General features: G+C 38.5%; 2 protein-coding genes and 1 long non-coding RNA gene across 6 annotated transcripts in view; 1 reads left to right on the top strand and 2 right to left on the bottom strand.

The window, feature by feature from the left end:
- C1HXorf21 (chromosome 1 CXorf21 homolog) overlaps nucleotides 1-5029 on the bottom strand; it is a 9916-nt gene extending 4887 nt beyond the window's left edge. The window contains exon 1 of the mRNA XM_015885176.2: nucleotides 4013-5029. The gene's annotated coding sequence lies outside the window, so the exon portion shown is untranslated. The remainder of the gene's footprint in view (nucleotides 1-4012) is intronic.
- Nucleotides 5030-15785: 10756 nt separating this feature from the next.
- LOC107324801 lies at nucleotides 15786-18787 on the bottom strand. Its single transcript, XR_001559567.2, has 2 exons — nucleotides 16334-18787; nucleotides 15786-16182 (listed from the first exon to the last, which is right to left on the bottom strand). It is a non-coding gene; the product is annotated as an uncharacterized LOC107324801 (long non-coding RNA).
- A 3543-nt stretch (nucleotides 18788-22330) lies between these two features.
- On the top strand, nucleotides 22331-59385 carry GK (glycerol kinase). Of its 4 annotated transcripts, none has more exons than XM_015885146.1 (21): nucleotides 22331-22546; nucleotides 31054-31127; nucleotides 31759-31865; nucleotides 32408-32485; nucleotides 33430-33509; nucleotides 34511-34648; nucleotides 35182-35291; nucleotides 35850-35916; nucleotides 36763-36780; nucleotides 38396-38431; nucleotides 39022-39089; nucleotides 40671-40713; nucleotides 41386-41466; nucleotides 43488-43566; nucleotides 45440-45536; nucleotides 47187-47271; nucleotides 50042-50162; nucleotides 51231-51374; nucleotides 52373-52453; nucleotides 55985-56055; nucleotides 56941-59385. In XM_015885146.1, exons 1-20 carry the CDS (start codon nucleotides 22469-22471, stop codon nucleotides 56026-56028), a joined length of 1629 nt encoding a protein of 542 aa, XP_015740632.1. In that variant the 5' UTR covers nucleotides 22331-22468; the 3' UTR covers nucleotides 56029-56055; nucleotides 56941-59385. The 4 variants fall into 4 exon arrangements, with proteins under 4 accessions (XP_015740632.1, XP_015740619.1, XP_015740624.1 ...); XM_015885133.1 differs by lacking the exon at nucleotides 55985-56055 and adding an exon at nucleotides 53957-54043; XM_015885138.1 differs by lacking the exons at nucleotides 36763-36780; nucleotides 55985-56055 and adding an exon at nucleotides 53957-54043.
- The last annotated feature ends 12704 nt before the right edge of the window (nucleotides 59386-72089 follow it).

Genomic DNA, 72089 nt, shown 5'->3' with positions numbered 1-72089 from the left:
CCAAGAGCTTGAGCTGCTCAGGTTGTAGGCCCACCTCCTTACCCTCCTTCTCCTTCCTTGCCCTCCTTGTGCAGTGCAAAGGTTGTTCCTCTCTCTTGCTCACCCTGTGCCAGAGTGATTTAGTGTCAAATTATCACCAACTTAGGCTATCTGGAATTGCTATACACTTATTCCTGCACATATTTTTAATGTTGATTCTGATAAATAAGTGAAAATACAACACGTGGCCTATTCACTTTTTAACGAAAATGCACAAAGTGTTCTCAGGTAGCATGTGACACATCTGTCTTTCCTACTGCACAGATGTATCTTGTTTCTGTCATAAGGTGATGCATTAAGGAAATGAAACTGCTGGTTTCATTTCTTCATGTTGTCTTCTGCAGTACTTATTATCAGAGGTTTAGAGCACACAGTCTGCAGCTGGAGTAATAGCAAACTCAAAAACATTAGGCTTCCATCATGCTTAGGAATTGCATGTTTGGCTCTCGGAGTTACAGGGCTACTCTTGGAAGGTTGCAAGAGCTGTGTCGCTCATCTGACAACACTCACAGAACTGCAAGGAAATTGAATTGAAATTTTGATAGGCGATGTTCAGAGCTGGAATGCTAAGTGAGCTACGTGTGTCTCTCTGGTCCTAATAATATAACCATGTCACATTATTCCATCACTGCTGATGGCTGGGCACTCAGCTGAGTCATCCTTAATCTTTATCAGATAAGGATGACAGTTCTCATTAATTCTGCTTTCTTGTGTCCCTTCTGTTAATCCCCTTTTGCACCATGGATGTGTGTATATGCTAAGATTCCAAGTGCATGGGAATTGTATCTACTGCCTTTCAATATTTCATGCTCTTTAAATTTGACATTCATTTCTCTTGTCCTGAAAATAACTGCGTGACTGTCATTGCACAAGGAAAAGCAGTCCTGTTTACAATATTGATCTGATGCACTTTGTGTATGAGTTGAACAAACAGGTATTTCCTTGTGCAGATACTGCATCAGCAATGGGAGCTATCTGCACCTTACCTAAGCACAGATTGCAGTGGAAGCACAGGGAGAACGCTGTCTGACTTACAGTGTTTGCTGTGTTACTATAGTCTTTATTACCCTCAGAAGCTTTTGAAAAGTCATATCTTCCTCCCTGGGGTTTTTGTTCAGTTCTTCAGAGGAATAAAAGCCTGAAGGCAGGATGAATGTTTAAAGCCATGTGGAGAATATAGTGGTATTGCTACTATTTCCTAAGTGGCAGCAAATTTGCCAGAATATAATGCTTGGAGATGGTGCCACTGTTTGCTTGAAGACCTCCTATTAGAGTCTGAGAGCAAGCAAATAGAATGGGAGTTCTTGGCTCAGGACAAGCAAAAAGCTTAAGGAAAGCCTGAGAGGCGTACACAAAGTTATATGATGAATGGTGACCTATATACAAACCCTGAGCATGATCAAAAGTTGCTAGGGAGAATGGAAAGAGCACGGTGCCAGCTGGGATCACAGATCAGCAGGGAAAGGTGCATTCTTTTGCAATGCAAAAGGAGGGAATTGTAAGCTCACAGAAGAGACAAGCCTGTTTTGAAATGGAGTATGTCTGGCTTTTATCTCTCTGAATGAGAATCTGAACAGTACTCAAGTTGTGCTGTTTAGTTCAAGTTATAGCACAAGTTATAGCTTTAAGTTTAGCTTACTTAAACTGTCGGTATTGCTGAAGTGAGTTCTAGCTGACTTACTAGATTGGACTGTAATTAAAGTCTCTGTCTCAAGGGAACCCAAATGCTGTGGATCCACCTTTAGTGTTTTTTTCCCCCCAGTCACAATAGACACTCGTACAGTCTATGGAGAAACTGATTCCTTCATCAGGGTTTGCGATCCACCTCAAACATCATCACATGGATGCAAGAGTTCCACCAGCAAGAAAGATAGGCTGGAGCAGAGAGCCTGCATATCCTGCAGGACTCAAAGGTCACCTTCCACCAGCTCCTGGGAAGCCAGCATAAGGAAATCAGGACAGTGAAGAAGGTAGTGAAATTAGTTGTTCATATGGATAAGTATAGCCTTTCTTTAATGCACAAAACCCAAGGATTTTTAATCTCTGAACTCTGTTTGATAAAAATTATGTCCAGTGCCCAGAGATGGCTTGGGTAAACGTAATGGGGGCTGCTCTTTGAGGCTGAAATTGGCCTACTTTGCTCACAGTAGAAGAGGGCTAGCAAAGAAGGCTTTTTACACAGGCATTGGAATGCTACCCGCTATGCATGTGTCTTCCTCTCCCCTCTGATACAGAAGATGTGGAACCTGCAGGCGTGCACCACAGGGTTCTGTCAGCAACAGCAGTAGTTATGAGACAAGCCTATCATTCCCTCTCCCTGCAGCTCTCTTAGCTCGTCCTTCTGTCTTCTCCCAAAAGAAAATTTGAGCCCAGCCCATCTTTGCTCACATTTCCACAGTTCAAGAGATACAGGAAAGCTAGGAGTGCCTCTCCTGCAAGGGATGTATGGGCCACTTTGTGGGGAACAAATAAAGTTTGAGAGGATTATAGTCCTGTACTTCGCCTTCCCCAGTGACACAGTACATTTTATATGTTTACCGTAATGTTGAATGCTCTTGTTTGCCCAATGTCTACCTACTGAACTCCAAGAGCAGCTGGCATCTCTCATTTAAAAAAAAATCCTTTCATATTTGTTTGACTGATGTTATGCCCTTAAGACGAGTTTTGTGGGGCAGGCTTCCATAAAAATACAGCAAAAACTGTATGCGGTAAACAGAGCTTCTTGAGCTCGTAGATCTCTCCCCATCTATTCTATTTATTAGTTGAAGTTCCTTGAAGCCTTGTTCAATGTAAGCCTGATTCATCACTTTTCACTCTTCCCTTTCTTAATCATCTATACCTGCATGAAGATATTTAGGACACCAACTATTTTATATGATGGTGTTTTACATCTAATAGACAAAACTGTAAGCATCAATTCAAACTGGGGCAGGAACAGATCAAGCTCCATATTCATAAGGGCAACTTGACTACACAGTAGTTCTACACTGTGCTATTCCTCAGGGTGGAAGTCATTTCATGTTTCTAGATTTCTGTTTTTATTTTAATGAGTTGCTGGCTGTTGCTGTGACTGAACTATTTGGACTGAAGTATTAAGTATCTGAGCAGTTGAAGTACAAGGGACTGACATAGAAGAGAACAAACTTTCTAGAAGAGAAGAGAATGAACAGTAAAGCAAGACAGAAAATGCTGAAGCATCTTTCCTGGGAGAAGAGGGAGGAAACAGTGCATTAACGAGCCTTGAAACATTAATCACATCTACTATAGAGTGTAAAAAAAGGAGGAGAGTGTGCATATTGTGTGTGCACACACATGTCACGGTGTGGATTTGTATTGAACCAGAACGCTGACTGTTAATCAGGAAAATACGAGGACAAAATGTTTTTATTTTTAGGGTGTTGTCTGTTTGTTTGTTTGTTTTCCCAAAAAGGACTCAACAGTTTACTAAGAACATATTTTAATATAAATACCGTTTTGTCAGTTATGGTGCCTATTTTTATTTCTCATCTACAAAAAGACTACTCCACTTCTAAGATGATTTGGACAGCTTGCTACCATGTAAAGAAAGACCAAGATAAATACCGTAATTGTAATAAAAGCAATACACCTGGTAAGGCTCCCTTTAAAAGTATTCTGAAGTATATTATTTTGGTATGACTTTATGACAGTCTTTCGAAAGATCAGAGGATCAATCAATACTTATTTTAAATGCACAGACACAGTCAGTCAAGGCTCTGAAGACAGACAGCACGTCTGAAATGCTCTGAACTCATCCTAAGGCAGCAGAAATTGCATGTAGCTGGTGGCTGAGACTCTGCAAACATACAGATGCACTCAGAACAGTCAGAAAAAGCGTATCTTCATTTTACCAGCTACCAGATGTGATACTACACAAACAGAACCAAGCCGCCTTGGTAAGCAAGAGCAACATGTTCAGAACTTTCTATAACACGTAGTATATTTTAGTACTTACCACTGAAGATCAGCAGCAGATCAGTACAGAATACTGGTTGTCTTGCCGTCAGTTTAAAGCTTTCCGTCCTACCCTAAAACACAACCTTCTGTTTTTATTTCCTATTCAAATGCACTTCTAAGATGGCGTGTTTTACATCTAATCCTCTGTAATGCAGAAGTATAAAAAGAAAGGGGTTTTTATAACTGACTGAAATTCAATATGCTTGACTCGCTTCCTCTTTTATGTCTAAATGAAACTTTATTGTGAAACTGTGCATTGTTAAAATAGCTGATTGCAACACACTTGGTCCATGCAGCCGCACTTCTCTTTATTAACTATTATATAAAACAAAAAACCCTAGTGAACTCAACTGTGCTAGAGAAAGTACTCCTATTTGTGGCACACCCCATTTTAACCATTATTTATCATTTTATTTTTAACAGACACATCGAGACATCTAGTTCAAGGAGGACATGCCAAATACACCTGTCAAAGCAAAAATGCACTTCACAGCAGCTCTATTTTGTTGTCTTCAGATCCTCTGACATCTCAGCTTCCACTAAACAGCATAGCTTAGCTGGTTAGTGTGGCTTTGCTTTTGGAGTGTCTGCAAACACTGTCCTGAGGAAGGTTAGACCCAGCATGTGCTCAGTACCTCAGTGCCTGTCACTTCCAGGCAGATAGCATCTCTTAGCAGGGGCAGCGTGTTAAAATTCATTGGACAAGTGGAATTCACTCTCTGAGCTTGAGATGAACGAACAACAACCATGGTTTTGTGAATGGTGCTGGAGTATTCCTGAAGGGTCAAAGGACATTTCCTGTTTGAAGGATGTAATGGCAAGTCCAACACATCAGGAATGTATTCCCATCCTCAAAAGAAAGAAATGCTTCAAGTGAGCTGCTCCACCAAAGAGGTTTAGCATAATTCTCTACTTAGCCTGGGCCTGCTTTGTCAAACAGTTCAGAGGCAGCCAGCTGCCTACCAGCTGTCGGTGAGATGCCTGTTCAAGGAATTATAAATGAAGAGACTTTGAGAGGATCCATATTCCACTGCATTTTTTCTTCTTTTCTGACAGATAATTCAGGTATAGACGATTGTGAACAAACACTAACAATAACAAAAATCTGATTGTCACTTGCTTTATTTACACCTCTCTAGACTCAAATAAGGAGGATAAAAGGTGATCCACAGTGTACAGACAGATTGATAGACAGATACTTACTGAGAGCGAAGTACACAGTAAATACTGTCAAACATCAGAGCATTTCAGTCAGCAGCAGAGAACAGCTTGAAATTGCATTGTGCTATTCAGAAAGCAAACTGTACCTATTCTTTGAGCAATGGAGCTTATCATTTTCCATCTCAGCAGCCAACTTGACTAAAATGGGCTATCAGCAGCTATACCTGTTGTGTTTGCACCTTGCAGAGTCCCCTGTGGTCATTTTTTAAGCTTTCTAGGATGCAAAGACATCAGTCAGTTGTTCTTTTTCCATAGAGTTTGTGTTGTGGTTGGAACCAGTCCATTTTTTAGAAAGTCAGTTTGCACAGAGGATATTTAGCCGTGCCTTTTATTTTCCTGCTTTTTTTTCCCCCAAGTTATATTCTTCCTTTGTAAGTCCTTAAACTTTCAGATTACCCGAGTAAAATGAAGATTTATGAGCAGGTTCTCTCAGTTTTGCTTAATGCTTTGCATACACTGAAAACTTCTTTGAACACTCTAAACCATATAAATATTTTCTGAAAACAAGGTGAAAAATATACCCTCATTATCATTCTTTGTTTGTAAGTCTCAGTGCATGTAGCAAATGTACTTCTGGGTGTAAATAAATTAAGCAGCCGTTCCAGATCACTACACTTAAATGCTACTGCAGAATAAAAAAAGCTTGAGTCTGTATCTCAATTCCATAATGCCAGATAATATCCTACTGCAGGAATGCTGGCTTCTTGGCACACACTGTATTGCAATGCATCCTTTGCTTCACACATCCAAAATGGTTACTCCTATCTGCTCAGTTAATTAAGTAATTATATCCTATATATCAGAGAGAAAGGCATCAGAACTAGATCCCTGATAAGACTTATCAGTAGGTCTAGGAGGAACCCCTTTGTCTGCTTGGAATGTATTTCCACTTTTTATTCAATATATGATATTTATTTTGTATAGTGCAGTGTCTGGATTGGGGACTCCCACAGCCAACAACATAGTCCTAAAAGAGAATGCCAACATCGTTTTGCCAGTGTTACCAGAGCAGGGTGTAGCCTGCCATTCTCTCCTCCCCTTGTCTTTCTTCTCCCAAGAACCTTTCTCTGACTATTTGCCTTTGGGTGAGCTCTTCATTCCCTTCTCAGCAGGCCTCCAGATTTAATAAGCTTAACCTTCAGCAATTCCCAGCTGTAGAGAGGAGCAGCTTGTTTTGTCCGCTGTGCCTTGAGGACAAGAAATACCATTCATCTCCACAGGACCAGCTCTCTGCAGTATCAGCAGGTTTTGTTTCCTGGCTTCCCACTGATTAGATTTCTTCTGTGGCTGGATGGACTCTCTCAGAAACAAAGATTAGCTGGGTAATACCAAAATAAGAACCAGTAAATTATAAAACTTCTGATCTATATCCAATGGCAATAGAAACTGGCTACAACACTGCCTGCCTGTACAAGAACATGATACATGCTTTAATTTTGCATTGATTCTTTTAGTTTTATTGACTCTTTAGTTTTAAGAAACTAAATCATGCCTCATGCTGCTAAACTACTTCTTGTTTTACTGACAGTCAATCACTGGTGGTGAGGCTTCAAGATATCAGGGAAAGAGATTTTATCTGGAAAGTGGGGTTGTGCAATAGATAGTCTCTTCCCCCCCCCCCCCCCCTCTTTTTTTTTTTTTTTTTTGTAGTTTTTTGGAATATGCCAACATAACATAACCAAGTTGAAACCATTCAGGCTACTAAGAAGGGATTTTCTGATTCTGTAACAAAATGCCACGAAAAATTGCAGAAATCCAAGGTATTGCAGAAGTCTGGTTATTTTAGTTGTATTGGCACATGTCTGTACTTTCCAGGGAGAGCCACCCAGTGGCAGTTGGCTGTATTTCTTGTGTATTTTTCTCAGGCGCTGGCTTTTATTGGATATGGTTACACAAAAAGTGATTTCAGTTGTCACTGAAGAGATCAGGAAGAAGCATCTGATAAGCTGTTGGAAAGCCAAAGGGAGCTGAGTTAATTTTTTGAATGAGATGGTTGCCACTACAGAGCAGGAAAAAAATAAAAAAAGAAATTATATATGCATAGTAAACTAAGGAAATTTTTTCAGGTGAAAAATAAAAGAGAGATTGCAAGGAAAGGTGATAGCAGAAGAGTTTTAAATTGCATAAATATGAGGAAAGCAAAGAAAGAAAAAAAAAATGGATTCGGGGTGATTTCTGAAAGCAACAAACATACTTGCTTTTAAGTAAGATTCAGTACATTACTAAAAAGTCTACGTTCTATTTTGTGTTCCTTGGAGGACTTGCAGAAGATACATTCAGGAAGAGTAGGATAGGAACAATACAAGAATTCAGGAATAATCTAGAACATGGGGGGGAAAAAAGCAAGCCATTAATACATCCTTAACAAAGAAGGATAGTGACTTTCTATTCTGAGCTAGACAGAGTAAGACTGCTGATCTTTGCCCTTTGCTCAGGCCTGGTGAGATACATCAGGTGTGCTGGCCCAGGGTTGGGATCCCTGGTAAAAGATCCCCAGTGCACACTGGAGCAAGTTCGGCACAGGGCCACAAAGGCAATGAAAGGAGTGGAGCATCTGATACAAGAGGAAAGGCAGAGACTGCTCAGCTTCAAGAAGAGGAGGCTCAGGTCAATTTCTTTATGTGCATAAATACTTGTCAGGGGAGTTCCCACCCCTGGAGGTGTTCAAATAATCACAAACAGTTTTGCTGACCCTGCCCTGTGCAGAACCTGTAGTAAACAATTTTCAGAGGCACTTCCAGCCTCAGCTACTCTGGGATTCTACATAGGAAGGAGGTAGAAAATACAGCATTCAGTACAAAAGACAACAAATACTTCCCTGTAAATATTTGTTGTTACGGTAATACAAAAGAACAGTGACGTTGAAATTGCACCAACACAGTACACAAATACATGGGACTGTAAGCACAACAGTGCAGTAGATAAAAGCTGGGTACATAATTATATAAAGAAGTAACAGAACAATTACAGAGGAGAAATATAGAGACTAAAGTCAAAGGTTGATTTTTATAATCAAAGCAACTTTGGATGTTTCACAAGTCAGGCTATTCTGCCTATTACGTGTTTCTATGCATCTAGAGTGAGAATATCATAGTATCATCATAGTATCATAGTATCATAGTATCATAGTATCATAGTATCATAGTATCATAGTCTCCTGAAGGTTGGAAGGGACCTTAGAGATCATCGAGTCCAACCCCCAGGATTCGAGCCTCCTGTGTAGCAGAGCAGCACTTCTACCTCTTGTGCCACAGGGGAATTCGAACCCAGGGCCTCCGGTGTTGCAAAGCGGCATTCCTACCACTGCGCCACCAGGTATCATATGTTTATTAAAATCATTTAATAGCAACTATTAGCTCATATGAAAAAATCAAGAAAAAAAAGACAGTCTCATGGATTTGGTTACACAAAAAGTGATTTCAGTTGTCACTAAGCAAAACTAGAAACTAACAGAAAGCAAACCAAAATGAGAAGCCATAGGCCAAATTTCCATAGCAAAAGATATTACTGGAGCAAGTTTGACTGCTGGCATCAAGGAACCAAAAAGTAGAAGTAGGAATAGTACTGAGAAGTTTAAATTAAAGTCAGTATTAAGTAATGCTCGTACTGCTCTGGGTATTCTAGAAATGCTGAAAAACGTAGGGGCTATATGTATCATTTCCTTTTTTTCTTTTTTTTTCCCTTTAATTTGCTGTTCAAGTTTTGTGTGACTGGTAGTTGGCATCTGAATGACTTGGTAGATGTTTTCATAAGGAAAGAAGTAGATAAATCATCACAAACTGGATGTGCTTCAGCGTCATCTTAAAAACTGAGCAGCCTTTCATGCAAAGTCAGTCAAGAAAAAGACAATAACATAATCATATACACTCAGATACCAGACTGAGAAGCATTTTGTAGCAGAGTGTAATTGACATTCTGCCATGAATTCACTACTACTACAGGAAAGTAAGTAGGAAATATTTCACAACAATCTAGACTCACCCACGCGTGATATGTGATGCAGTTATCACAGTAATTTACATGTATCTGTGGACTAGAATTCTGCACTTTGGACTCAGTACTGTTATGTCAAAGCAAAACTCATTCCTCCTCTGGATTATAGCTGCTTTCTGCCCATAAAGCATGTTGTTTGCTTATCATTTATGCTGATCATTTACAGATTCTGTAGGGTGAGAAAGGTAGCCATGTTGTAGGTACTATTGTCCTGCAGGCTCTATACTGACACTGCTGAGGTCAACTGAGATGACAGATCCCTAAAGACTTCTCTGTAGGACTTGCTGTTTTCTTGTGTTTAAACTGAAGTGTTTAAATTGGGTACATCACCCTGAAGAAAAGACTGGCAAGTGGAGGGGCTTATATCCATATCTCTACTATTATGCCTCACAGCCTCTCCATGATCCCAGGTGAAACATCAAGTACCAAACACGAGCTCTCCTAAAAAGCAGAATATGCTTGGTCACTCTCTTGCTGCCTTTCAGCTCTAAGAAGAGGGCTGTAAAGAAATAGTTTCAGCTGTTCTGTTGCTTCCCTGCCAAGTACAATGACCTCTAGGATGAGCTGAGCAGGTTTTACCAGCTCTTCCTGACAATAGAAGGGCACTACCCATCCGATATGCAGCTCTTAAAGCAGCCCAGGAAAGAGAAAAAAAATAACAGCACCCCAGTTTGAAACACTGGAGGGGACAGATTGGTCTAATCTGTATTGGTAGGCTGTGGTTAGCAGGAAAGGAGGAAGCAGATAATCAAACATCTAATTTATCTCCTTTGCTATGTAACTTGGTCAGCTAAAGTCATGAGTATTAAGAGTTTGGACATATCTTGCAAGCAGTGAGATGTTTGTTAATGTGATCATCTGAAATGAGGAACAACAGGTGTATCAGTAGTGAGGGGAGGGGAAACTTTGTTTTGTCTCCTAAAAAAATGACTGCTATGAAGTCATACCTGAGAATCTCTTTTACCTCAGACTGGTATAAATCATTCTTTTACATTTTTGCTTCCCCAGCTCACAACCCCAAAAGGTGCTCAGGATTACCTGCTGCAAATGGAATGCATGTAAAAGCACAAAGGAAGAAGGGCAGTTCAGGCCTCATAAGATTTGCAGTGAAGAGGTAAGACACATTTTGTAAGACTACCTGAGAAACAGACACTCCACCCTTGAACTGCTTCTTCGGCAGCGCACATTCCAGTTACTCATTCTTTGCCTTCTGCAGTAAGTAAATCGAGTACTGCTCGTAAAATTATAAAATGAACTTTCCCATGCACAGGGAGTTTGGTTTTATAGCCTCTGAACCTTAGCCAACCAAACAGATGCAAACTAACAAGCACAGTATACGTACAATAGCCTCCCTGCCTGCAGAAGAACACAACACACTCAGGAAAAGCACCGTCTCAGCTTCCCTCCACAGCAGCCTGCTCTTTAGTGAGTGAATGCATATCAGATTTATTCATAAGGCTGGCTGTTAGAGTGTACCTGGTGAGGAGTATTTGCATAGTACAGCAGTAGCACAGAGGTTGTTTCTTTCAGGAGATATTTTCTGTATAGTGCCATAAATCTTGTCTTCAAATTTTATGGGACTACCTTGGGGGAAAAGAAAAAAGGAAAAAAAGAGGTTGCAAGCTAAACATATCTTCTTTGAGATAATCCATTCAAAGAAAACACATCCCTCCTTTACTTGCCAAAGTACATAACTCTAAAATGACTTCAAAGCATCTGAAATGTTCAGTGCTTCATTCTGTTATATAACTCTAAAATACTTCACAGCAGTGAAGGGTGGGGATATAAGAGACCTCTGACATCAAGGATAGGACTGTCCAGGGTTCTCCTCTTTCTAGGACCAAAACTCCACTACTGCACAGGCTTGTCAGCCCTGAGGAAAATGGCCTCACAGGCAGCAGGTGGCGATACAACTATCTGCTTACTGCTGCCCACCAGTGACACAAGGACTCATCCCTGCCCACCAGTGACACAAGGACTCATCCCTGCCCATCAGTGGCCTACAACCCACCAAGCAGCATCTGTCCCCCAACCAACTTCCACACATACATTCCTTCACAGTAGCAATGATGTCACTGCAGTATCACTACTGTCACATAGTGGGTAGTATTACTCTAAGAGAGGAGATCTCAGTGCAGCTGCCTCTCAAAGAGTCACGTGCTCTAGATGAGCCTCCCCAGTGTTTTGGTTTCCATAAACGCTGAACAGAAATGATGGCAAAAGCAAAGAAAGTGAAGGGTCTTTCTTGGCCTGAAGTGCAGCCTTGGTTACTTGTCTAGTGTTCTCAAACACATACTGATACAGCCCTTTCAGGGAAGCAAAATCTGGTGGAGAGCAGTGGTTCCACCTATGTAAGGGGGAAAAATAGAGGAAAATATTTGGGACTTCCTTGAAAATCATTCAACCCATGGCCAACTGCAATAGCTTTATATCTATGCGATGTCATGTGGCCATGCCCTGCCCCCTGCTGCTGCATATCATGGTGGCAGCTCTGCCCTTCTACATCACAGCTGGGCTCAGCAGAGCTCTCCAGGTGTGGGCTGAAGGCAGGATTGGGATAGCAATATTAGAAACACACTTGAAAAACAGTCTGAGGTTCCATGCTAAAAACAACTTACTTGAGTTAATCCATTTGGAAGAAGAAAGTCTCTCCTTTATTCTACAAACTATATAGCTCTGAACTGATTTTAAAGTATCTGAAATGTTCAGCGCATATTTCTGTTATGCAGTTCTTAAATCCTTCCTCTCCTGCCCTGTAAGCTGTCATGAGAAATGTGCTTTGTTAGCTGGGATCACCTGTTCCACTGACGTTGTCTCAGCTGTCAAAATGACAAAAAGGCAAATCCTCCTGCTGAGGTGTATAAGGAAAACATAGCAGTTCAGGCAGGGAGGTGCTCTTTGATTTACATCAGCCTTCTAATTACTGCAACATTTTCAAAAGAAACGAGCAAAAAGCAAAGCAGAATCAGTCTTTCCAGAAGGCTTCAAAAAAAAATCCAACCCTTATAAATAAACAATAGCATAACTGAAACTCTGGGGGGGGGAGGAATGGTTGGTTGGTTTGTTGTTTTTTGTATGTTTTTGATTTTTCTAATCTTACAAAAAGTACTGAGGCTGGTATCTTGTTTCCATCAGTTGCGTCTGGATACCAAGGGATAACCACAAAGAAATTAGATGACGGAAAAAGATGTATCCAAAGTATTAAAGCCTGAAGTTGTTTCGGAAGTTTAACTAACACTGCTACTTTGCTTTGAACAAGTGTTGTAGTGCTTCAATTGTACTGTTTTAAAAGCTGTTATGATGTATCTTCTGGCTTTCCGATACCTGACCAATTTCATCCACTGCCTGAGTAATTATTCCCAAGGTCTCCAAAGTGTTCTCCACTCCTTTTTTTTTCATTGATTCAAGCACTTCTATTAGCCATGAGTGAGAGCTGCAGACATGCCCCATTTGCTCACGTAATTGTCATTTGGTATCCTCAAGTACTGTTTTGTTCAAACAATCAGCAATCTTTGCATTCTTTCAATTTATTGTATTTCTACCACTGAAACGGAAAGCTATTTTTTTTTTATACAGCTATGTGAGTTTGATTTTTCTTGTAGATCACAGTCAATAGTGCTTTTACACAAGAAAGGTTAAATTCTTATCTCCTCAAGTCTAATCAGTACTTTCCTTCACCAAACCATTTGACTTAAGATATATGGACTATGATGCTAAAACGAGAAAAAGCATTTTCTAATCCATACATTGAATTTTTTGGAGTTGAAAGCACTCGGTGTTTTCAGAGAAGCACAATACAGATTCAGGGCTTGGTCCGTGCATGTAAAACTCCAGCCTGGAGGGTAATGAGCTGATGTACTGAGCTCCCTCCTAGCCTCAATTAATACTGTTCCCTGAAAATCAGTGGTGTTACACTCTTAAAAAGAAAACACCACCACTTACTACTGCACGTTAGCTGATGTATATTGTATTATTTAAATACAATGTCTGGATAAAGTATATTATTATACTTAATCTAATACATGTCCGTATGTATTTCATATACATGTAATGTTATTTGCTAAAACATGAACATTACACATACTAAATAATTATAACTGCTTAGTATATCTACATATGTTTATCATTAGCACTCACAGAATCACAGAATTGTAGGGGTTGGAAGGGACCTTGCAATTATAATCATTCAGAATTGGTGCCATTTATATTCAAAGTTCATGTCTTTTTTTCAGATAGTTGTGAATGAACCAGAACTGTACTTTCCTACATTTCAGATGCCCCTGAGATTTCTGATACTCCGTCCTTTCCTGTTCTAGCAGGCTTACATGCTGCACCATTAATCATCGGAGCACTTGCTACAAAATGCATCATGGAAGTAGAATTGCCTATTTACTCATTTCTTATCTTGTTTACAAAAATACAACAAACAAAGATAGTAGGAAAAGACATCCAAGAAAAAATGTGGTCTGATGTTAGAACTTTAATCTAGTTTGTTCAGTAAGCAGTGATAAAGCAACACGTATAAAAAAAAATATGTGCATACACAAACACCAAGCACATTTTAGGGCATCCATGGGAGAAACATCCATCTTCTTTCCCTCTTAAATTCACTGCGAAAGCTCCCTCTGACTTCACGGAGAGCAAGAATTTTCCTAGAAATATTTTTGAAACATTGAGCAATGATGCACACACACATGCTTTGTGTTATCCTGGTCATTAACCAGATAGCAATTTTTTTTGCATAGAAGGGATAGAAAAAACTCTCTATACACAGCGTATGAAATTCCACTGAGCAGTGCATTGCCTCAGGCTGACTTCCTATCTCAAATAATATGGTAGAAATGAATGTATAAAAGAGCAATTAAATTTCTTTGTATTATCATACAAAAAATATAATCTCATATAGGATGAAGTCAGCTATGAATTTAACTTATAACAATAGGAACATTCTAGTGCCATTAGAGAGGTGATTTTTCTATTTCTGCAGAATTTTACCACTGCTACGACGTTCATCATCTGAATGCCTAGTCTTACAATTTTATCTATGAACTTAATATATGTTTTGTCCTAAAACTCTCCATAAAAAGTACATATAGACAAATTACTCTTTTATACTTATGAGAATTTTATTAAATTTTGCAGAACAATCAACTTAGCTTCTAAAAGTTAATGTACCTACAGTAATTACAACCATGGGCCAATCAAGCTAAGCAGATGGAGCAGCTTCCATCCCAGCTCTCAACTCTGCCACTAAGGAGCTTCTGCTCATGTAGAAGAGCGAGTGTCATGACCTGAAAAGAACCAAATGCACATAAATAAACTCTTCTGAAAATGTACCAAGAGCATTACTGGAATTAGACAGAAGTCAATACCAAATAGCTGCAACAGGAATATATATTGTTAGTGCACCACTGCTGGGTAGACTGAAATTGCAAAAGCCCCAAAACATGAGGGAATACCACACGTGACAACAGCAGGCTGCAGTTTGCAGAAAGTTACTCTTGGAAATTTGAGCAGAAAACTGTCTTCGGGAAGAGAAGAAAAACAGGGACCTGCTGTTGGAAAACCACCTTTTCAACCCAGGGCATTCAATGATTCTGTGATTCTAGGTAGCTTACATGAGTCATGTAATCTGACCTTGTATCTAACCACATAATAACCTTCTGAAATAGCTCGTATCTGATGGCACAGGTGGAGCCATCTTTATGTTGTGTATATGCATCTGTAACAAAAAAAAATATTGATGCACAAGTTTTTAGTGCTTCAGAGTCCAGTACCTAAATCTGATCACTCTAGTCCCCTATGATGCTTCATAAGTATTTTGTAATCATCATGAAGCTCTTCGGTTTGCTTCTTGCCTTCAGGCTTAGTTGCAGTCCAGATGGATCCTGCAGAATGGGATGTTTCGACCAGCTTTCCTTGACTGCAGTCAGTCATTTCCTCTGCTCAGTCTGGTCTGATGCAGGTCATGCTTGGCTTGCAGGAGAGGAACAAGGACAGCTGAACTGTTTGGTCTCAGAAACAAATGATTTTATTAATTTTGTGTGTCATCCTTCTCCACCATTACACTAGGGAAGTGCAATCTTTAATTAGCTATCCTAAGTAATGTTTAAAGCAAGTAGTCTCTGAAGATGATCAAGTTATCAATCTGCCAAACTCAGACCTTGAAGAACAGTTTGCACATCCAGTTTCTCTTTGGGTGACTGGGCTTTTTGCTGTATTGGTATGTTATAGATATGTTTCAACTCTCTCACACTCTCCTCAGGATATTCTAATCCTGTTTTTTACTTCACAACTTCCTCTGCTGAAGAGCACCTTTCTGTTAGGCAGCTTCACTGAGAGGTCGGTCAGCTCCCTTCCTACCTTCTCTTGTAGTTTAGTTTATTCCAATTTTGAGAGTTTCTTCTCCTTCTAGTTTGTTCTGCTGTTGACCTTTTTCAATAAACATAGCTTTTTGGTTCTGCATTAGCAACATAAGAAAGAAATCTATGCAATATCTTCCCAATTCTACTCACATCCAATTCAATTCCCAGTTAAACACAACAAGACACTTTTTGTGAAGTTCTAAAAGATTGATGTTCATTTCAGTGTCCTCAGTGAGGTGTTTTTGACAGCTTAGAAGGCAAGTGAGTTTTTCTATCTCAGGGAGAAACCTGTGTGTTTTAATTGTCTGTCAGCGTTGCTTTGCACATCGGGCACTCCAAAATAGAGAGCACAAGCTTCATGAATAGCTACTGGTGTGTGCCATCACGTCAGTGTCAGACCTCAGAACTAGAAAAGATCCGTACTCTGAATCAGTCTATTTCTGCTCCTGGCTCCAGGAATCATCAGTCAAGCTAAGATCTTATCCAACCTCTCATCCCAGAACTTCTCCTGGATGTTGCTTGAAATTCTTTGGTCATCCATTGAGGAGGCTCTAGGGTAGGCTTCTACTCTGCCATTAACACTGAAGGCCTGAAGGAGAAGCAAAGAAGAAGGTCCAAGTGTATGACTTGGTTCAGCCCCTAGAACTATTTACAGATCTGTCAGCATCACTAATAGCAAATTCCTGCCCTTGTCAGCTTGTACTGCTGCACAGAGGTCGTGGAACCTTCCCTGGACTTACAGTATGTATTCTCGGGTTTTCTGCACGATTCAGTCGTCAGCAATCCTTTCGAATCATATCTGACACTTCACATCTCTCCATCCATGCTTTTAGGAAAATACTTGTCAGTGTTCCCTTCTGAGCAGTGGAAGGCAGAGATGTCAGGAACTCTGGCATCGAGGATAGGACTGTCAGGGGTTCTCCTCTTCCTAGGACTCAGACTCTATCACTGCACAGATTCTTCTCACACAAGCTGTTAAACTTCTTCAGTCCTGACTGTGGTAGAACTTTCATTTGGGGAAACTGCTAGAAAACTCAAAAATGCATAGAGATTAGAGCTGTAAATGCAGGAAAAAAAAACATCTCCTCTTAAGTCTGTACTATCCAACTGCCATAGCAGGTTTTGCTCCAAGTTTTTTTTACTTTATTTTGATCTGCTTAGGTTGAGGAATAGAGCTACTACTAATCTACTAGCAATTTCTACATATCCCTCAGTTGTCAGAAACAGAAACAAAGGCATGTTTCTACACTCTGCTTCTGGTGAGACATTTCTTCATATCATGAAATCTGAGACTGATATTTCCATCACTTCTGAGTCCTTGGTGACTTATGTATGGAAGAAACCAGCTCGATTATCAGCAGCTGTGCTTGCAAAGTAGCCAACACTCAGGCACATGTAGAAGGTCAGCCCAACAAGTCTGTTTTTCAGATGGGGTATCCCTTCTGACACGTAGCATTTGTCCCCATTACTAACACTCACTCTCATACAGAGATATTGTTGAGTTGGGTATTTAAGACAACATATGCAGGGTTGCCAACAACCAGACCAGGCTGCCCAGAGCCACATCCAGTCTTTCCTTATATCAGCTCAGAATTTCATGTGTTCTGATTGGTGTCTGTTCTTCTTTGTCCCACTACCACAACAGAGAAAAGACCGGACCCATCCCCTCCATCTCTCCCACCACTCAATACAGACAGCAGTAAGATGTCTCCAAGCCTTCTTGTTTCACAGCTGAGCAAACAGAAGAGTCTCAGCCTCTCCTCATTCACTATCTATCAGCCCCAAGGAATTCTAGCTACTGATAGCAATCCTTGCTTTGCCTTAAGATATAACTAGGTCATAAAGAATTTCCAGAAGACAAAACTTTTAGACAAAACTAAGCTCTTCCACTGGTTTTATGATAGAGAAACACAAGTACTGTGATATATGATGTAAACATACATAAAATTGAAAATAGCAGTGTAGTAAAAAACAGACAGTGTAGTTCAGTTTTTCTTGACAATAATGTATCTGTTCATAACTCCAGAATTTCCTGGCAGGCAGCTAACATTTGATTTGATGACATGGAGGTTGAAGGTCCTTAAGCAGCAGCAATAATAAAGCTTGCGGTTGCTGATATTTCATCCAGTCCTTCGTCTCCTCCACACCATCTGCTACTTGCTCTTAGCCTTTCCCATTCTCGTAGCTGTGGCAATTTCTGCTCTTGCACCAGCTCTGGCACTCGTCACTGTAAGTAAGCCAATTCAGCTTCTTGGCAGAAAACTATGCCCTTTTATTTTCTCTACTTTTCTTTTCTGCCATATTAATGAGCTCAGACAAATCAAAAAGGGATCCAAGAAAAACCAGACCCATTTCACAAGAGGCAGAAATTGTGCAAAGGCAGGAATGGGACGGCAGTATTAAAACCACCTTCTGTTAGTACCTATCTGCTGTGAGTTCAACTTAACCCAGAGAATTGTGCCTCTGCTGGTTATTATTTGATAATTCAGCCCTGTTCTCTGTGAGGCCAACAGGAATGCAAGTAGTGGTTCCTGAGCAATGCAGTGGATAAGAAGAGCAGTGCTTCTTGACCAGAGGCAGCACTGCCCTTTACCTCTGTTCTGCTGAGCATTTGCTGGTTGCCACTGGTCAGCAATGGCTGCGCTGGGCCTTCCTCCCTATCTGTAAAATAAATGCCATAAGCATTACACTGCTGCCAGAGGTTTTGCAGATATGTCAAAAGCTTCTAAGGTTCATAGACAAAGAAGTCTGTGGATTCTATGGGACCTGTGGGTCTTTTGATTACCATCAGTAACTCAACTGGACCACCATGGAATAATCAGTTCTGAATTCTTAATCATCTTCCTGTGGATGTTGGGAACTCACCGTGTAATAACTAAACCAAAATAGAAAACCAGAAGTGGAGGATACATTTTCTCAAATACACTAAAATGGATTTCCCTTCATATAATTAGGTTTCTACAAAAATAGTATGTTTTATTCAACCCTCTCATTCTGGACTCTGTAGACACAGGATGCATCATCACTTGAGACTTAGAATTTTGTTCTAATTAGTTTTAGATCTACTCTATGATGTAAGAGCTCAGGTTACTGCAGAATTAAGAGAAATTGCTGAAATCCAGTGCAGTGATAGCCTCCAGATTCTCATGCAACAGCACCAATGTTTCTTAGTGTTTTCACTATAGCTGCACTGCAATTCTTCATACCCACAGCTGGAGATACAGGCCTGGAGTGTGTGCCAATAGAATTTCAATTCTGACTCAGCATTTAGATAGAAAAGTAATAAATACTGGTACATAGAGAAATTCACCTGATCCTGCCATTATACATAAGTATTTCTATTTCTCTGAATTATCCATTTTATTTCTCAAGAATGCTTACTATTATCTACATAAAAGTCTTGAGGATTTTTTCCCAATTTTTCCATTTTGATTTATACGATGTGCATAAAGATTTATTGGTTTGCAAACCGCTTTTCACAGCTGTCAGTATTTATTGTCTTAATAGGTGAGTTTACTTAATCCAAGTTTTACTTCTGTCCACGTGACAAACAGTAACTACAACAAGGACTGCTTTGGCTTTGAACAATGTGAGAGTGATTCTAAATATAAAATGTAATTCAGAGAAAACTATTGTTTAATATCAGGTCAGAAGCAAAACACATCCTACAAGACATCTATTGCATCACTGCAGCCCATGGCTTCACAATAAAACTGCTCTTGCCAAATGGTGACAAAGCGCTGTGGACACCTTCCAAAATAAGCCTAGTATAGAGAACACAGAGCCACTCCTTCAGATCTGCTTCCTTTATATCTGTGGAAGGGCTCCCTGCATAGGGGTACTACAAACCCTTGATTCAGATGGTAGGGCACTGGCACCCAAGGTCACAGTCTATTTGCGTTTACTCCCTGGGCTGGTATGAGAGAGAAGATTTATACAAACACGCAACCATCTGCACACTCACACATACCATACACGTTCCCAGTAGGCAAAAGGGTGTATGTGACAGCCTGACTTAAGGTCCTGGCACACTGTACGCATGTACACCTGCTCTGGGCTAACTCCAAATATTCCACTCCAGCTCTTCCTACAGGAACACAAAGACATCAGTAAGGTACAGCAGCATTCAGCCTGCTGAGTTATCTGTCACTGACTGGAGGAATGGAAAGAAGTGGACATCTGGCACGCACTCTTTATTTCACACATTATCACATGCTTGAAGTAGCCCGACAGAGTTGCATTTTGTCCTCAGTTTGAGGTCAATACAAAAGAACCAGCCAGAAAGAGCAGAATTTAGTTACCAATATCCCTCCATACTGCTGATACTAAATATAAAATAAATAAATAAATGCATGAAATTGAGAAGAGTTATTTGCTATTTCCAAGCTAATCCCTCTAGCAGCATCTCAGCAGTTCAGCCTCACACCACCTTACCATAAAGGTAAGGTCACCAACCTTTCCTTCCCTGCAAACAGCCTTCTTAGCACAGGGCCCACTAACAGGTCTGCAAATAGTAACTATGAAAAAAATAAAAGTGTTCAGACTCTAAATTAACAGTTAAATAAAGGGTGAACAATAGAGTGCACTGTTGAATGACATGGGAAGAATAAGTTGTTCCCACTGACCCTGTTTTCTGGCGTCTGCCAAAGCTCTTTGTTTCTGCCTGTCTTGCTCAAGGGTCTGAGCAGGTTACAAAAATGGCCTTGGTTATCATTGCCAGCACTACTTTTCCAGGTGTATGAAAATAAAGAGAACACTCTGCTGGAGCATCTGTACAAAAACAAGTTCTTTACTATGAGAGTGGTGAGGTGCTGGCACAGCTGCCCAGAGAGGCTGTGGGTTCCCCATCCCTGGAGGTGTTCAAGGCCAGGTTGGATGGGGCCCTGGGCAACCTGATCTAGCATTAAATGTGGAGGTTGATGGCCCTGCCTGTGGTGGAGGGGTTGGACCTTCATGATCCTTGAGGTCCCTTCCTACCTGGCCCATTCTGTGATTGTGAAAACTGACCACTTGTTCCCCCAATGAATTTTCTGCAAGCCAGTGATCTTCATAGATTTTACACAGGCAAATGTGAAAACTTGCAAACATAGGTATTTACTGTTTTGCATAAGTATTAGTCATGATGTTGCTTCCTCATATTTTTGGATCTTGACATACCTCAGTCTTTGCTGAAAACAGCTGTACCTTACCTAAAGCTCAGAACACATATGGCAAGCTTTAAAAGAAAAAAAAAAAAGCAACACAAAACCCATACTTTTTCTAATAATTATACTGATGAATTGAGGCTTGGATAAGATCCCTTGAGATTAATTCCTTGAGTTTCAGTGCATACAGAGATGCTGTAGCTCCAAGGAGGCAAGCGTCATCTATCTGTTGGAGTCTGCAGAAGCCCATTTACTGCAAGGCTTCATGAGGTGACTTCTTGTACAATTTAGTCAGCATCTGCAGCTTTTGCAATTCCACCACGGGCCTTGCAACACGGGCAGCTTTTCCTGAAGCACTGGTTAGCAACAAGCACTGAGAAAAGACAACCGACATCACACACCTTCGGTATTTCTGTGAGACACTGGATCAGGCTGCACACAGCCATGCAGACCCCACGTCCCCCGGCTGAAGCCCTCAGCCGCCTCTTCGGCCGCGAGCCCACAGAGCAGCTGAGCTTCAGCGGACATCTTCCCCCGGTGGAGAAGCCTCCCCCCACTGTATCCTGAGCGTTAGCCGCTAGACTCCACCTCAGAGAGGCTCATCCCGAGTTGCCAGCATATGCTCGACACACGACCGAACCCAACACTGTCCCACAGAATCACAGAATGACCCAGGTTGGAAGGGACCTCAAGGATCATGTAGTTCCAACCCCCCTGCCTGGCAGGGCCACCAAACATACACATTTACTACATCAGGTTGCCCAGGGCCCCGTCCAACCTGGCCTTGAACACCTCCAAGGACGGGGCATCTACAACCTCACTGGGCAGCCTGTTCCAGGGCCTAACCACTCTCCTAGTGAAGAACTTCCCCCTAACATCCAACCTAAATCTTCCCTCTTTTCACTTAAAACCATTTCCCCTAGTCCTGCTATTATCAGCCCTTTCGAAGAGTTTACTCCCCTCCTGGGAGTAAGCTCCCTTCAGGTATTGAAAGGCTGCAATGAGGTCACCCCGCAACCTTCTCTTCTCCAGGCTGAACAAACCCAACTCCCTCAGCCTGTCCTCATAGGGGAGGTGCTCCAGCCCCCTGATCATCTTTGTGGCCCTCCTCTGGACCCTTTCCAAAATCTCCATGTCTTTCTTGTACTGAGGGCTCCACACCTGGACACAGTACAACAGATGGAGCCTCACAAGAGCAGAGTAGAGAGGGACAATCATCTCCCTATCCCTGCTGACCACCCCTCTCCTGATGGAGCCCAGGATCCCATTTGCTTTCCGGGCTGCCAGAGCGCACTGCTGGCTCATGTTGAGCCTTTCGTCCATCAGAACCCCCAGGTCCTTCTCAGCCGAGCTGCTCTCAAGTCCCCCTCACGAACCGCCTCAGCACCCCCATCCCAACGGCCATCACCACACCGCACCCAACTGACCGCGGCCCTGAGGAGAGGCCGCGCGCCGCCCATCACGTGACACCCGCCCCCGCCCCTCCGCTCCGTGTCCCATTTCCCGGCCCCTTGACCCCGCCCCCTCCTCTCCGCCCCCGCCGCGCCCCGGCCGCTGATTGGCTGCGTTCTGGCATTGCGCGCGGCAGCGCCCCCCGCCCCGCCCCGCCGGCTTCAGTCCGGCAGCCACGCGCCGGTGGCAGCGAGGCGGTGCTGGAGCGTGAGCGGCCGTTACCCGCCCTGACGTGCCGACGGGTGGCGGCGGCGGCGACGGCGGCGGCGGAAGGGGTCCATGGCCGCGTCGGACCGCATGGTGCTGGGGCCGCTGGTGGGTTCCATCGATCAGGGCACCAGTTCCAGCCGCTTCCTGGTGAGAGCATCGCGGAGCTCGGGCGGCGGGCGGCGGAGGCGGTGCCGGGGTGCTCCGTTCTGCCCGTGGGGAGAGAGCGAGGGGATGCGGAGGGGGCGGCTGGGTGTGAGTGGGACGGCCCCGTCCTTGGAGGTGTTCAAGACCAGGTTGGACGGGGCCCTGGGCAACCTGATGTAGTAAATGTGTACGTTTGGTGGCCCTGCCAGGCAGGGGGGTTGGAACTACATGATCCTTGAGGTCCCTTCCAACCCGGGTCATTCTGTGATTCCGTGTGATTCTGTGACGGCTGGGTGTGAGTGGGACGGCTGTCTCAGCCCGGCACTCGGAACTGCGGGAAGATCCCCGCGAGCTGTCCTTTGGGTGACCGCGATGTGCTGTAGCGTTAAAGCACGCGGTGACTGTGCTGAGTTCCCAGCTGAAACCTCGGGCCTGCAGTGCCCGCGGCTCCGTGTCAGCGCATCCCGTACTCGCTCTTGGCCCTAATGCCGTCCCCTTCCCTCCCCCCGTGTGAGCCGAGGGGTCCGAGCGCTGCGGGAAGGCACGGTTTGTGCAAGGAGGGTATGGCTGATAACAGCCCTTGAGCTTAAGGATCTATCTCCGTATTATGCAATAGACGGCAATGTTATTCCCGTGTATGTAATTTACTGTATAAGCTTCCTGCTTGCAAATCTCTGCAAACGCTGTCCTGCCTCCCAGTCAGTAAGTCGTAGCAATTTGATATTGACGCCGGTGATAACTTCCGCTGTGCAAGTGAAATAGCGACTAGATATAAAATGCCACATTGATCTGAGAAGAACGTGAATCCCTTGCATGGAAATTTTCTTCCCTGAAGCAGGGGACCGAGTGTCTTCCTGACCTGTGTTACAATTATTTCTCAATATCACGACCTTCACGGGACTGTCAAATGACAAAGCACAGATCCGGGGGTGGAGAGAAACTCCAAACTGACAAATGACACCAGTGGGCTATCTGGAATGGCAGTCAGGAGCCCTTTGCCCACAACAAACAAACAAACAAAACAAAAAAACCCACACTGGAAAAGTTCCCTGTAATGCCTGAAAATCATTTTTGTCTGCTTTATATCTGCAGCTGAGTTAACTCTTAGTGTAAAAATAAAACGCCAGTGCAATTAAAAGGGACAATTCCAGCCTTAGATTTATACTCAGTCTCTTTTGACAAGTACTGTTTATAGGTTGTAACAAGAACTTTCTCATACTAGATACATTCATCAGTAGTTTGTACACTGTCACTTTGGTTTCTGAACAGAAATGTTTCTGTTCAGGGATCAAGATGCTTTCACAATTAAATAAGAAAACACGCTTTTTCACTTTTCTTGTCTTTTCAGTTCTTCATGTATTCATCTCAGCTTCCCTAAATTCTTTTCAAAATATGGTGTTCTCTTAGACTTGGCGGTGTGAGCAAACTGTTACGATAATAAAGTTGCATGAATTTGAGGATGTTTTTTTTTTCCAATGAATTAAAATCAGAATGTGGGATAGAGAGGAAGAAGAGGTCCAAGCAAGCAGGGATCTGCTACAAGCTACGTCACTCAATCAGATAATAAAGCATGCGTCTGGAGAATCTTGCATTAGAAGAGATTACCACAGTCAAAAGAGACACCTTTCTTTCAAACACGTTATGCCAAAATGTAATGTGTTCTTTCTATCTGAGATATTTCCTTGGCTCTCTTGTTGTGTTTTGATCTTTTCACTGTGATAGTGGTTTAAAGATATCTGGGTGAAAAACTGGCTAAGGTACTATCGATAGGTCAGAGTCTAAACGGAGGCTGATTTACAAATGGTGTTCCACAGAGGATGGTAGCAAGTTTTCATCAACAGCCTGGATGATGTTTTGGGATGTACTCTCAAGTTTGCAGGTGGCCATGGATTGTGAGGAGCAGTTGACTGGAGAAGTGGCCCGGCAGAAGTATCATGAAGTTCAACAAAGTCTAATACTTGGGACAGAAGGCTAAGAAGGCTTAATGGAAGCAGATCTGGGGTCCTGCTGGACAGCAAGTTGAACATGAGAGAACAGATTGTCCTCATGCTGGCAAAGATTAACCACGTTAGGAAGAATGCAGCCAGCAAATCAAAGGAACTAATTATTCCTGTCTTTGTGCCTCTGATGAGACAGCACTGAAAGTGCAGTGTCTGGTTTCTGTCCCCACAGAGGAACAGAGTGTCTGAAAACCTGCATTTAGTCCAGCAGAGGGTCACTGACATGGTCTGTAGGCTGCAGCATGCAACATGAAAGACCAAGGGTTATTTGTCCATGGGAAATCTATGGGAGCATTGTAATTGGTTCAGTTATCTAAACACAGTTTGTAGAGAATACAGAATCAGACTTTTCTTGGAGGTGCACAGGAAAAGACAACAGGCAGTGATAACAAGTTGCAGCAAGAGAAATTTCCTATAGATATAAAGTACAAATGTTCCCCCCTAAAGGGCTCAAACACTGGATCAGGCACCTGGGAAGACTGGAATTTCCATCTTGCAGGTGCCTTAACACCTGGCTGGAGAAGGCCCAGTGTAGCCTGGTCTAACTTTGAATATATCCTTAATTGTCCAGTGGGTCAGGATAGACGACTCCAGAGATTTCTTCCAGCTGAGATTCTATATATGAACAGAAGCAAAGATTTGTGAAATTCTGCCCACGTGAATGAGGCTGTGTGAAACAGCAGAACCGAGGAAAGTGCATTCCTGTTGCCATAGCTCCTTGTTTATCCTTGTATTTCTTACACACATAATACACATGAACAGTTATAGCTCGTGCTGTGGTCTTGCCATCAGAGCACCTTGACTTGGATTTTTTTTCTAAGCTACTTTCATCTGCAAGAGTAACTGTAGTTACTCGCGTGAGATCTCATTATTATTATTGTTGTTGTTGTTATTATTATTATTTCTGTTCAATTGGGCTGAACATGGATAATAAGTTCAGCGTTAGTTACTAGACTTCAGAGCACAGTGCTCTGAATGGCATTGCAATTGCTTTGGCTCATTTTCTTAAGATAACCGAGCTGGAAAACAAAGTGGATAGGCTAAACATGTATACTTGAATGATTAAATTCTGATTTAGATGTTTTACCAAATGCATTCATAAAATATTTGCGTCTCTTGATTTACTTTATTTTATTCAATAATTATATCATAAAACTCTTTGTGACTTCTGCTACTTTTGCTAAAAGCTTTTAGTTTTGAGTTAATGACCATATGAACCCATGCCTTATTTCTTGAAATGCTTGTTCCAGATATAGTCTTTCTGGCATTTTATCCAAAAGCAGCAAGAACTGAAATATTCACTGGAGGGCCTGCACAGTTCAAGTACACGTACAGTATGTCAGACAACCACAGATATTTTTTTCTCACCTCCTTGGGTGCCTGTACTTCATTTCCAGAAGAAAGACTGCAAATAAAAATATATCACACTTACAACTCTTTTCAGTAAGCAAAAACTGCCTCTTAGGGAAACACTTAGCATCCATTGAGCTTGCCCTGTGGAGAGGAATCCATACTGCTTGTCTGCAGAAATAGCCCAGCACTTTGGGAAAGAGCAAAATTTGATTGTATAGCTAGCAAGGGTTAAAAATCACAGAATTGTAGGGGTTGGAAGGGACCTCTAGAGATCATCGAGTCCAACCCCCCTGCCAAAGCAGGCTCCCTACACCACGTCACACAGGTAGGCGTCCAGGCGGGTCTTGAATATCTCCAGAGAAGGAGACTCCACCACCTCCCTGGGCAGCCTGTTCCAGTGCTCCGTCACCCTCACTGTAAAGTTCTTCCGCACATTCATGTGGAACTTCCTATGCAATAGGGGTAATGAGATGAAACTATTGCAAATGCTTTAACTTTTCCCTCACTCTTAGCTTTTGAAAGTACATTATAGTTTAGGTTTTATTCCCATAATCATAAGTGCTTCCAGGGGTGGAGGGGGAGAGCAGCTATTCAGCAGGAGCTTTCCAAACAAGGAGCTTTTCCAACAATTTCTAGGAGACAAGTTAAACTGTGCTCATTCATGAAATTGACCTACTAATTCTAGTTAAATGCTGGATGTGGAATTACTGTTTGTCTGTCATCTTTTCCCCACTTGGGTTGATTTCATTGCAATTTCAAAACTCTGGCTCTGAGCTTATTTGCCATCAAAGTTATAATAGCTGCTTCAGCTTGATGGAAACTGATGAAAATACAGCTTAGGCTAACATAGCTTTCTGCAGGCAGTTGCGCAGCTGTCTTAAGTAGCAAAGCTTATGAGGAGTTGTAAGTTACTTGTGTATGAGCCTTATATTTGTTTGCCTCACATTTCTGTTCATTCTTTCAAATTCATTACAACTGATGGATTCTTTTCTATTAAGAAGAGTGAATGTAATGCCATGCAACTATTTACACTCCTAAATGTGCCATTATTTTGAGACTTTAGACAGAGCTTTTGTTAAATGATCAGCTCTTCTGCTTGTTTACATACAGTGTGGCTGTTTAGGTGTTCTTTTTCTGCCTCATTGTTGTAAGATTCAGAGCTCTAGCTCATATTCTTTGGGTGATTTGTTTATAGTGGACCGAAAGTATGTATTCCTTTTTTTTTTTTATCTCCCATCAGAGAATTCAGTATATTTCTGGATGTTTTCACTGTCTTCCATCAAATTATCTCTGTTGCAGGATGTGTAACTTGCTCTGAAAATAATGCCTCCTGTTACTTTCCACTGAAAATACAACAGCTACAAAGAGCATAATAACACTACTTGATAAGTTCTCAGCTACAAAATACTGTTTTCCAGCAGTCACCACCATTAGCTGTGCGTTTTCACCAGTGATGAATAAGAGCCTTTTGAGCATGCTGTGCTCAAAAAAAATCTGTACCATTGCTGTCACTGCTGCAGAAATGCACCATCCACCACCTCAGTGTGCTAACATCCATTAACGTTGAGCAAATGTTGATGAATGTCAACGGATGCCATTGTTTCCACATGGAGGAGTTCAATGATGCGCCTCTGCTTCATGCCCGCTTCTACTTCAGGCACCATTGTGTCAGACTGCCCCTCTGCTGCCATCATTCACACAGCAACAACATGTAATGGGATACTGGTGGGGAGGTCCAACCCCTACTGCCACACCACCAACATCCACCTCTGACATCATGGGCTGACATAATGGAATGGGAGGCATTACTTTTAGAGCAGTCCTCATATCCATGTATCCAAATGGCCTAGGCAGTTCCTCTGTAACTACCAATGATACAATGAGGGCAAAATTGTCTGAAAGACCTGTATCGTATATTGAAGTCAGTTATTAATGAATATGAAAGGAAGGAAAGCAGTGATGGAAATACACCTCAAACCTGTTTCAACAGGAGTGTGTTTGGCCTTATCTGAATTAGTCATTGTCACCAATTTCTTTCTCTTACCACTGTCAGTGAAAACAAGGATGTATTTTTTCCTTTTTGGCTACAGTTTGTGGGGGGCAGGAGGCCCATTTTCCTCAGCTTACTCCCTGCATTGCTTACCATTTTCCTCTTGGTTTAAATGTAACATTTCATTCATGTTTGGCTTCCTTCTGTGTATCAGAATTGTATTATCACAGTATAACATGATATTGTTCTTGGTGAAACTTCTTAATCCCTTGCGATAAGGTACAAGGAGAGTCCACTGCTTTTGTTGAATATGTCAGAAGTTTGTGGTTTTGTTTGTGATAGATTAGGAGAGCGTGTTTACCTAGTTCTCTATGGGCATTGAAAAGATCTATGCACTTGTAGTGACGCTCTCTTTGTTGAGAAATTACTCCCGTTAGAACAGAAGGAGACAAAAAGCCTTTCTCTGCCAGGGCTTCCCCCTTTGTTATCTGCAGGGCATACACTAGATTTAATGAATGACCTTGTCTAATTGAGTCCGTATTTATTTCTTGCTAGCGGTAGGAATCCTTATGTACTGCCTCCTGTTTCAAGGAATACTAAAGTGATTAACGGTGAATGATTACTAAGTAATATTTAATGTTGGTAGTAGGTCAGATAAATATGTACTGAACCTGTGTTTAATACAATGTCTTCAGTCTTTATAAAAGCTTCATAGATGTTACTACGCTTTTGGTATAAAGGGAATGTCAAGTAAAATTATCTTTTTACATACATGCAAGACAATCTCTCCTATTAACTCTATTGCTCAGCATTTTAAGACCCTTATCCAATTATACTGCTTCCTTCCAAGCATGTAGTACTGATAGAGCTTACCCTCTTAGGATAGCTTCATGCCAAGGCAGAGCTTACAGGTGAAATACAGCTAAGTAAATACAGTGAAAAAAATAGAGTGGTGCTTTTCTCTGTGATGTCTCCAGCTGGTAACAGAAAATAAAGAACATGTATCTCTTTAAGAATTCCTTTCTGGGGAGCTGTGTGGGAATATTAGCTTTTAGCATTTTCCAGAGACATGGTGTTGTTTCCATCCTTGGAGGTTTTGAAGATATGCTTGGAAAAAATCCATGAGCATCCTGGTCTAGTGTGGTAGGTTACCCTGCTTTGAGCAGGTGGTTGTACCCGAGGTGGCTACAGATCTCTAAGGCCTGCAGTATTCTGAGATTTTAACTTGTAACTAAAATGTTTCTAAACTTCAGTTTCTCTCTAAAGATACACTTTAAAGTCTTAGAGAAACAGGAGAATCAGAACTTCATCTGTTCTTTGCAGTAGTTGGGCCAATAGTTTCAAAGCAGAGAGGTGATTGTTCCCCTGTACTCAGCACTGGTGCGGCCACACCTTGAGTACTGTGTCCAGTTTTGGGCCCCTCACTGCAAGAAAGACAATGAGGCCCTGGAACGTGTTCAGAGGAGGGCAACCAAGCTGGTGAGGGGTCTGGAGCACAGGACATACGAGGAGAGGCTGAAGGAGCTGGGACTGTTCAGCCTGGAGAAGAGGAGGCTCAGGGGAGACCTTATTGCTCTCTATAACTTCCTGAAGGGAGGTTGTAGTGAGCTGAGGGTTGGCCTCTTCTCTCATGTCATTAGTGATAGGACCAGAGGGAATGGTTTCAAGCTACGGCAGGGGAAATTCAAGCTGGACATTAGGAAGTATTACTTCTCAGAAAGGGTGGTCAGGCACTGGAATGGACTGCCTAGGGAGGTGGTGGAGTCACCGACCTTGGGGGTGTTCAAGGAATGACTGGATGTTGTGTTGAGGGACATGGTTTAGTGGGAGCTATTGGTAATAGGTGAATGGTTGGACTGGATGATCTTTTAGGTCTTTTCCAACCTTGGTGATTCTATGATTCTATGAAAGTAGACAGTACTATCTTAATGAAATCAAGTGTTTATTGATTGAAAGCTCTAAGAGAAGTTACTAAAATTTGTGAAATGAGAAGATTTCCAAGCAAGTTTAGAAAGGATTCAGTCATATCCTAGGGAATAGGAGGGTATAACTGAATTTTATACCTTCAGTATGAGAGGAATTGTCTAAATCTAATCCCACTCTGCTTACTGGGAAAAGATAGGGTGTTGTCCTGCTGGCATGTTCTGCAATTGACCTGATTCTCTGGTTAGATTTTACTTCCAAGGTTTCTGAATGTTCTTTAGGTAAAAGGTTCTGAATGGTGATAGTGAGAAAGAGCTATTTTCCTAGGAACATGGTTATTGCCATGTCAGTTATTCATTATACAATCAAGTTGAATGTTTTACTTAGTGTCATTTTGGCTTGGCACAGTGGGTTACTTTCAGAATCAGACCACTGTTAATGGAAGTTAATGAAAAGTTTTGTGTCTTCTGCTTCAGTTTCTACTGCAAGGCAGAAACTCCACTTCATGTTTCCTAAAGAATGGCCATTAGTATAGCACTCAGGATTCTCTTCTCTCTTTCTTCTATTGCAGTGTATCCAAATCTAAGTCACCTTTCTGCATATTCTTCTCCTTTTTAACACACTGTGTTGCCACAGTAATTTTCTTCTTCTTCTCAGATTGTTTATGAGCTCTGTATATGCAGTTTGCACTAGGAAATAGTTTCCTTTTAGGTGCTTCTTCATTATTCACAATTAGATCCCTTCTGCTGGCTCTAAACTGGTTGTGATTATCTGTCTCTTAAAAGTTGTTGCTTTTCCTAAAACTGACACAGTGATAGTGATCTCTCCTTTTGCCATATCTGTGGCAGCAGAGTAACAGAGCAGAAGCCAAAGAAAAGTTGTTATCACTAGCGTTTGTTGCTTTACTGACTGAGAAATGTATTCTAATGTATATCATTAATTTAAGTTCTAAAACCTCCTCAAGAAAAGAAGAATATGGCTATTTCCCATAATTGGCAGCAAAGCTTACCAAAATATTCTTTGCTCCTTAATTGGATGAATTCATACATCTGAACTCAGTTTATGGGTATTTGGTTGTTTGTTGGGAGTTTTTTTTTGGTTGGTTGGTTGGTTTTGTTAATGATAGATTAGTAAATAACTATCAATTATCATTTAACTATATTTATTCCAAATCATAAATGTTCATTTATTGTTGTTTAAACCTCTGTGTTCATAGAAAATCCAATTGTGTAATTTATTTTCAGGTATTTAATGCAAAAACAGCAGAGCTCCTGAGTCACCATCAAGTTGAGATACAGCAGAAATTTCCAAAGGAAGGGTATGAATTTTTTGTGGCTTTTTATTCATTTGCATACATTTTGATAGACTGTATATACTGTCATCTACGCATGACCAAAACTTAAGTTGGTGAATAACTACTGAGAAAACAGTATCTGCTATAAGTGACTGTGGTGGGAAACATGGTGTAAAATAACTAGACTGGGTACCCAGTATATATTGTGAATTATGAAATTCATAAAGACTTAGCTTTTTCCTTTCTGGCCAATCACACACTTGCAGTCTTGTTTAAAGAGGCTAAGTTGCCTATTTTTACAATTTAGTTATATTCTTCAGCTTTGTCCAGAGAGGTTGCTTAGTGTGTTCTCTGAGATGTTTTGTGTTTGTTTTCTTTTGATGTGTCTACCATTTGTCCCTAAGCCCTCTGCCTGCGATAGAAGAAAATTATTTTTTTCTGCAGTCAGTTTTGCTATGAAATAACATTTACTCTTTAAAGAAGGCTTTGAAATTTACTAAATATTTTATGGATATGTAATACGTATCCATAGCTGTGGTTGTGACAAAATGCTCAGCTGATTTTAGTTCAGAATTGATTTTTTTTTTTTTTTCTAAATGTAACTTTCTGACTTGCATTTTTCATTTTATTAACTGATATTTCCTATTTGTTCTAGGTGGGTAGAACAAGATCCAAATGAAATCTTAAAGTCAGTCCTTGAATGTGTGGAAAAAACCTGTGAGAAACTACAGCAGCTGAATATAGACATCACTAACATAAAAGGTATTCTAAGTGGAAACCGTTGGCTTTAACATGCTCATAGTTGAGCAAGTCAGATTCTCTAGTTTTTAAGTCAATAAAAAATAAGGTGGCAGCTCACCCTGGCCTCAAAGAAAATGTTAAATTTCACTGAGAGTAGTTTGTTTGGGAGGAATGATGAGAAAAGATGTTGTTCAGATATGTTAGCAAGGCAAAAATCTGCAGAATAGACTTACGTAATCTTGCAAAATCATTCTGAAATGTAAACTGTTCAAGTGCTATTGGTGAAAATTAGTTTATCTGTCAGTGTTAATGTTGCCTTAATTTGTGGAAAAATAAAAAGGAATTAGAGCACTGGTTAAGCAGTATAAGTTGAGTGCTCAATTTTTAGAAGTAATTATTCTAGATTGTAATGTGAAAAAGTTGGAAGCATTTTATTTCCCATTTACTTGCCTCTTCTCCTTACATGTTCCTCCCTCATCTCCACCTCTCCTTTCCCTCCCACACCCCAAAAAGGGGAAAATAAACCTTCTGAAAAGGATACTTCTTTCTATTTTGTCCTGAAGCCATTGGAGTTAGCAACCAGAGGGAAACAACAGTGGTTTGGGACAAGACGACTGGAGAACCTCTTTATAATGCTATTGGTAACTACTATAACTTTATAACGTGTAATATTGCAAAGTGAGTGTGTTGTAGAAAAAATGCTGTCCTAGTTCTGTGTGCATCTTGCTGTGGCCTGGCCTACTGACTTCTTTTGAGTGTTTGAGATCTATCATTAGCTGTGTGTTTATATACACGAGTGCCACATTCTGTTACAACTATTTCCTAATAACTTAATAAAATACCTAATAAGCTTTTAACAAAAAACAAAGTTCCTGAAGTGTTTTGGACATCTTAGCAAGCCTTGAAGGCCTGGCTTGTGCAAAACCACTTCATTTTAAATGAAGGAGCTTACTAAATGGTTAGGATTCTTGGGATTTAACCATAAAGTAAACATTTTGTTTATGAGTTTAAAAAAATACTTAATGATTTGGAATTGAATTTTTTACTTTCCTTGGCTTTTCTGCTTATGCCTCCTTAGAAATTGTGATTATCTAGAATTGTTCTCTCAGCTTATGTCAAGTGCCAGGAAATTTAGCATTGTACTATTGAAGGACTAGGACGTTTCTGTGTTTAAATACATGTCGTTTACAGCTTTATTGTAAGCTCTACCACGATAACTCTGGCATAGCACTTTAGTTCAAAGTTTTGTAATTATAGTAAATAATCAACCTACTGTTTGTTTTAACCTTCTAAATTAATAGCACTCATCCGCTATAAACGAAGTGGTATAAGTCATTCACTTGTGCTCTAGCAGAGAAAAATATATATTATTTTATGTGGAAAATCATGTCCGATATCACAAATCGTTAGTTCTTCTGAATGAGTTTATGTGGCCTCTGTAAAATAAGTTCAGTATTAAAAAGGAAAAAAAAAAAAAAAAAAAGAAGAAGAAGAAAAAAGAAGACAGGAATTTACTGACAAATGCATCTTACTCATGTCACTGTTGTTGTAATAGATCATTTGATTATTTTATTCATGTTTCTAGTGTGGCTTGACCTAAGAACTCAGTCAACAGTTGACAGGCTTCTTAAGAGAATTCCAGGAAATAACAAATCTTTTTTTAAGGTAAGAGGGATTACAGAATATTAAGTAGTAGCTGAACTCTTACTGCTATAATATATAGTATATTGTGTCATGAGGTATTTCTTGAAAAATTGCCTAAAACAAAGTCAGTCAGTTGTAGCTTCCAGCTTGTCAAATAATAAAAAATGGGCATAATGTTATACGCACCAGTCTGAGACTGGAAAATAGTTACTTTCCTCAAATAAACTGGTAATATACCTTAAATACTTTGCTAGAGAAGTTCGATGGGCAATTGTGAGACTTCATTATGTGCTTCCTGTCTAATAACTAAACATTCTTCCAAAAAGAGCAAGTAGAAAAAAAAGTTCATAAATCATTAGTTGATATGAAATGTTTCATTATCATTTCTCCTCATATGTTGTAGTATTAAATTCAGTTGCAACCAGTCTGAAAAGTGCAAAGATATTTTATTAAAAATATATATATATATTTTTAATGAGTATATATCAAAGGTTGGAAATAAATGCTTGCAGAATAGTGTCATAATTCTTGGATATACATTTTCCTTGATTGCTTATACAAATATTTTATATATCTTCCTATAGCCAGCAAACATGAGGAAAGTATATAAACTTACTTGCTTTTAAGTTCAAGTAGAATACAAATTCTGACTTTTGTGTGGCATGCTGCTTATCCTTGTCAAATTCGTTTTCTGTAAAGCCATATGGAGATATCCTAGATAACTCTGGATTTCTGCTAACAACTGTTCCTACATAAAGGATTTTTGATCCGGGTTTAGCTCAGCTTTCATCTGTGTCCATTATGCAGTAGTTCTTCAGGTTTAATATTTTCAGACTTGCTTACTGAATGCTTACAATTTATTTTCATAAAAAGCTTATGAATTTTCTCTTGAGTTTTGAGTCTTGACTCTTTTACTTACTATGGTCCATTTTTATTTAACAACAGTAGTTGTGGAAAATATCTCGGCATTATGTTAAATGTTTGATTATTTTTTTTCCTAATTTATGTTTTTCATTTTACAGTTTAGGACTGGTCTTCCACTTTGCACCTACTTCAGTGCAGTGAAACTTCGGTGGCTTTTGGATAATGTCGAAGAGATTAGGAAAGCAGTTGATGATGGAAGAGCGATGTTTGGAACTGTTGATTCGTGGCTCATATGGGTATGTATTTATGAGTTCATTTTCACTCTTCTAAAAATGAATTTCAATTTCCTGTTTGCAAGTTCCTAAATAAAACTTTTTCTCCCAAAGTTGCAGACAAAACCAAAATTTTAGTTATTTACTGTCTGCTTGTAACAATATACAGTCCTCTTCTGAACAACTGCATAGTTTTTTATTTATTTATATTTATTTTTATTTATTTTTATGTATTTTTTGCATATGTGCATGACGCATATGACAACACTTCCCATTTATAGGTTGCTGGATAACTTTTTTCATACTTTTGGGCAAACTTGAACTTTAGAAAGATATATTAGCCGCCTTTGTAAAATAAGAATCCAGGAGGTATTTCTGTGCCCTTACTATCTTTCCCGTGCCTTTATTCTACTGTATCTGGTTTTAGTTGTTGCAGAAGCATCGGTGTTCCCACTCCCAATCTGAATGCTTTGTGAATTTAGATTTTGTTTGTAATTTGTTGAAATAAATTTGTATCTTCTCATGCCAAATACTGTTGATTTTTTTTCTTTATTCAGTGTTTGACAGGTGGTAAGAATGGAGGTGTTCACTGTACAGATGTAACTAATGCCAGTAGAACGATGTTGTTCAACATTCATTCCTTGGATTGGGATCCTGAGCTCTGCCAGTAAGCTCAGCTTTATAGTAATAATGCTATTTAAGTGGATTCTGTAAATGTTGTCCTAAAAAAACACTCAATAGTAAGAATTTCTTATCTAGCTTATAATCACAATTACTGTTGTATTTACTGTTAATATGTAAGATTTGTTGTTAACCAAATGTCTAAATTACAAGTAATTTTTAACAGCAGAGCCTTGAATTTTTCTGTGGGTAGAAGACTGTTTCATGAAAACAATTACATTTAATAGTTTGTCTATTCATTAATTTCATTTGTAGTTACAATGATAGAGTTTCTATTTTGAGTTTAAATTTATTGATCACTATATTATAAAGGTAGTGTTGGAAGAGTTAGATATGTCTTCAAAGTACCCAAATATATTCTAATTCAGTGTCACATTTTATGAGAAATTGAGAAACATACAGTGATGCATGAAATCCTAGGTATTTAAATTCCCCTTTATATATTTTTTTTCCTTATACCTTAAACTTGTTTAAGAAAATAAATGCAAAATCCTTCCTGATTTAGCACAGACCACATATATAACTTATTTTGTATTGTGTTCAGATTCTTCGATATTCCGATGGAAATACTTCCAAAAGTACGAAGCTCATCTGAGATTTATGGCCTGATGGTATGTATCCTTGTGCGTGTGTGTAGGTTGATCTTGTAAAAATATGTCAGAATCAATTGAGAGAATTTTCATTCAAACTAATGGCTTTTTCTGGACTAGTATTGTTTGACTTAGGACTAGACTAGGATGTCAATATCTCCTGCTGTAAGATATTATATGAAGGTAAATGTCTGCCAGATGTTAAGTATCAAGTAGATAAAACAGGATGGGAGAGGTTTTTGATAAGCACAAAAATTTGATTTTTGTTGACAAGTACTGTGGAAGCTACCTGTCAAAATGCAAGGTATATTTAGTAGATCAGAAGTAATGAGGTTGCACTGAAGATTATTTAGGAGTAAAATATGGATTTCTGTCATGGGCCTGAGATTGCAGATTTAATATGATGTGGCACTAACTCTTCTGATAAAGTGACAGTTAATTTATTCTTAAAACCTTCAGAATAAGATAAGCTGGATATTGTGATTTCTCTAATTTTTTCCCTGACATTTTACCCCATTGTTTACTAAGAACATAAAAACATGTTGTACTTAAGATAAATTAAAATATTTTTATTTAAAATGCAAACCCAACTTGCCTGAAATGTAAGTAATTTTACTAGTGTGTCATTAAAGATGTCACTAGAAATCATTACTGACTTTCACTAATTAGAAGTGTCAGATAAGTGTGAGTTGTAATTAAGTTGAAGGAGTGGAGCAAACTAAATACTACTAGGCAATAATGTAATAAGAAATGAGATACTACAACGTGGCACCTGAAGCAGAATAGCTGGTTACTTTAAATTTGTACTTGTGTTTCTTTTCCCATTTCTTCCTACTATTTTTTTCTTTTCCTCCTTTTGCTGACTAGAAAATCTGTCCTAGCCTGGTGAGTAAAGGCTTCTATTAGGCTGACCACCTGTATGTCATCCACTCTGTTTATATGCTGTGCATTTCCACTGATGTTAGAATTAGTAAAAGCACACTTCCTAGTCCTATAAACTTGCAAGTATTTCCAAATTTGAGATATTACAGTGACTGTTCACAACAAATTTTTTTTTTAAAATATAAAATATTAAATATATAAATATTATATATAAAATACATACAATTCTAAAATATAATGTTTCTGTATGTGTGTGCTTTAGTTTGCAGGCTACTGAATATTTACTTTCATATTGAAGTAAAGAATAGAGCTATTGTCTAGTAAGTGTTGTTATACTGAAACATCAGATTACACTGGGGTTTTCAGTCCATTTTTAAACTGAATTACCTTCAATCCAGTTAAATTAAGTGTGAATTTAGAAAAAAAACAAAACAAAAAAACAGATTGGAAATGCACTTGCATGGCTTCACTGAAAATTCACTTTCACAGTTCCACAGAGAAAAAAATTACCACAGAGGTAACTGTTGTCAAGATATATATTTATTATGATACTTATTGTAAGAATGCAACTGAACAACTATGTGGTAGTGTTTGGAAGAGGTTCTTATGCGCTTGAAATGCTCTATCTTAAAATGAGGCATCCGTCTTTGCCTAACAATTACTTTTTTTTCGAGTCACTTTACTGTTAGTCTTGACACAGACTGCATGTTACACTGCATCTTGCTTTCAGTACACTGTGATTTAAAAAAACATCATATGTATTAAGAACTATTGAGATGACATTGAGCATACCGGTAAAATTCCTGCTACATTTTAGGAATGAGCTGCATGAAGCTGAAGTCCAGTGCACAACTCAACCATATAGTTTATGTGACTCTTTCCTGCCTGATTTTATTCATGGGCTGTATACGTCCAATGTGCAGCTCAGCTCAATCATATTTATTTGACCCTTTAGGCATTAAAGCCTCCTTACATTTTTTTTTTCATTCACCAACCTTAAACCAGCTTCAATGGATTTCTATTTAAAGTGATATAAAAAGAAGAAAGCTCTGGGTTTTATTTACCTCTATATTCTTCGTATTAACTAAGATGTAGTTAATTTAAAACAGTGAATAGTAGTGACTCTATGCAATGAATCTCTGCTTTTCATATATAAAACATAACAGGATTTACTTATTTTCTTACTTTCTTACTTCTCTCATGTGGGTTGTTTTTTGTTGTTTTTTGTTTGTTTGTTTGTTTTCTCCCAGGAATCTGTCTTTATGTATTTTAGTTGTAGCTCTTCACTTCATGCTCTATGCAACAAATACCTAAAATAAATTTTCTCCTACCAGAAGTATTTTTCTCCAGAATGCTGTTTTCCTTATCAATATTTTATATCCATTTCCCATTTCTTAGTAGAGAATTTTAATAGAATTGAAATAGTGAAAAATACATTCTTTAAAGCCAACTTATACAGCATTTAGTGACTATCCATTCTTGTATGACTTCATCTGTTCTCTTATGCATGCAAATTTTTATCTCCCAGTCAAATATAAGTTGAGCTTCTTTTTGATTGCCTTAAATTGTATTCATGGAAAGCTAATCTGGAGCTTTCCTTTCTCTTTTTGTGATTCAGAAAATGGGAGCTTTGACAGGTGTACCAATTTCTGGGGTAAGTCAACTTCTTTAACTCAAATTTTAGATCGAGATGTAACTCCACTGCAAAAATCTTTAAGAAGAGTGAATCTTGATACAAAGAAAGTTGTTGGTTTCCAAGTTATTTAGCTTCATGTTTAACATGAAATGAATTTTGAAGTTGAATTAATACTGAAGGAGTTAAGATCTGGCCGTGGAAATACAGCTGTCAACTGTAATGCATATAGGTAGTTATGTTGAAAACTGAGAATCGTTAAGGAAATGAATAGCATTACAGAATGGAACCAAGCTCTGCTTTGTATGTAAAAGGGATTCAGTATATACATAATCCAGAAATTTGAGGAAGATTCTCATCTTTTTTCCCACAACACACATTTAATAAATTTTAATTTTGATATTTTTTATTTACCACAAGGATCATGACACATTTTGTTTACAGTTCTTACAAAGGGAAGAGAGTTATCTCTACAGGTTTTTCCTCACTTTCAATTCGCTGTGTGTTCCTAATAGGCTAGAGCTATAGTTAAATATACCTGTTCATACTACTTGTCTGTGAATGTGATTTATATGCAGACATTTGCTAAAAAATATAATTCTTTTTTTCAGTGCTTAGGTGACCAGTCTGCTGCTCTTGTTGGGCAAATGTGCTTCCAAGATGGGCAAGCAAAAAACACGTAGGTTATGATGAATGTTGTGAGATAAACAGTAGGTCACTGCTCTGTTTTAAATTTAGCATTATGTTCTCTTCTGAGCTAACTGACAAATATTTTTGTAGTTACCACATAACTACAGCTGTACCTTTCAACTTTGATCTAGAAATTGAACAGTGTCCTGACTTCCAAATAAAATACTGGAGTTATTAAAGCATAATGGTTTGTGATGTATAGTATGGAACAGAGTCACTGTGAGAAAATATCTGTGTTTTTTAATTTTAATTTAAAGTTTTTAATTTTAAGATACACCAAAACACAGAGCAAAGTATTTGCTATTGTAACTTAAATTGTGTGGTCTAAAGTAAAACAAATACAGGCAATGTGAATTAAGATTGCATAGATTTCAATGACAAAAACCACACAGTACAGCTAGATGGGGAAAGATCACTTAAGCTGAAGTGCTTAGCTTTGGTTCTGTGTCTCTGTCATTGGGGAATTTTAAATCTGATTTTTTCCCCAGTTCTCAGCATCTTAGTTTCCCTTGTTTAAAAAAGCTGATCAGTTAAATCAGGCATGCAATGTAATCAAATATTTACTTGAGGAAAAGCTCAATGCTTAAGTTATTGTTTCATCTGCTATTTCTTGCTTTAATGAATCTAGATATATACACAGCATTGGACTTTCATAGATGTAATTACACATTAATCTATACTTGTTGCTAATTAACCTCTAAGTTATCTTTTATACTTATGCACAAGTCAATTTACAAGTTTGCACAAGTCAAAGTTAGTTTTGTTAAAACAAACATGCTTCTGAGCAATTTTGTCACAAAGCACTTTTATAAGAAATATTTATATAAAATAAGAGATGCTTGGAAAAATATCCACCTAGAGCCAAAAAATCAGATGAGATTTCTAGCCATTTTGTTACACTACTTTGTCCTTTTTATTCTACAAATATAATTTAAGACTTTCTTGTTACTATTTGTAAGCTTTGGATTTTCAGAGTATTACATAAAAACCAATTCTTAATTAGTTAGAATAAATGAGCACAGAGTATGATGTTGTTAAACTATGTTTTTGTATGCATGTGCGTGCATATACATGTAGTGTTTCAAATGAGAAACATGCAATTTTTAGAAGTTGAATTTGTTTACAAAAAAAAAAACCCAACAATCTGTGACAGGAACAAAGTTTGTTGCATTTTCACCTTTAAAAGTTTGAACTAAAAAGTTTAAAAAGTTTAAAAGTTGTGAAATATTTATTTTATAAAGTGGCTTTCATAGTCAGCATAAACTGAAGTAAGTAAACACTGCCAGCAAAGAGGAATTTGTACTCAGTTTTCAGCTCTGTCTGCTCCTTGATAGGTACTGTACAATAAATGATCAGAGAGAAAGTGTGGAACCAGATTTTTCAGCCTCAGGCTGCATTTAAATAAACTGTGTGAGAATGGTTTCATCATCCATTAATGGTAACATAAATTCTGAGGGGAAAAAAAAAGTGATATCTTGATTCTCCGTAGGGGAGTCATGGATTCAGGAACAGCAGTAACTGCTTATCTTTTAAATGACCTACTTTTAACTTTTCTTTGATCTCTGGATAGGTATGGAACAGGATGTTTCTTGCTGTGCAATACAGGTCAGAAGGTCAGTTGTGTTTTTTTCATTTTTCACATGTTTTTCGCAATTTTCAGTTAAGTAGTTAAGTATAACTGTAAATAAACCTGAAACTTATTAGCAGTAATTGTATTGCTTGAGGTAAGGCAAAAATGCTTATTGAAATAAAAAAGAACAGAAAGTAATAGTTTGTTTAAGGTGTTTCAGTAAGACTCTTCTTTCCTAGCTGCAAGTGAGCTTCTCATAGCAAGTTTCTTGCTCTTCCCTTGTATATAATTCTTAAACTCACTCAAAAAATGGTGAGTGTTGTGTTACTTACATGCTCTATTCTTGTCTTGACTATTTTATTCCTTGTTTTTTCACATTTGTTTCTCTGTAGTTCCAGCTGAATAAATAAAGTATATCTTTGGCTTACTTCACATTTACATCTTCTGAAATCCCCCAGTTATTTGATATAGAAAGTCTGGAAAGATCCAGGGCAGCAAATGAAGATTAAAATTAAAACACCAGCAATTCAAGGGTTTTATCTCACCTGTTTATGTAGATAATTTACTTTGTTTAAACTTACTATATATATATATATATATATATATATTTTCCCTCTCAGTTTTGTCTTTTTTTTTTTTTTTTTTTAAATCATTTGCATGTACTTAAGTAAATATTTTCTGCCTGTGTTTTTTATTTTCTTCTTACCCTCCTTAGTCCGTGTTTTCTGACCATGGTCTTCTAACCACGATAGCTTACAAACTGGGCAGAGACAAACCTGTTTGTTATGCATTAGAAGTAAGTAAAATATTTTCTTCCTTTTTATACTGATACGTGATTATGATTACATTTGATTTTTGGGATCTTTCTGTTATCTCCAGTGAAACCATTCAGTTGCACAGAAGTTAAAAAGGCTTTTTGATATAGCTTTGTGCCTCAAGGCTTATGTGTGGTTTTGGCCATCTTATCTCCAATCTAGATCACTTAATCTAAAAAAAAATTTCTACTCTGAATTCTGAGCATGATGTCTGAAAGATTGTTTCATTTCCACAGTCTCAAATCTTTCATAAATGTTCTAAGTAAACAAATAGACCAAGATTGAGTTTAAAAAGGAGGATATACTGAGTAAGTCTTTTAGCTATTCTGGCAAAACAAAATGCGTCACTAGATATCTTCTGTTTTTAATTTCATTCTAACGGTTTTTACTTCAAACTTAAAAGTCTGAGCCAAATTTCTGAGACAAGCTACATCGAACAGTTAAGCTCTTTTTACCTGCTAAAACATAGGTGCCTGTTTCCAATTCCTTTAGTTCCTCAGTTCTCCACACAACTGTGAGTATATCCAAATTCTGTAAGAAATCACACTTTACCTATAACTTTACCTATAACTAAGTTTCATCATTCTAAAACTCTGCCTCTGAAGCACAGGACAACTCAACAACTGTTTGTCACCACTGCTTCATTGGGATCAGTAGAATTATTCTTCCATTTCTATTATTTGTGGGCTTGATCTCACAGTTATTTTTTAAAAATGCATATTGAATTGTCTGCTACCATTGAGCTTTTGAAGAGAGCCTATGTTTTCCATGTTGAACAGACCAAGACAACACACAGGATTTTATTCTCTGGAAAAATAATTTGTGGCTTACAGTGTCACAGAGTTATCTAGATCAATCTCTGTCCATAACAGATGGGCAGTAGGCCCATGGGCTCCCCGGCCCCCAAAAATGGGAAGGGAAAGGGGGTAGGGAGATGGGAGCTGGGCTCAAGGAAACAAACAGAGCAGTGGCAATGATCTCAGGAGGAAAATTTATTTTTTCTAACTATGATATTGAAATGCAAGATAACACAATATTATACAATCTAATTGAAATTGAGGCTAATAAATCAAGTAAGATAAGAGAGAATTTTCCAAAAACCAAGAAGCCTACTTTGAAATTGAAGACGCCACAGCTTGGAAACACACTCACAACCACTGCTAGTCAGTGAGAGATTAAGAGTGAGCATCACTTCCATGACGTGTTTCCCTCTCTGACCATGAGGTCCTCTGGGACATATAGTTCTTCTCTGTGCTCTTCATGATGTCATGATGTGGAATACCAATAGCAAAAATTTCAAAACCATGACATACAGTTACCAGGATGTGGGAGGTTGTGTTTGCCATGTTCGGGCAACTTTGGGATTTTCATTTTGTATGTATGTGTGAGAGGTCTGGTTTGTTTTTAGACCTTGAAGGAAGAACTGGAACTTTTATTTCTACATGCTCACATAACATTTATGCACACTTTTCTTCTTTGTCATCTTTAATGATAATGTCTGAAAAAAATGTCTTCACCAGAAGACACTGTGTTCTTTCTACTCCTACATCTGTACTAGAATAATGCCATGGTTAAGACACTTTCTAGAGTGAAAAATAGGGATTCAAGTTTTTGTTTTATTTAAACCCGTATATTTTAACTGTATGTGCTAGCTGTTTAGAAAACACCTCTGTTTCCTTCTAGCAATGGTTTATAATGAGAATATAATGCTGTTTCCATTTCACTCGAAGCTTGGTATAGAAACCCAAATGGGTTTTTGCTGTGGGATGGGAGGCATGCAAATTATCTGATGGAACCATTCAGGGATGTTTATTGAGGCAACAGAGGACTTTTGGTGTCAAATGAAAGTGACTAAATTTTCTGTCTCTCTGGCTGTTTGTATTTAGACCCTAGACATAATTAGTTTTGTCCCTAAATTAGAGGAACCCAGAATATTGCTTAGGAAGCAGCTCCTCTCCATGGAGAAAACTGCATGTAATTGTAGTGATTTTGTTTTCTTCAGGGGTCAGTTGCAATAGCTGGTGCCGTAGTTCGTTGGCTGAGGGACAACCTAGGTATTCTTCAGACTTCACAGGAAATTGGTGAGTATTTGCAATTTGCAGCTGTTAATTTCAAGAGTTCTTTTTTACTTGCTTGATGAGTTGTTGAATTCTGACAGCTGTGTTATTGTTGAATGAAACTCAAAATATTCAAGTTAAGAAGAGCTGAAAGATGCATACATTTTGCTGTGCAGCCCCTGTTTATTTATATTTTTCACTGATATTTTATACAACATATCACTAAGATAAGCCTTTGTCAACTTTCCCTAGCAAGCAGATTCTCAGTAAGATGCTGAACTTGCAATATTTGTACAGTATTCAGTTTTCCAGAGCCAAGAGTATATAAGACTGTTATGAAACCCAAAACATATTGGATCTTAAACCAACAAATGTATTTTTTGCTGTCATAAACGTGACAATCTGAAGCGCTAAATCTGCAATGATTGTTGCAAAAGAATTCATATCCATTGAAGTAGAAACTTCAGTTTGCAAAGCTGTCTCTTAAAGGAATGATGGGTAATCACAGAATCAAGGAACCTTAAAGATCATTTAGTTCCAACCCTCCTGCCATTGGCAGGGACACTTCCCATTAGACCAGTTTGCTGAAAGCCCCATTCCATCCTTGGGAAGGTACCTGTTTGGGCTGCCTTTTTTGGCTGCAATTCCTTTAGAACTTGTGTTGCTGATTTTTTTTGCTTGAACTAAAACAAGCTGGTGTGTAACACAGTAACTACAAATACACCAGACATCAAACATATGCATTATAGCAGTTTCAAAGTGGTTGATATAATGAGATTTAGGAATGAAAAGCAATTCATTAAAATTTTAAATACTTTGATATATTTTTTAAAAGTAGGGAAAAAATAGAATTCAGATTGGACTTAAAGCTAAGCAGAAATTCAAAACAATCTGTTTTTCTATGAGAAAGCTTTTCTCTCACTTCTACTTGTATACAGAAGAATACCAGAATTAGCATGTTGTTGAAACAGAGTGGTACCTGTTGGCTTCATAAGTTTCATTAGACCTCTGAAAGGTCAGGGATTCAAGAACTTTGATTTTGTCATTGATGTTAAAATCTTGTGGGACTTCTATCATCGTTTCCTGTTTCTTTGAAAATGGTCTCCCCCTTCCTTCACTCCTTTAAGTGGATTCTGTATGAAAGTGCCATTTGAAAAATAATTTTTGACTATACTACTTTCATCTCTGTTGCTATTGTTTGATCAATGCAAACAGAAGAAATTTTCAAAAGCTGAAAAAATAGACTTTCTTTACTTGTTATAGGAAGGAGCTGAGCACTAACATTACTTTATTTGTCATGCTGGATGCTTTAATACAACTTTTAAAATTACATGTTTTAATATTGGGGAGTTCAGATATCTGGAATTACTACTCAGATATTAAGAAACTTCATATTTCCTTGTAGTTGGCCGTGTGATTATATTCTTAAGATAAGAATTTAGGACTCTAAATCCATTTGAAATTAATGGGAATTTAGTTCTTAAATCCCTTTGGTCTTGATCCAGTTTTACATGCTTGCCTTGACTTAAATACAAGTGTGACCTTTTGGAAAGCTTTGAAGGTAGAATTCTTTACCTACAGGATACCCTTTGAAAACCTCAAAGAATCTAGGTCAAAATGTAAAGTAAATCATTTTGGTTTTTGATTTTACATTTACCACAGCCTCCTATGCCCCATCTTCTGTCCATATTATTGCAAGTGGACATCGTGTTACAGATGAGGAGATGGCCAGTTAGTTGTGTTTTCTAATCGTAATGACTTGATTGCTTTTGTAACTACCTAACATACTATAAATATTCTCTCTTCAAATAATAATATCTTTGAGTGTTATATATCTTTTAGTTATCGCTGGTGTAGCTGTGAAAAGCTAAGTAAAGACTGTTTGTGTGTGCATTAGAAACACTGGCTGCAGAAGCGGGAACTTCTTATGGCTGCTACTTTGTGCCAGCATTTTCAGGACTTTATGCACCTTACTGGGAACCCAGTGCAAGGGGGTAAGGATCTGAATAAGCACCACCTTTGAAGGAAAATGTAATTATTTTACAAATACTAACAGTAGTCCTTTCAGGTATGAGAAATTGTTCATTGTTTTTGTTTTTCTTGATTCTCTAGAGCATCATCAATCAACCATTGTTTTTCCTTTGTATTTAATCTGTTCAAAACAGCAACTGCTAATGATCAAAGTACAAGAACTAGCTGACTCAGCCAATGATCCTTCCACCCACCTCTAAAAATTTAAAAAAGGAAGGGTGTGGGGGGAAACACTTTGACAAAGTTGTGCTTTACAGAGGACAGTTCACAGAATCACAGAGTAATAGAATATCCTGAGTTGGAAGGGACCCACAAGGATAGTTTTATCATTCATAAACTAAGACTGGGGAGGTTTAGGTTAGATATTAGGAGGGAGTTTTTCACTCAGAGGGTGGTGCTGCACTGGAACAGGTTGCCCGGATTGGTTGTAGATGCCCCATCCCTGGAGGCATTCAAGGCCAGGCTGGATGTGGCTCAGGGCAGCCTGATCTGGTGGCTGGCAACCCTGCCCATAGCAGGGGGGTTGAAACTATATGATCATTGTGGTCTTTTTCAACCCAGGCCATTCTGTGATTCATGACACAGAAAGAGCCAGCCTTTTTTACTTCACGCATTTCTGGTACTGTGTACCTGTGAACTGTGGGGCAACAAAAGCAGAAAAATTAAGTAATTAGTTGTGATTTTCTGAGCTCACTTTCCCACAGCTGTTGCATTCATTATGTCAAGTGACTCAACCTTCTAAATTTTTCCCTATTTCACCTCCCTTTCCTCTTTGATTTCTGTCTGTTAAACACTCGTCAGTGTAATGTCTTCCAATCCCTTCCTTTTGTGAAGACTTAACAGTCTAGTACTAGTTAGATTTACTAGTTGAAGTAGTAGCCTTCTGTTTGTTCCTTACTGCTATTGTGAGCTTGTCTGCTGTTGCTGGAATCAGAGCATTGCATGAGAGTCACAGAAGCATAAAACATATAAAAAAACTTTACTAAATTGAAAAAAGAAATCTTTAAGAATATCAGGTTCCCAAGGCCTGGAAGTTGTGTACTTAGAAATTGAATGCTTTTAGTACTTAAGGAACAAGAAAGCTCTGACACAGGTATTCTAACAATTTTTTAGATCACAGTGCTTAGCTTCTTAACTACCATAAGCTGATCTTTGAAATGGTGGTAACTAAATGTCCTTTAATATCTCAGTTCTTGCATGTATCCAGCACCAAATACACAGCTGGGCTTTTCCTTTAGAACTGAAAGCATGAGAGAATTATTAAGATTTCAGTGACCACTGATACTATTTTTATATACAAGTTATCCTAGATCACACATTCCTTAAGGGAAGAACACTCAAATTTATGTGTGTGTGAGTGAATATGCACCCCTTATGCATGCACATTGACAATAACTTTGTAAATTATGGCAATGAATTGTGTTGATTGAACACTGAAAACAGCTGCTTACAGAGGTAAGAGAACTCAGGTTAAAAAGAAACAAGCTTTTTAGCATTAAAAAGCAGTCCTTATATGACAGAACTGAATGAGCTGTGAATTAAATGGCCTAAGTCTGAAGTATTTTATGGAAAAGATGTTCTAACTGCTGGTTTTCTTTTTCTCTGTTGAACAGTATTATCTGTGGCCTTACCCAGTTTACAAACAAAAACCACATTGCCTTTGCTGCACTAGAAGCAGTCTGCTTCCAAACACGAGAGGTAAAAGCAAATTAGTTGTTAAATTCTTTGTAAACTAGTATGATAATAGTAACTGTGAGTCTTCAGAAAGAGAGGATTAAAAAGGTAGACTGAAAATCAGGTGCTTCATACCACACTTGTATGCTAATTTACATGATGCTTGTGTTGAAGAACTGCTCCTGTAAACTTAGCTACAATGATCTGGTTGGACAGTATATTATTTTTATGGTTTTCTCAACACTTAAAATAAGGTGAACATATTTTGTGAATATCATGAGATGTAGGACAGGCAAACTTTAAAAAGAGAAGGCAGTGCCAAAACAAATGGAGGATTAGAAGACTACGTTCTATATTCTGTGCTCTGACAGATATGACTGATGTTACTTTCCGAACACAAGAGCAGGAGACATATCAAGGGAAATCCATATTCACTTCTTGTCCACAACACATCTAATTGTCTTTGCCACCATTCTGCAAAAACAAAACTAAATTCTCAAACTCAAAATTAATCCTTCAACCAAATCAAAGAGCACGGTATCAGTATGTTGTAAGCATTAAAATATTTTTATCACCATCTACTATCAATTTATGCTCCTTGAATTCTGTAAAAGTATAAGACAAAATGAAAGTCATGGGGTAGGAGTCAAACTTTAATAAGATTTCATGCTTTTAAGATGACGTTATGTAAACATAATTTGTTTTAAAACAGTATGCACCTAACACTGTGTAAGAGGGAGAAAACAGCTTCTTATTTCTCTTGTAACAATGAGTAAAGTAAGAAATACTCCTGTGGAAAAAGAAAGCCAAAAACTTTAGCAAGGCAGATGTCTTTGAAGGTATGCTAACACCCTTTGAGTCTTCAGAAAGTCATGAAAGGAACTTAGTATTGTATCTCTTAATTCTGATACTAAAAGTCAAATTAAAATTACAGCCAACTGAAGTGATAACCTAGTCTGTTGTCTGCTCCGCTCTTTCCTTATCCCTCCTCCTATCCATTCCATCTCACGTGACAGCTCAGTGAACTTTCCAGCAAAAAATTATCCCTCTTTTGCTGAGCTGTTTTTTTGCTGGATTAATGACCTCAGCTGCCTCCCAGAGGACTGTAGCAAATGTCACAAAAAGAGACAGCATGTGGCTCATAGTAGAAGGGAGGGGAAAAATCTTTTCAAGCTGAAGGTGAAGTTAATGGTTTGGACATACCTAGCACTTCATTCCTTAGTCAGTGTGCTTGTGTCACAGGTGGAGGAGTGCCTTATTATGTCTCTGGAAGTACTCAGTACATTAGTAAATTAATTAATAATTTAGTAATTAGGAAATTAAGTCATAGTGATATAAATAAAGCATACATTTTTCAGAAACATAGTCTTAGCTTTGTCTTATCAGAAACAAAGTTATTCTGTTTTAAGTCTGCTTGAACTAGAAGTCTTCCCTGTCCTTCAGGAATACTCTCAAAATTTGGCTGGGGTATTTTTGTTTTGTTTTGCTGTACCGTCCACTTTCTTTTCCTTTTTTATCCAAAAAGTTCCTCCTTTGTGCAATCAGATGTCCCTTGTTGTGGTTTTTTTTTTTCTCTCAGAAAGCATTGTAGAAAAATAATTTTTCCTTTCTGCGAGCTGCACACAGCTGTTATTAGACACAATTTACCTGTGTGCTCTTAATCTAACCTCGCTAAAATAGAAATAGCAGCAGCGTGATCATGATTTGTTTTGTTCCTTCATCACCTCGTTTCTAGCATTCTTTTCACTTTTTAAATCTCTGCTGAGGGCACCACATTATTCAGCATGGTCTCACAAATCGATGTGTTATCACAAGTTGGAGCCTTCAACAGTATATGTAAATCTGAGATTATGAGGCACTGCGGAAGTTCTGAATGGCAGAGAAAATCAGGAGAAATTCAGCAGAGCTGAATGTAAAATGGTACACATAAAGGAAACAAATGGTGAGGAGCAGTATTACTTAGTACTGTCATCAGACTTTCATGATCTGTTGTTTATCGTATTTTCCAGGTTATTTGTAATGTAAATGTAATGTGAGGGCCTATATGTAGTTTCTGCCACAATAAAAACTGACCTTTTACCTTCTTTTTAACTATTTATCTTATGCCAATACTTCTGGTTCCTTCCTGGCTTACTTTCTGGATAAAAATCTACAAGCCCGCTTGTTTTTCTGTATAGATTAACTTTTCCTAGTAAGAGCTGTATAACTGAGTGCCATGTGAAGTACAGAATGGCAGTAACATGCATTTAGTTTCCTTTTTTGTGTTTTATGTATTTTACTTTGTCATTTAAAGCTGAGAAAAGCACACTTATTTTTGCTTTTTTTTTTAAATTCAAATAAATTAAAAACGACAAAGAGAAACTCATTCTGTTATCGTTACTGCCTGTTTATCAAGAATTACATGCTAACAGCAAAAATATAAGTGAGCCATTTGACTTAATACTTTTACAAAACTGTCTAAAACTCAATATTCTGTATTTAGATGATTGTAGGGTAATTCTATGTGCTTCATTTCTTGTTAGTTTTAACAAACTTCATAGTGATTACCAGCTTTTTTTCAATGTTCTTTTCAGACCATACAAGCAAAGATAGACTAGCTATAGGATTTCTGTGATAAATCAAATGCATTTGATGTACGTGAAACAAGACTGCATTGTTGCCATTTTGATGTATATGGGAGGGAGAATTATCTGCTTAACACTGCAGCGTATCAACATACGCTTATCAATATTTTACATTCTGAGGATTTCATGGATTTTTCTGCAATTAAAACTTAACATACATTACTCTTAAGATTTTAGATGCAATGAACAAGGACTGTGGGATACCATTAAATCAGCTGCAAGTAGATGGAGGAATGACCAATAACAAAGTTCTCATGCAACTCCAGTCAGACATCCTCTGTATTCCAGTAGGTAAGATAAAATTACAACTCCTATTTTCTTTTTAAAGCTTAAAACAGCATTCATTCACAATGGCTAATGAGGGCCATTCAGATTGCTCTTCTCAGTGTGGCGAGTGATGGACTTTTTATGTTTTTTCTTTTCAGAAAAGATTGTTAGGTCTTATATCAAATGCTGAGGTTCATTTTTCTAGAACATCGTTGACTCTTGTGTTGAAATGTTATAGCGCTACGATATTATTGAACCCTGAAGTTGTCGTACCAAATTCTAACCCTCTGACAAATTGGAAACTGATGAAATAATTAACTCTGACCTGCTGACCTTGAGAGTCTTGGACAGAGATCATTCAGAGCTTTTCACCTCTTCTGCTTTTATGTATGAACATGTGAGACACTTCAGTGATAGCGAGGTATTGGCAAGTTTGTAAATAGAGATGTTATAGCTTGCCTTTGATAATATATAATGCACAAGGTCCATACTAAAATGTTAGCAGTTGAAAGGGCATGATCAGTAAGGTCAGCTTTTAAGGAATACTCTACGTGAAACAGAGAATGGCACAGATTTATAGCTTGGGGGCTGAATGTTCTTCCATAGCGACAGTAGAAAGCAAACAAGCTATTAAGTATTGGCATGTAACATGTTTTAAGATGCCTTTTCTAAATAAAACTGTTTGTAATACCAAAACATCTTGACTGTGAGAAAAAAATGGGTAACTTTGCCACTTGTTACTGCTTTAGGGAGGGAAAGGACAACAAAATAACCCTAGTGTTAACAGAAGCATGCTGAAGAAACTGTTGGTAGAGGTTAGAAGCCTTACACATGATATGAAAGGGAGCAATTGCATGACTCAGTATTGAGGGAAGTTGTGATCTGAGTTATTTCTAAGAGTTGGAAGACTCATAGTTGAAACTAACTTAATAACTACGTGAATGGCAAAAAAATGAGGTTTGCAGTTGGTAAACTTAAGGGAAGCTATTATAGCAGTTATGGAAAAAATAAATATATATATAAGTCTTTAGTTCTGATGTCATCTGACTTTCAGTTAAAAACCATCATGGCCTTCTCTCTGATTTACTTTAGTGAAGCCATCAATGCCTGAGACAACAGCTCTAGGAGCTGCTATGGCAGCAGGAGCTGCAGAAGGAGTTGGAGTTTGGAGTTTGAATCCCGGAGATTTGACAGCAGTGACATGTGAACGATTTGAACCACAGATCAACCCAGAGGGTAAAACCCTTGAATACACTCTAAGAATCTGTAAACTGTTTAATGTTCAACAGATCGGGTTATTTTTTGTTGCATTCTAACATACCCATATAAAAACAACTATATGTAAATATACTTACAAATGTTAAAGATTGGCTTTGTAGTGCTCGTTTTAGGGAAGTACATTCCACATGCTGTTTTGATCATTTAGAGCTGTTTGTCTAGTAGAGAGCATTTGACTAGTAGGATTGGGAAAAGGTTAAAACAATACTTGATTGAGCTGTTTTTCTTTTTACTTTTTTTAAAGGAACTCAGTACCTAGTGCCGCATTTAGCGGCTTTTGACTTTCAGGAAGGAAATCAAAGAAATCTTGAAGGTTTTTTTTAATGGAGAAGAATGTCTCATAAAGCTCTCGTGAATTTAAGTGTTTTCACAGATTTGGAAAGGACAAAGTATTTGTGGGCAACTCCCATTTTGTCTTTAAGAAGCCTACACTGATCAAGGTTTTAGCTAACTTTTTCATCATTCTTATGTGCTTACAGAAGCAAAAAGAGAATACTTGACATAATTAACCCATGTGCGTGATAAATGCATTTTGTCTTTTCAATTAGATTTTAACTTCTTGTGCAGAATTTTGTCCTACCATTTTGACTATAATTACTGCTAGGATTCCTACTTCAGAGCAGTATTTTTAGTTCTGAAGGGCTTCTGCATGGATAGCAATTGTTTCATTTTGTCTTACTTGTATATCTTCTAACTGTTGAACATTCAGAAAAGTGTTTTTGAAGTTTATTTTTGTTTACTGCACATAACTGATTTTGTTGTTGTTATTGTTTTAAGTATTACTTTTTTAACACAATATGTTCAAAATAATGTTTTGTAAGTACTTTTTTAGAGCAGAAAAACTGTATTATGGAAAAGGATGAAAAGCCAATAGTGTAGTCCTTGAAGCTTAAATACTTAAATTTGAATTCATAGGCACTAACAGACTTTTCTGCTTGTTTCTTTCTCAATATCAGAAAGTGAATATCGCTATGCCAGATGGAAGAAAGCTGTGATGAAATCTATGGGCTGGGAAACATCTGAAGCTCCTTCAAATGGTAAACTAAATATTATGGCAGATCAAATATTAATTAGTCAGCTAGGCTAGGTGATTTATCTTGAGTTTGGTGACCTTTTCCATACCTACCATTCATCAATTATTACACTGCTTTGAAAATTATTACTTAAAAACACTTTGGAAACAAAGCAGGAATATAGTTCTTCCTCTTGAAATGATGATACAAGCAATATCTTTCAGGCTTCTGGAATCAGAGGGCATTAAATCTAACTGTGAGTTTCACAGAATAGTGATGGTTTACAAGAGAAAAAAAAAATCATACCTAAAAGAAGAGATGGTGCAGGAATTTTGGAAACTTTGTTCTACTCATGTTGCAAAAGAGATATTTCATCCAGTATTTTTTCTTGCTGTATTTTGCCTTTATTATTTGCTGCATATAAAAGAGGAACTGATAACAACATCACAAACTGCTTGACCCACAAGGACTAAGAGTAGGAAGTTATCATATAGTGAAGAATTGCAAAGACTTATTGCTCACACATACAGAACTTTACAAACACTTTTGAGAGACTAGGAAGATCTTTCTTTTGAAGTAGAGAGCATTTCTGTCTGTTAGATTTCAATTAAATAAAACTTGCTGGTTTCTTTGATCTATGATTTGAATTTATATTTAAGCTCTATTTCAGGTTAAGTTTTCAGGCCTGCATCAGCCTACGGCACACAATTTGTGGGCCTTATCTTTCATTTCAGTTTTGTTGGAGTAACTACTCAAACTAAGAGATTTAAGTAAAGAATCTTGAAAATGTAACCTAGCCCCCAAAACCCACACTTGCAGCCTTCAAGATACATAAAGTTTCTTGCATTATTGTTGAAAACTGAAGCTAAATATTTCCTTTTAAAATTTTGTGTATAGGTTTATATATTTGATTTAACATCAGGCTTATACAAACAGTTCCCTGAAAGCTGTTTGGAAGGGAAATATATAGCAGCATGACTGAGGAGATTCACTTTGCAATATGATTTAGTCACCTTATATCTAAACTGTCTGTTATGTTTCCAGAAATCCCAAGTGCTTGATATGTATCTTATCTATATATCTATATTTTCTTTTGAAGGTTAGAAAATCTGCCTTGCAGAAATTTGAACTAGTTCTTCAGCTAATTAGAAAAGGATTATGTTTATCAGAACATAACCTCAGTCATTATTTGTTTCAACACTGGGGCAAAAGGTGTTATTTATCTTAGATCTTGCTTTGAAACTTTGCTTTTTTGCCTGCTTGGAGCATTTAAGATTGAATAATACTGAAAAATGGGCTCAACCTAAATAGTTCTGCTGGTAGAATTTAGATTTTATCTCCTGCTGAGATCCATCTTTGAATTATTGTGGGGGGTTATGCATGAACTTTTAAATTTTTCTACAAATGTCACTGCTATTGTTACTTTCTGCTGTTCATATGATTTTTTTTACACAAATATTGCAATTTATATATATATTTCTCTTTTGATTTGCTTGACTGGAAACACCTTCCCCTGGATGACATCAGGTGACACTAGTATCTTCTGTAGTCTGCCTTTGGGTTTTTTTGTTATGTGTAGCATGATAATGTTAATCGGATCAAAGTTCGTCTCAGGTTAGTTATTATTTGAACTAGATCACTTAAAAAGCTATCTACACTAGTTTAAGTGTTGGGTTTTGTTTTTTGTTTTCTTGTTTTGTTTTTTTGTTTTCTTTTTCCCACTGTTTATTTTCAGCAAAAATGATGCTTTTTTGTTGTTCATGCACACGAGTGTTTAAGGGTGTTAATTAGTCATATAATGCCTAAGGGAACAAAGTGAATAGCATCTTGAATTCATCTTTACGTGCCATGTAATTCGTAGTTGTTGGATGGATTTTAAACATTAGGTTACCACTTGCCTTTGTTTAACTATACAGACTGTATACAGTTTATAGAACAGATATAGATTGGAGAAACCTAGCAGAATTTTGCATTATCTGCACTACAGTTAGAAGTGCATTATTATGCATTGCAGTTAGAAGTAGGTTCCATCCTTTGTCTTGTATTTCTTCTCATAACCTTTTTAATTATTCTGAGGCTCTGGTCCAAGTAAAGGGAAGACTTCACTTCTATTCTTGGAACCTATCTTCATGTAACCCTTTGTTTTCTGCTGTCCTTGGAGTTATTGTGTGGTTAGAAACCTACATCTGCTTAATCTATAGAACATCCTTTTAGTGCTTTACTCTGGTGGATAAATGAATTGATTAGGTATAAAGAGAAGAAACCCCAATAAATTGGGGTTTAATCCTCCAAAAACTGGGTATAGGGACTGTGTGTGCATATGCAATGAAGATGCATCTTCAACTTTATTAATATACTTACTGAAAAGAAAGTTCTTAATATGGATTATGGTGCTTATGCCAGAAATGAAACATTGCATTAAGATACTCATCTGGTGAGAGAAAGAAGTTTATATGATGATGTTATTTGTTCTTTGTTGTTCTGTTTCAGAATATCTTTCCAAGGACAATATTTTACAGTACAGCCACTGATGCTAGGTGGCTGTTTAGGGGTGGTTATTTAGTTTGATTTATTTGGGGTTTTTTTAGGGGGGGATGGGGTATTTATTAAACAGGCCGTTGAGAACTCTGGCATGCTGCTGTTATTATGTGTTTGTTTCTACTCAATTCAGCCTGAATTAACCACTCAGTTGTAATTTACCTTGCATGGAAGAGACTGTCTGAGCTCATAGGAGAACTAAAATAAAGCTAAACAAATGCTGAGTAAAAATTAAATTGAACAATGACATTGATTTACTAACTGTGGACTGTATCTGCGAATGAGAACAGTCTTGAGTATGAAGTATAACATAAAGCCATCCATGAATAAGTGGGTAAATTTTTAACAAGCTGAACTAAGCAACTTGAGTATTAATTCTGGATGAGGATCCTATGGGGATGCTTGAATTAATATGAAGATCCATATTAAATGGGCAAATAGGCAACTGAAATTCTGGGATTACTGCTTTTTAAAATCAACTAATCAGTAACCTGCATATGTATCTAAACTTACACTGTGGGATCTCTAAAAAAAGCAGATTTTTTTTTTCTCCCTAAGGTTGTATGTGCCTTTAAGACCCACGAGTGGAAAACATCTCAACAAACAGTGGCCTTCAGAACCCTTTTTTACCCTTGTTTTCACACAGTATCTGTTGAGTATTTTGTTTTATTTCCACATGGAAAGCTTGGAGCAGGAGAAGTTGCAAGAAAATTCCAGCTCTTGTGGGTTTTTTTTTCAAAAAATGGTGGTATCTAAATAGGAGTAGCATTAACAATGATACCCACGAGTAGTAGTTTTGCTCAGCTGTGTAGTTCGGGTAGAACATGGTATGTTACGTTTATGTTGCTGACTGAAGCAAGGCTGCGTCCCCCTGAGACATTTTCTGTGGTAAATACCCTTTCGCTTTTAAATGCCTGAAATAGCTGACCAGACTTTCCTTCTAACTTCTGTACTGTGACTCCATTAATTAACTTGTTACATTTTATCTCTTAACAAAACAATGGAACTCCAACACAGTCATCAGTATAATAAGTTTGAGGATTGAATCTACTGAGGATTGAATTCATCCTTCATGTGCTGAAACAGCAGTAAGTCTTGCATGGCAACAGCGTTGTTGTTGAACATGCCTCTGTAGGTCAGAGCCATGCTTTTACAACTGCTGAAATGTGAAGCAGAAATCTGCTGTGGCAGAATAGAGAACACTAACGTGGCAAAAACCTGTTTAGAGAACTGCTAAACTAACTGCTTTTTCGTGCAGCACCTCTGATGGCTGAATACGAAGAACAACACTGTATTTCATAGTTACGTCAAAATCAGATCAGTTACTGTGCTTTATTTTATCATCTTCATTCTTTTCCCCTAGTAGAGAAGGGGACAATATTTTGCTTCATTTAGCTACTAAATAAGTTGTACGGAGCAGCTGGGATCCTTAGGATTCTCTTAAGTGTTTTGGGTCTAGATACCTGAGACATTTCAGCATATTCTATAGCTGGCTTTTTGTTTGTTTGTTTGGTGTTTTTCTGTTTTTGTTTTGGTTTTGTTTTGCTTTCTGTGAGAGATGAGGGTTAGCTGAATGTGGCATTAATTTTTATTAGATTCAAATTGAAAGAACAGCATTTATATGCTTTTAAATTGGAACCTCTCAAGTGAGGTCTGAAACCAAAGGATTGGCTATAAATGGGATCTCATGCTGCATCTGGGTTATCAAGTTCTTATTCTCTGCTCATTTTTTAAGTGTACCTTATTTCAATTCTTCTACTTGTTAAAAGTTTACCCGTCTTTATTAGTGCATTTTTTTCTCTCATACACACAGAGTGCTAATTTCTATTTGCATAATTCAATTTATAATTGATTTAATTGAAAATAGAAGATGGTTATACTGAGTTCTTCCTATAGCTCAGCTTTGTTAGAGTGTGTTAAAAACAATTCAGAGTAATTTCTATGTTACTAATGGATATTCTTTCTTATTTAAGGTACAGATAAATGAGACTGCTTAATGGACTCTCTGGATGCAGCTGAATTGTTTGTTTGTTTGTTTCATTTGATTTTCTTGTCTGAAGAGATTCCACCACGAGTGTGATGATACTGCTTGTGTGACTAAATTCATTCATGAATATATCTGTTGTTAATCCTTGAACAACCTCCAAGTGGTACTCGGAAACTTAATTCTTCAACCCTTCACTTCTCTGCTCCCTTCCCAGTCAACTCCAACTGCACTGGAGGCCCTTGTGTGGACTATCTCACATCACCCTTTCAAATTCCACAAGCCCTAACACTGTTTGAGAAAGTTGGTATAAAACAACCCTGCAACTTCATAGCTAATTTCAAACGTTTAGGTACTTTATACAACAAACTGCAAAAAGTGAATGGTGCACTATGGGACTTCGTAAGAGTCTTACTATTCTTCCAGCTGCTGTGAATTATCTCTCATATGTCTGTGGTTGCCAAAGATGTTTTGTTTTAGTCTCCTCTGTTCTGAAACACCCTCAGTGGTGGTAGACGTTCTCCAAACACTAGCTCAAAATGTATTGTCGGTAAGAAACATTACCACTGGTTTGGCAATGAAAGGGTTACCGATATGGTACGCAGAGCACTATTGACTTCATCAATCGAAAAGTCTGAAAGTTTGGTTTGGCCTTTGGGAATTGTAGTCAATTTGCCTTTTATAAGTACTCAAGACACCAAGTCCTTTAACTGTACATTTAAAGAGGTAGGAGTAAGTAGATGTTTTGGTTAAGGCCATGCTTCTTGTTCTCACCTTTTTGTGTTTGTTCTTAAAGACAAACTTGATACAGCACACTATTCACAGGACATATTTGTAGTTATCAGTAACTGATAACTCTTAAAACTACTCTAATTTACTTTTCTTGACCAATACTGTATACATTCTGTTGTCTGATTTAAGGGTATTTTTAGTGATTATCTGTTAAACTCTTGAAAGCTGACACTAACATAGTTTTCCCTCAAGAGAGTCCACTCCAAATTAAATATCGGTGATTTATTCTTGTTCTCATTTAGTATATCTCAGGGACCAAAATCTCCCTCTCAGTTTCCACGTCTGTAGTTTTAACAGCAAGTTGTCACAAAATCTGCAGAGACAACCCCAAACCCTGGCTTTGGGATAGTAAACACTTGGCACCTGAGACTGACCATTGGAGTTTGCAGGCAACAGAAGCGAAAAATGAGTTGCCTCCACTTGGAAAACGTTAAATCCTCCGCAGGTAAAGGGGTGAGGCAATAATATTCAGCTTTCACAATTGTACCAACAGCGTGATAAATGCCAGCCTTATTGGATAGACCAGAGGAAAAGCGTTCTTGTGTAGTGTCACTGATCGGTTTAGAACGAGAGCAAAGATCAATGAGGGAACAACGTGGAGAATTTCAAAACAAATTACGAAGATGTGTTTAAATGCACTAGGAGTTAAAGGGTGTGTGTAAGTGTGTGTGTATGTGTTCTTAGAAACTTTTGTCTTTGAAAAAATACTCTCTAAAAAGTTCTTCTTCATTAAATTACAACTAGGATCTTAGCTTTTAAAAAGAAAAAAAGTTAAATATGTGTGTGTCTGAATCAGTGGATTGCACAGATATTTAGGACTGTACAATATATTTAATATCTAATGCATATGAATTGCCTTTTTATTATCAAGTTCAATGACCTTTGAAAATGTGATTTTAAATTAAGTTAGAGAAGGAACATTCTTCCTTTTGTGGTTGCATGGGGTTTTCGTGCACAGGTGAAAATGTAACTCCAACATTCAAATCCCTCATCTCATGTAAGTACCCAAATGTGAGGTGTAGCAACTAAAATTTCTGGGTTTTCCAGTTTGTACTGGGGAGGTGAAGAAAGAGTAGAGAGTGGACATGAACCCACAGGAAAATCATTATACTTCTTACCTTTCTCTGAGCTGTCACCGATTTGGTCTTGCACCAAGGATCAGGAATAACAGCAACCTTTGGAGCACACAGGGTGAGGACAGAATATGTTTCAAACACTGGACTTCTGAGTATGACTTCTTGCCAAAAACACTGAATGTGGCAATGATTAATGCCTTTGCCAGTGATATCTGGCAGGGAGAAAGGTAGCACATAAGGAGGATTTTTTGCTGCTTTTCTGACATATCCTTTACTGGGAAACATAATTCCTATTACTTTTTCACTGAGTAAATATCATAATTTTATTTTCAATTGCTGTTGCAAATATTTTTTAAGAATTTCACACCGGTGTTAACTTTCTACCAACAGTTGAATTATAATGTAAATTGTGTGTTGGGGGTTTGGGGGAGCAAACTGTTGAAAGTTAGCTTTTTGTGAAGCTGTGATTTATTTTTTTCTATAAATTGCCAGATTTATAAATTCTTACTTGAGAAATGCATTTACTTGGTATTAAAATACCATAAATAAATTGTTCTGAACTGTCAGTTTATTCTTACACATTATCTTTAAGAAACATTTTCACTAATGTTTATTGCATGAGACATTCGTATATGCTGAGGCATATTAAACAAAGCCCTTGTTTAAGTATCACAGACATATGCCTTAGGTTGCTGAAATATACAGTCAAGACACATCCATTAGTCCATTCTGCTCTCAGTATTCTTTTCAGTGTCAAGGATTGGATTAGGAATGACTCACGGCTCCTTAAGTCCCTCCGTGTTGAGGGAAAAGCAAGAGGATGTGAGGGAAACAGCAAAAAGGAGCACAGACCTGATGCAGGTATGTGCCAATGATCTCAAACAACGCTGATGGACCACTAGGCCAAATGGCCCATGGTCTAATAGTGTTCTCTGGTAAGTGCTACAAATAAATCCATTATTAGCTAGGGTGGAAGGGTGTTCATGATGTAGAAACCACTGCTGGCTTCACTATTTAAATTATGAAGTTATTTCTCTTATCTTAAGAAAGAAGCATGAGGGAATGCGTGTATGTGAAGGGAGCATTTATGGAGCATGCCTGCCAGGTTCTTGTTTCTGTCTCTTTGTAGCTCCCAGTTGTATCCTACACATCTGCTGGTGCTTAATTATACCGAGGATATGGCTTTCATCCATAGTCTTTACACAATTTGTAGTTCCATGCATCAACATTGGTTGTATGAGTCAGAAACAAACACAAAAATCCTTTAAATACCATGTCAACATAGAAGCTTTGTGTAATGTGTTATTATTCAGTATCAGACCATCTCTGCTCATGAGGTTCTGATCTTCCTTTCACATGGCAAAATTACAGTTTTGCTATTAGCTGCACTTAGCAAGAGCATAATCAAATTTCATTATTCATTCACTGGAATATTAAGATACGAGAACATTATTAGTGTGATAATACTTCTAATGTATATTTTTTCAATAAAAGCTAATACAGTGTTTATTATTGGAACTACATGGAACAGTATATTCATAACATCCATATCAACATCCAAGCCATTAGCTCCTCATCTACTGAAGCATGTAGCTACTGGAATGCTGTCCCATTAAGAGATGTGATATAAGTGCAAGTATGTTATTTTTTGTTGTTTGCTTGTTTGTTTTTCTCTAGTTATCATTACTTGACTGCTGTTTATGGAAGTAATGTGTATCAGTGCTAGAGGTAAGGGCAGGCAGATTGGGTAGTGACCCTAAGCTCAAAAATGACACAGGATCATAGCTGGAATGGTTTGTTCCTGACAGGTTGGAGAAATAACAGTCTGACAGGAACATCAGAAAGTTCAACAAGGTGGAGCATCAAATCCTGCATCTTGGAAGAAATAATCTCAAGCAACAGCTCAGGCTGTTGAGGACCAACAAGCTGAGAAGCAGCTTTGCCGAAAGCTAAAAATACATGTTCCTTACATTTTTATTATGGCTAGACCTCATTTATTTTTGTGTTTTAGTTGAAATCTATGGAATGCTGAGCTGGGGGTTTCCTATCTGACTGTCTGTGAAAGCCCAATGACTTTGGTTAGAAGAATCTTCTGTATCATTACTGTGGGGTTCTGTGAAGATGAAGTGCTCTGAGAACTGAAGAGCAAGCAGTATGATGATCGTCTGATAAACTTCTCGGTCCTTGAGCAACTAGAAAAGAGCTTGCATAGAAGGTGACTTTGGTGATTGGCTGTCTCTGTCTAGTGCTTTTCCCTCCCTGCTCTAAAGGATTTGTCATCTATTTGTTTTGGCAACAGGATGGATGAGTCAGTGTGCTCAACAGCACCCACATTTCATATACTTCACAAACAACTTCAGGATTTTTTGAGGATTTCGCTTCAGCTCTTTTTTTTTCCCCCCCCCTAAATATTCTGACTACATCAGTCCTATCCATCTTTCTTGCATATGTTGCTTTGCAGGTGAAGAGGTTACAGAAAATCTGACATAAAGCGTGCTGTTTGATACAGAAAGGCTCAAGACTCATAGACTGCCACTGGCTTCTATGAATACAGAAATGCCTTCTGTATAATTACTGCGTGTCAAACAACAGGATCCACTTACAACTGAGAAGATGAGTGACACAAATATTAAGGCACACACTTCATGTTTCAGTATCAACCTCACTTCCATAAATACTAAAGCTGAGTATATTGCCTCACTTTAAGGAAGGTTACTTGAAAAACTATAAATACATGGCTTCAATTTCTATCTGCTTATAACTAGAATCTAAAATTTCTCTTCAGTGGACAATGGTTTCTATAAATGAATGTGCCAGCGCTGCTTGTTCACCTTTATGGCAGCTCCTGGAGGTGGCCTCCCTACTCATAGTTGTGTGTCGTACTTCCAACACTGTTCAGCACAACACCCACTTAACTCACTGCTCCACAGAAATATAGCAGCAGGCATCAGATCCCAAAGTGATCTACAACATTCCTCTTCATCTGTCTATCCTTTTTTTTCCAGAGAAATCAAAACAGGGCCTGCTTTGTGAAAGAGATTCCAAGAAAGGTCAGTGACCAAACTGCCGCCAGGTTTGTAAGAGCATTGATTCTTCAGGGGAATCATTGATTCTTCAGTTGTCAGTTCTGAAGAAAAACTGCTTTAGCAAGAAGAAAAGCTTTTAGTGCTTTCACATCACAAATACTGGCGGCATCAGTTGCTCTACAACCTTTTTGGTTTTACTTTAATGAAGAAAGGTAAAAAAGGTGGTTACTGACCAATCTGGAATGTGCAAGAAACTCCTCCTCATCATGAAGGAAAATATGAGATGATAACTCTAATACTGTCCTCCAAATGACAAACACTGTGGCTCTGTCAAACTCAAGAAACACATTATTAAGCCACCGTAGGGCACTCCCTGCAGGAAAGAGGCTTTTAGTCTTGTTTGTGTTCTGGCGTCTTCAAGGAAGTCCAGACCGCTTGGATTTCAGCTTGTGTGATCATTTTTCAGTGGTTGCTGTTCTTTTTGTTTGCCTGCTGACACTGACCAACAAACAGAAGTATACAGCATGAGAAGTGTCATGCTTCTAAATATTCAGTTATGTTAATTAAAAGAATCTCCATATTGAATGCATCAATTCATTAAATGAAACATAATAGTGCTGAAAGATCTCGTTTGCTAATCTTGAAGTGTGTTATCTTTTTATTAGTGAGTATGTGAAACATCTCAACTGATAAGTAGATGAGGCGCCCTTTATATTGGAATACGTGGTACGGCCTTACTATTTGGTGTGTGTGACAAGCTCTTACGAAAGGCAGAAGAAACACAAGAATTTCAGCAGGCCAGAGAGCCCAGTGTAACGCAACAGTGGATCGCTGCAACAAGCAATGGGACGGCTGGTGGCTGTAACAGTGGGGTGATACTGCCCTACAGAATGCCCATGTAATCTGAAGATCTTGAAAGATTTTGCTACAGATTCATGTAAAAGAAAGAAAATCAGTTATTCCTACTTGCCTTTCACAGTGGCATGTTTGGAAGCTATCGCTGCAATATTTGGCACAGTGTCCTCCAAATGAAAATGTTGAAACCATCATTTAAATATTGATGCAAAAGCGTGAGTCACAGCCATATTACCTTACAATAGAAACAGAGATAACATCAGCGTAAGAGCAGCTCATTTACAAGCTGCATATCGCAACACCAAACTAGCTTGCAGCAAGTATGTAGCACTAAACACATATGAAGAAAGGCAGTGAGCTCTTTCATAATAAAAAAAACACAAAACAAGGAGTGGCAACTCTTTGCAGGAGTTACCCTGAGACTATCAATGTTACGCATTTTTCAAGCCAGAGTCACAAAGTTCCAGCACTAAAAGGTTATACATGGGCTTAACAGTCCAACTACACAGCAGAGCTGTTAGAACAAGGTAATTTCTTTTTCCTTGTGGCATCTTCATATAGAAACATAGAATCACAAGGTTGGAATGAGCCTACAAGATCATCTGGTCCAACCATCCTCCTATCACCATTACTAACCACTATGCTACTAAACCATAACTTGTATCCTTATCTTGGACATCGCCTTGACTTCATAGTGAGCTGATGTTCCCTAGGGAAGAAAATGAATGGAACTGAGACCCACACCTCTTTTTTTAACATTTTCAGTGAAGTTAAATGTTTTGCAGTATGTGAAGCACAAATTCTCTGTATGATGATGGTTCCCCTTAGTTTTTCTCTCTCCACACAGCACTTTTCTGTAGGCTCATGGGCAATTGCATTGAGCTACAACTTCTGCACAGGTGTCTCTGAGATACCTCCCCCTCTCTCTTCCCTTTGTCTCCCGACTTTTATTCTGAAAACAGCTTTTTTTTTTTAACACTGAAACGCACCAGAAACTTAAAACTTTATGGGAAATAAAAAGCTAAAAGAAAACACTTAGTTCACTTCAGATTTCTCTGCTGCTTGCTTTTCCTTGAGTTTCACCTGTCTATAGATTCTGCAGGTTCTGTTTGATCTCCCCTGTCCATCTCCCTCTGGAACTGTGGGAAACAGCATTTTTTTTTCCCACAGTCTTCATTACCACCTTCTCTCTTCTCTGACCCTGGCAAAAATGAGGGCATTTTACATCCACTCAGAAGGCTATTAATGTTGTTGGGTTATTCTGCAGTGCCTCTACTCCTTATCTGACTTTGCAGAGGTGTTCTTTTACATCTTGACAGGCAGCCATAGCCCATTGCTATGCACTGTGCAGAGGGGTGATATGATGAAGAGTTGCGCTAAAGTCCACATACTGGATGTCTGCTGAGATTCAGGATAGCAACTTGTAGGATTTTGTATGGGTCTGTTTTACACCATGACAATAGTAGAATACTGCTTCTGGTCCCTGGCCAGGAAAGGAGGATCAAGAGGAGAAAAAAAAATTATATATGTTACACAGTATAGCTGTGTTTGTATACATTCCTTCTCTGTTCCAACTCCAGTGCTGAAGGCAGGCCCACGCTGCAGCCTTTTATCAGCACAGCTCTGCTACCCACAGAAGTAAGGATGCTTTGCTTGGATGGTATCCTAGCACCCCCACACACCAGAGATAGTGGCAATGCTGTGCTTTTATTGGCAACATGGGCCCATTTAGGTGGGCACTGGTCTGAAATCTCTACATTACCACAGCAAAATTGCTTTACTGCTATCTTATTTCTGCACATTAAGAAATCCTGCATTTGCAGACATAGCCTTGGCAACTTGGGCTTGAATTAAACCAGACTGTTAGCAGGACACTCTCAATAGCGTGTTGCTCAGGCCAAGTCAGAGAGTGCTTCTAATCTAAACATTGTAGAATAAATATAGCCTATTTAAAGTAATATCTCCTCAGTGAAGACAAACATTTAAAGACTATCAGTAAGAAAGGCAAGGGTTAAAAAAAAGGTCTTTAAATGGTTGTATCACTTTATTTGGATGTGTGTACCTGTAAGAAGGGATCCTGTCCTTCTGCTCTGCACTGGTGAGACCTCACCTGGAGTACTGCATCCAGATGTCCTCAGTACAGGAGAGAAATGGAGCTGTTGGAGTGTGTCCAGAGTTTGACCACACAAATGATCCAAGGGATGGAACACGTCTCCTGTGAAGACAGGCTGAGAGAGCTGGGGCTGTTCAGCCTGGAGAGGAGAAGGCTGCGAGGTGACCTGATGGCAGCCTTTCAGTATCTAAATGGGAGCTACAGGAAAGAAGGGGACAGACTCTTTATCAGGATCTGTGGTGATAGAACAAGGAAAATGGTTTCAAACTAAAAGAGGAGAGATTGAGATTGGATATAAGAAAGAAATTGGTTTATGTTTGTTTGTTTGTTTTGTTTTTACAATGAGGGTAGTGAGACACTGTAACAGGTTGCCCAGAGATGTGGTGGATGCCCCATCCCTGCAGACACTCAAGGTCAGGCTGAATGGGGCTCTGAGCAACCAGATGTAGCTGTAGGTGTCTGTTAATTGCTGAGTAACTAGGCATTGCTAGCCATGCACGTTGCTCTTACTATCCATTTAAGGCATGTTTAGTACTCAGAATCCATTTAAACAGATACAGTATTTATTACGCTCATTTTCAACAAACATAAATTTGTTTCACTTTTTCAACATTTCCATCTTTTGCCAGCTCTGCCTACATGAACATTAATTAACACCACGAGTAAAGAGAGAAAATATTGAATTATTGAGCAGTTTATAAAAAATGGCTGGGTAAAAGATGTTTATCTGGTTATGGTAAATCTGAAGCTTTTGACTGACAAGAAATTTAAAGCATAAACTGCATTTCCTGAACAAAGGAGCACAGAACTGTTTTGGCTTTCTTAGTAACATTTTGCCCCTGCTGAAATGTAGCATAAAGCACCTGTTTAAAATAATGAACAAGACAGACTGACTGCATTAATTTCTCAGGAAAGCTGAACTCATGTATTATTACGAGTGCTTACTTGACAGTATGACAAAAAGAAGCCCTTTCTATATTCACAAAATAAGTCATGCATGGACATCAAAATCTTTCTCTCTTACCCTATGCACCATGCACACAAGCAGTTCCTGGACACCAACTAAATCTTTGCCATTTCTTTTGGTATCAGGGTGCCCAATGAGACAACACTCTGCTTTGAAATCTCCCTGTTTTCTAGACACCCTCCAAGGACATGAGTCTTCTACCAGCAACCTGCAGCTGACCTGTCTGATAACCAGGCATTCTAGATCCCACCCAACTACCTTCTTTCCTTCATTCACAGTCTGTTTTATAGATAAAAGCAGTTTGGTCAAAGAATAAGCCTTTAGTCAGCACAGCAACCAGATGACTCTCACTCAACTTTTCTCACATCATATCACCTCCACCCAAGTGACATTTGAAAACATAATAGGTGTTCCTGACAAAATAAAAACAATTTAAAAATCCAGAGTGATGTGCACCATGAAGCTCTTTGTGGAGCTGTGGCTTCTGCATCAGGTGTTAGCTGTGCTGTTGTATTTCATTCTTTTTTCACACACAAAACTTGGCTCTGAGGTTCCAGACCTTGGTGTATTCAGCTCTGGAGCCTCCCTCCTCTCCACTGACATTCCTTAAGGCTATGGCAGTGGGAAGGGCTTGTGTTGGCTTGATTCTTTGGTATCTGGGTTTCAAAGGCGTATAATCTGGAAAACAATCTGAATTTTGGGGGCAGGCTAGAAGTGGTGGTGGTGGCCAAGTGCACTGAAATTTTTCAGAATGTGTGTTTTTCCACAAGATTTTGACTCAGTCTACATCTCTGTAGACAACTCTGCAGAGTTTTTGTCAACATGTGCATCCATTGACATTGTGTGACAAAGATTCACAGAATCATAGCATCATAGAATGGTTTCAATTGGAAGAGACCTCAGAGTCCATGCTGCTCCAACCCCTGCCATGGACAGGGCTGCCCCCACCAGCTCAGGCTGCCCAAGGCCCCATCCAGCCTGGCCTTGAGTGCCTCCATGGATGGAGGTTGGGGCTAGATGATCTTTGAGGTCTGTTCCAACTCAAACCCTTCTGAGATCCTACAATTCCAGTGGCATTGCCACTGTTGTCATTTCTAATTACTTCAATTCAAGATTTACAGTACTTAGAGTTCTGGATTAAAATTATTGCCTGCAGGTATAGTTATATATTTTTAAAATCTAGATGTTTCTCTCTCACTCAGATTCAAGAAGACAAAAATAATTACATTTTTCAAATCAAGCAGTGTTTGAGTTGGGTTCGGCAACATATTTGTTTCCTCTAACTGGCTTTGGAAGACAGCTCTCAGGAGGTCTTTTGGGTCTCCTATAGCTTATCTTCATTTCTGTATACCTTCTGTTCTTTCTGTAGAGTGACGCGGATGCATCAGGATTATCCCACTTGAAGGGAACTACTTTTTTACTGCCTTCCTTTGTGAAGTATTGAAAGAGGAGCCTACACCATAGTGCTACAGTAGAAATATATGAATTTTTGCTATTACTGCACTGGATTTAAGCAAATTCTCTTAATTCTGCACTAACCTGAGCTCTTACATCATGGAGTAGATCTAAAACTAATTAGAACAAAATGTTTCAAGTGAGACACATCCTATGTCTACAGAGTCCAGAATGAGAGGGTTGAATAAAACGTATAATCAAATAGATACTATTTTTGTAGAAAGCTAATCATATGAAGGGAAATCCATTTTAGTGTATTTGAGGAAATGTATCCTCCACTTCTGGTTTTCTGTTTTGGTTTGGTGAGTTACACGGCGAGTTCCCAACATCCACAGGCAGAGCATTAAGAATTCAGTACAGATTATTCCATGGTGGTCCAGTTGATTTACTGATGGTAATCAAAAGACCCACAGGTTCCATAGAATCCACAGACTTCTTTGTCTATGAACCTTAAAAGCTTTTGACATATCTCTGCAGATTTCTTGCAGCATTGTAATGCTTATGGCATTTATTTTAAAGAGAGGGAGGAAGGCCCAGTGCAGCCACTGCTGACTACTGGCATGCAGCACATTGCTCAGGAACTAGCAGAGACACAATTCTCTGGTCTAAGTTGAACCCACAGCAGATAGGTACTAACATAATGTGTTTTTAACACTGCCATCCCAATCCTTTGATCATTCCACACCTCAAGAGCTCTGCCAAGCCAACCTGCAATGGACAAAGTCCCTGAGGTTGTCCTTACACTGTTGGTGGGAATCAGTCAGCAACAGCTGTTATTTATTGCTGTGCACTGGTCAGATGGTGGTGTGTAATTGCACTGCACTGCAGGTATCTATGCTGTTATACTTGCATTTCTGTTTCCATTTTTTCCTTCTGTCTTGGTAAGTAGCACTTATCTCAGCCTACAAGTTATAATTCAGTTCCAGTTTTCTCCCTCATCCCATTTGGAGGTAGTGAGCAAGTGGCCGTGTGGTAGTGAGATGCTGCTGGGATACACCTCAATATGAAGCCCAGTGGTGCCCAATCTCTGCTCCTCTGAGTGTCCTTCGGTGCAGGAGAATGCTTACACTGCAATTGACATATAAAGTTTCCCCCACACTAGGGAGAGAAATACCAGCAAAAAAGGCCACCAGTAATGAGATCCCAGGGATTTTAATACTAAAATATATATATATATAATAATAATAATTTAAAAAAATAAATAAAAAAGAAGGTCCAGGTTTTAATGAAGAGATCAACAGTGAATAGGTTTGGATAGGTTTGGGATTTTAATAAAATGGTATTTTCATCTTTTAGCATTTTATGTTTTACATGACAGAAAAAGTCTGTTTTCATCCGCTTGTTTTTCCTAATGTAGATGAGCAGAAACAGTGGATAAAGAGCTTTGTTATCAGTATGCAAGACATTCACAGTCTGCTCTGAAATCAAATTAAGAGTATGTGGTTAAGTACACGTAATCCTTGTAATTATTCTGTTCTCTGGACTGCATGGTGGAGCCTGGGTTATTTATATTATATCTTCAGAGATATACTACATGTTGCCTGTGATGACCCATCAGCTCCAGCCAAAGTGTTCAGCCCCGGAGTTTGATCTCTTGCTCATTCATTTTAGTTTTGAAATAACCTTCATTCTGATCTCTGATGAAGCTAATAAGCAGTGCTTACATGCTTCAGTATCCCTGAAGCAGTTAATAACACAGTACATAATTGCTGGTAAGAAGCATATTTTTGATGAGAATATTGCTATTCCAAGCCATGATTAGTCATTTAAAATCAGCAAAGTGCTGTTTATGTAGCTCCTTCAGTACAAATATTATGTAGTGGGCTGTTGATGGCGTCTCTGAATATTCAGGAACAAGTGGAGAAGATTTAGGGACCTGAGCACCTGTTCAAACATTGACTCAAATACCACTACATCTGAAAAGATGGTTACTCTTGCCTTTACCAAAACTGAAAGTGATGATGCTTTCTCCTTGTTCTCTTCAGTAGGAGTTTGACAGTGCCCAAGCACATCTTTGTTTTCCATCAATAATTGAAAACAGACCATTACGTGTATATTCTGGGCACTCAGGGCACTTTTGTCTATTTCAGCTGAACTTTGTATAAGTTTTTGAAAGGTGAACTATAAAAACTGGGGCAGATACCTTAAGTCTTCATTAATTGTGAATATATGACACCTCAACTTTGCAACTGTTCAAAACTATCATTCTATGTTGCTGTTTTTGAGCTTGAAAGCTTCATAGAAATGCAATGAAAGGAACTGTTTATCAGTTTATAATTTAAGTACAATTTAATCTTAATAAATTATAGAATCACCAAGGTTGAAAAGACCTTCAGGATCATCCAGTCCAACCATTCTCCCACCACCAATATTTCCCCACTAACCCATGTCCCTCAATACATCAAACATTTCTTGAACATCTCCAGAGACAATGACTTCACCACCTTCCGGGGCAGCCCACTCTAGCATCTGGCTAAAGTATCTGTACATTGAAACTTGTCTTCTTGGCCCATGGGGATAGCACTCTCTCTGGTCATCAGGTTTATTTCCTCCTGTCATTCTCCCACCTCTGAGCCTTAACTTGAAGGATGAGTTTTTAGTTTTCACTGACAATGTTCATTTCTTCACATTTTCAGGGCAGGCAAGTATAAAAAAAAAAATAATACCCAGAACAAAGTGCTGGATGCAATAGCTCTGATCCAGAAAAATATTTCCATTCAGAAAAGGTGTTTAAGTGGATTCTAATGTCCAATGAGACTTCAGTGAGAAAGATGTAGTTGTGTATTTCCAGACTAAGACGAGGCAGTATCTGCTGTGAAGCAGGGACTCCCTAGAAGGCTTCAGGAAAGCAAATGTTTCACAACTGGTTTTGCTAGAAAGAGCACAGTGGCAAAAGAGATGAATGCTTCTGAAGGTAACCTTAGCTACATTTCTCTCCGCAAGAAGGTGCTACCAAGGACTGTCTTTTCATTGTGAGCTTTTGACTTGTAGCAGCAATTGCAACATTTTGTTATTGCACAAGCCATCCGCAGACCCTGTATACAGGAAAAACCATGGCCTTTTTAAACAGAGGGAGCTGAAAGTACCAAATGCAGTGAAAAGAAGAATCAAACATTTTTCTACACAGAGTAGAAAATAACTTTTAGGACAGGGAGAGTCTTTGCATTGATGGAAACTATGTAAACATTCAGAGAGATTCATTATCACTTTGTTAAGCATTTCCATCCACTCATGAATCTTGCCACAAGTGAAGGAAAGAATGAAAGACGGTACTGCTTTGCACTGAACTTACCTGATGCTTCTGCTGTGATGTGGTGCCTGTCATACTTTGAATATGTTTTCCAGCTGTTTCATACATTTGTCTCTTGACACTTGAGGAGAGGGGAAATCACCCTATCAGATTTACCAGCTGTTCTTGGTGTTACCTGGATGGATTTTCATGCTCAGGAGGGAATTGTCACAGTTTAAACGAAAATCTACCTGCGTCCGTGACAGGGCCGCAGGCCCCACAGGGCCACTAGGCCAAAAGGAAAAGTTAATTAGGAAAAGAAAAGAGCAGCAACGATCTAAGGAGGCACACTTATTTACTAAATACTATATTGAAATACAGGATAACACAATATAATATAATATAATTGAAATTAAGCTAACGAATCAAGCAAGATAGGAGAGAGAATGAGTCCCAAAACCGAGAGGCCTACTGTAAACTCTAGGCGAAACGGCGAAGGCTCCCACATGCTCTCCTGAACGCCAGAACTCGAAAGACATCAGTCCAGCCTGGGAGCGAGATAATATAGTGTGCAGGTCCTGTGACTTATCTCTGACTGTGATGTTCTCTGGGATATGTAGTGTTCTTCTGTAAGCTGCACATCCAGTAAAATTATTCATGCTTTATATGATGTTATGTGGAATACTGATAGCAAAATTACAAAATTATTAAACCATGACAGAATATTGTTCCTGCGTGAATTCTGAAGCTGTGAAATAACACTTTCCTACAAATTACCTCAGTGCTGGTTGCCCTTTGTTACATTTTTTAATTTATTTTTGCAAAAGTAATTGTTATCCTAGGGCAGGACTTCTGGAAGGCTGAATTGTGGGAAAGGGAAGCTTTCCTGATATTCTGGACCAGTGTGGTCTTCAGGATGTTTTAGATCTATCTGGGCACTTGGAGAAGTTAGAGCAGATGGTAATGCACAAACTGGTGATAACTGATAAATGATGCTGTCGTCAAGCTGGAGCTGACCACCCACTGCTTTGGTGCTCTTAGCATTCAAACATGGGAGGAAAAGAAGGATGTTACCTTCAGATCCAGAAGGCCAGGCACTTTTTTACTGAACAGAAGAGGCTGTTACAGAGGTCACACAGGAACTGCTTCTAATTTTGTGTTAGAAACCTTCCTAACGCTCTGGGATCTTTCTTCCAACCATTGTCTCAATTACTTAGGGCTGGTTTGTACTTTTTAAGTGGTTCACAACAATGTGGCAAATTACATAGCTAAAAGATTTAACATAGAGATAACATTTAAAAAGCAAATATAAATAATTCTTAAACATGTTTTTTGTTCCAGGCAAAAGCAGAAAAAAAATCTACAGTGTAGTATGTTTGGTCAAATATACAAAGCCAGACTAATAATGGTTATAATACAGTATGTAATACAGTATGTGATACAGTATGTGATACAGTAATACAGTATGACTACAGCTGTTGTAGGTTTCTAATAGGTTCAACACCATAATGCATTTCTTACTTTTTTAAACACATGTAAGTATATGAGTGTGCAGCTCCCCTGGGCTATGCTGTAAGCTTGCCATAAGCTTGGTTGTCTGTTGTGTCTGTGCACACACACACAGC

Source organism: Coturnix japonica, chromosome 1, assembly GCF_001577835.2.
Source record: "Coturnix japonica isolate 7356 chromosome 1, Coturnix japonica 2.1, whole genome shotgun sequence".
Taxonomy (NCBI): domain Eukaryota; kingdom Metazoa; phylum Chordata; class Aves; order Galliformes; family Phasianidae; genus Coturnix; species Coturnix japonica.
Note: the sequence above shows the minus strand (reverse complement) of the source record. Positions and strands in the feature narration are given on the sequence as shown.

Bases quoted from the DNA above. Each gene is read 5' to 3' on its own strand.
- GK (XM_015885133.1), top strand. From the start codon at position 22,469: ATGGCCGCGTCGGACCGCATGGTGCTGGGGCCGCTGGTGGGTTCCATC. The intron at 31,866-32,407 runs GTATTCTAAGTG...TTTGTCCTGAAG, and splicing joins AGACATCACTAACATAAAAG to CCATTGGAGTTAGCAACCAG. The intron at 43,567-45,439 runs GTGAGTATTTGC...TGTGTGCATTAG, and splicing joins TCAGACTTCACAGGAAATTG to AAACACTGGCTGCAGAAGCG.